We start from the raw sequence: 60,948 nt of genomic DNA on the forward strand, positions 1-60,948 counted from the left end.
GCAGTGGAGGAGAAAAGTTATTGGGATGGGGGTGGGGGAGCAGACCTGTTCAGCAATAGTTCTTTGGGTGGTGAGCTTGATCTTCTTGGGCAGCAGTTCAGTCCCATAGGAAACACCAAATAAGATGTAGCCGCTAGAGACCAGGCCTCTAGGCAGGAGACCTAGGCACAAACCAGCAGCTACAGTCCAGTCCTTTCAGGAAGCAGACACCAAGAAGCTGTAGTTCAATCCTGAAGAAACCACCAGGCTCACCAACTGGCCTCAGGAGCCTTGAGAGCAGTTCTTTGGAGAGTTTCTCTTGATGATGTGTTTTCAAGTTGAGCTCAACAACATGTTCCAAACATTCTTTCACCTGTATCTGCTTCAGGAAAACAGTCTTTCGTGCATTTGCTTCAGCGAGACATCCTTTCACCTGTGTGCCTCAGAAAAACATCATTTACCAAAACTAACTTTCTACTTCACATATATTCTTGGATGTATCACTCTCCACTGGAAAATGGGTCAGCTTACCATGGCTTAGCCTTAGAGTAAGCTGATTTTCCTTATCTCATCAGCTATGAATTGCCAATAGCCCTTCTAGTAGGAGTGAGACTTCATGATCACCTCTCCTTTCCTTGATGGGGGATTTGGTATAGCTTAAGCTTGCATGGGTCTTGTGCATACTACCATAATCACTCAAAGTTCACATTGCAGCTGCCTTACTATGTGCCAAGAGATAATATTTCTGTGTAGTTATTCACTACAACTGACTCTAACATTAATGATTCTTCCACAATGATCCCTGACCCTTGGGAGGAGGGTTGGAGCAATAGATGTCCTGTTTAGGGTTGGGCATTGCACAATCTATTCTTCTCTATACCTTAACCAGTTGTAGGTCTCTGTGTTACTAGAAACTTCTCTCATAAGAGTCAAAGGATGCATTAATCTATAAGTATAATGATAAGTCATTAGTAGTTGGTTTAATACTATGTCCATTTAGCAGAATAACAGTAGTCATTGGTTTAATACTGTGTCCATTTAGCCGAATAACAGTAGTCATTTCTCTCCTAGAGCATAGAGCCTGTATAGCCACAAGTTCTTGGAGCAATAATGGTGCTAATGTATGGGTTTGACCTTGTAGATCAGGGATTAAATACAATCAGAAAGTGGTTGGTTACTTCCATGGTGTTCCTTCTGCTCTTTGGCTAGTGGGAATGTCATGCCATGGCAGTTATTGTGGCTTACAGAGTTCATAGGTGGGTAAAACTAATGATTATTTTTATCTTTCAGTAGCATGAATAGCACCGTCCATCATTATGAAAGCTATCCAGTAGGGGTGAAGCTTCCAGGTGAGTACCACCTTAATTTCTCCATGTTCTGCAACTCAAGTATGTGGTGTCTTCAGCAATATGATCTGACTTACTGTAAGGCTTTGCAGGGTAACTAAATAGCATCGTCAATAATCTGAACTTTGGGGGGTGGGGGCTATGGAACCTTACTAACAATTCCAAAAGAGGTAACCCATTCTTGGCACTGGCAATTTTATTTTTTTTCAGTCTGTAGGGACATCATGATCCATTATAGAGTGACTCCATTTTTAGTGCATTTTTATGTATGTGTATGTGTATATTTTAGGAAGGCTCTACAGTGGTAACTTTCCACATGTCTTTTTTGAAAGGTCTTTGGTATTTATCTCTCCCCATATCACCTTCTCTACCCTGCCCTCCCACCCTCACCCCAACTCAACCCTTCTTGTTCGTTTATTCCCCTTTAACCCTTTATGCCACTGAGTTCTAACTCCTCTCCCTGGAAAGGCCCCCAGCCTCTTCCTAATTTCCTGGTGAAGTTGGGTATTCTATATGGATATTCCAAATGAAACATACATATCTAAAGATTGAAAACGAACATCCGTAAACAATAGAAAACATGTGAAGGTTGTGATTGTTTGCAACTCTAATTGCTTGCAAATTTCATAATTTTGCTTTTTGTGGGGGCTGAACAATCTTTAATTATACAAATGTACCACATTTTCACTATCCATTCATCAGTTGACAGACATCTAGGCTGTTTCTATTTCCTGACTATTACGAAGAGAGGAGCAATATACAGGAATGAGCAAGTGTCTCTAGAGTAAGAAACGAAGTCCTTTGGGTACATAACCAAGAAGGGCAGAGCTGGATCACGTGGTGGATCTAGTTTTAGCTTTGTGAGGAACCTACACATAGTGGCTCCACGGGCAGTGAGTAAGTGTTCCCTCCTTTCCCGTCTACTTCAACATTTATAGTCTTTTTCTTTCCTTTTTGGATCTTAGCCCTTCTGATTGGGATAAGCTGAAATGCCAATGTTGTTTTAATTTGCATTTCCCTGATGCCTAAAGTTATTGGACATTTTTAAGTGTTTCTAAAGGTGCTGACCATTTTGAAAATTTTTCTCAGTCATTTGTACTTCATTTTCTGAGAACTCCATTTAGTTCTGTGCCCCATTCTAAAATTGCATTGCTCTTTGCTGTTATTTTGTTGCTGCTGATATTGTTGTTGTTGTTGTTGTTGTTGTTGTTGTTGTTGTTGTTGTACTAGTTTAAAACTGAGTGAGAAAAATCAGCCCCTAACAACCAAACCTTGGTCTGACAGCTGTTGAAAGCTTTCCTACTGCTTGTAGTAAGGCTGAGTTATTCTCTAGCGGACATAAAGTATCTTCTAAAATGTCAGCACCAGACAAGGTCTTTTTGAAAAAAGAATGTGAGGTCAAGACTACTCTGTAAATTTGTCTAACCACAAGAAAATATAAGGAAAATTTGCAACCTATGAAATATTAAACTTCTTCTCTCAGTTAAAAGATCAATGATTATTGTTTCTTTACTAATTACAACTTCAGCCCTAGACTAGTCAGTTCTCTCTATAAGCTATATTAACATATCTAACCATTCAATTGTCTCTGCTTCTTTATAGCATCTAATCCAGTGTCTTGCTTTTTTTTTTAAATCACCTAGCAAAAGCCTACATCATATTATGATGCCTTTTTTAAAAAACCCTTCTGAATAAACCCCTCCCCCCCATCCCGGAACATTTGACTCCTGGAGCTGGGAGAAAGACTGGTTTCCTAGGCCAATAAGGATACCACAGCGACACATTCTTTCTGGCTTTTGTTTCATGGCACCTGTTAACTGTAGCAGTCCTGTGGAAAAGGCTGAGGCTGAGATCCAATGAAAATGGCTCCTACTAGTTTTGACAAAAACTAAATAAATTGATTTTTTTGTGTTCACATATTTTATGTAATTTCTTCTTAATGCAGATGAATGTTGTGAATGGGGATTACAGAAACAGACTGTTTTGCCAGTACAAAAAAACAAAAAAAAAAACAAAAAAAAAACCAAAAAAACAAAAAAACCCTAACTAACGGAGACCAGAAAAATAATTAGAGACCTCAGGCTAAAAGCCTCTTGAGTTATCACTATCTGGTGTTCTACTTTTCTAACTAAAAATCTTATTCTTTTCACATTCTGTTTGAGTGTTATTTTATAACATTTTCATGTGCACTGGGTAAACAAGAAAAAACCTAGGACCCTGGAGGGGAGGCATGGAGGAGTCTAACTCCAAATTCAGTTTATTAGAGGAAAAGGTCAAAGAAGGAAGTAATTATGCAAACAGCAGCACTACCAAGAGGAAAAATGACCTCCGGATGCAGTGGGACTTGAAAGACTTCGTAGTGACCCAAGCCAGCACATTAATGGCCAACCTTCTCTATCTTCTCATCCAGTATCTCCGGTTTCCAGGAAGAGTTTTCTGCATGAGTAGAGATAAACAGTCTGCATTGTTTGCTTGAACAGTTGTGGAGAAGAGGGCAGGATGGGACTTCTCTCCATCTTGCCACAATTTCTTATGTCTTCCCTAGTCTACTAACAGGAGAAAGGGGGGCCTGAAGATAACACATGGAGTTTTATATGAAGGGCATAGTTTCCGATGAAAACAAAATAGAATACTTGTGGACTTTGATAGCTCACATGCTAAAACTAAATAATACAGAGAAAATTGGCCATGCTCCTATGTAAGTATGATATATGAATTCGAAACGTGTTCTAGTTCACTACTCTGTCATAACAAAATATCACGATGGGTGAGTTAACAACAAAAATTTATCAGCTTTCAGAAGTGGAGGCAGATACTGGGATTTAGGTGTTAGTCACTTTAGTTTTGACTAAGACCTCTCTCCACGTTGGGTTGGGGATTTAGCTCAGTGGTAGAGCGCTTGCCTAGGAAGCGCAAGGCCCTGGGTTCGGTCCCCAGGTCTGGAAAAAAGAAAAAAAAAGACCTCTCTGCACACATGCATATGGCCATGCTCCCACTGCATCACCGCATGGGGTATTCTCTAGGAATACACATATATGTGTCTTAATCTTCTCTTGTAAGGACACAGGTCTTACAGAATTTGGGCAATACACATGAGTCAGTCATATTCTGAGTTGATGGCAGATAGGACTCCAACTTATGAATTTGAGAGGGATAGTCCATCCATAAAAAATTTTGCATATTAAGTGAAATTAAATTCAAACACACACACACCAGCTATTTAAATAACACAGTCGAAAAACAGTAATAAGAGAAGAATAAGTGCATCCAGAGGATATTATAAACACCTTTAATATTATTTAATTTTAACTTAGAGTGATTAGAAAACCAATGAATGATATGGTTTGATATTTTACATTTGGAAAATTTTATACAGGGACTTACATAAAATGTCAGCAATACCTTAATGACATATTGTAATTATCAGAATACAGACTATGTTCTGAGTGTCCACAATTCTCAAGGAGGAAGGAAGCATCACCCTCCTGTGTGATGGTTCATTTTGTCTGTTGGATTGGTAAAGTCCAAGGAGACTGGTAAAGTGCACTTCTGGGTATACCTTCGAGGCTGTTTCCAGGCAGGATTAAGTAAGAGAGGAGGTAGAGGGGGAAAATAATTACAACAGTGAAACTGGGCTTCCTAACCTGAATGTGGGAGGCTGCCTGGGGTCAGGTGGAATAAAAGAAGAAAAAGAGCCCAGGGCACAAAACATTTTCTCTTTCTTTCCTGACTCCCATGATGTCACCCACTCTACCACATCCCCTTCTACAAAAGGGCTGAAAGCATGGGAAGTGGTGAGCCAAGGAGTCAAAGAGATGGCTCAATCAGTGGTTAGGAAAACTTGCTGCTTTTCTGAAGGAGCCAGGTTCAATTCCCAGCATCCACACAGTGGTGCACTACCACCTGAAACCCCCTGTTCTGGCCTCCAGCAGACACACATGAGGGCAAAGCACTCCTACACATAAGATTACATTAAAAACAATAAAACCCGTGAGTCAAAATAAATTCTTTCTTCTTTTAAGTTGCTCTGTGAGGCCCTACATTATGGTAAAAAAACCTCCAACTAACACACTCTGAAAGTAAGGTATGTATCAAATGCACACGTAATGAGACAGCCTAAAAAGGTTTCCCTGCCCAAACCGTTTCTTCATGGTGAGAACCATTCTGCATTTATTCCACGTTTAGAATGGCAATCAGACACTCTTCTCTTTAATTCCACCATTCACTTTGTCACATTTCTTGGAAAAGACACCAGTACAGAAATAACAATCAAACTTATTAGGAGGAGCAAGTCTTGAATCCTTGCAGCTCCAATGCAAAGAGGTCGAATCCCATGGGACTCCCTGACCTTTTCACAGGACCTTCCTTAGGACTATTCCATAAGAGATAGTCCTCAGCTTCTCATTGGTTGGACAGCAGAGCATTAGAGAAGCGATGGGAGAAGTGTGTTAGGTGTTTAGTAGATTCTAGGTGTGACACAGCTGGAAAGTTTGAAAGAACCAAAAATCACAACGTAGAGAAGACTGTGGGAAGCATTAGAGGATTCCTAGATCCCGCTCCATTTCTAAGTACTAAGGATATTTTGAGGACCAACTATTAAGTTCGGATTTTCTTAGTACTTAAAAATGAAGGACAGTAAACAAAAACTCTAGTTAGGATACCCACTGGGAAAGTGATTCTGGTCTTCCTCTGTAGGCGCAGGCGCAGGCGCAAATAGTTAGAACTTTCCCTCTCTAATTTTACAAAGTCTAATTCTAATAATTTCATATGCTGAGAGTCTGGGAGCAGGGATGGGAGGAATTATCCAAGGAAATAACCATGGCATCTCTAGCAATGAACCTGATCCACCTGGTAAGATGGCTACCAGAAGACCTCTTCCTCCATTCCATTCCGAGTTCTGAAAAATTAAACCCCAGATTATGTCTACCCAAGAACAATTCCCAGGGTTAGAAGTCAGGACTGTGGAAATGCATATGCATCGTGACAGTCCTGTGACCGTGGCATGCTGACATTTGCTAAACTTCAGTCTCCTTTTACAGAAGTGACTATTCACAAATTTAAATCTCTGTGTTCTAACATGCAATTCCTAGGAGGTCTTCTAATGGCACTCATCAAAGAAAGCCATGTAAATGGTGCATTAAAGTGCCATATGTGGCTCCGCAGTCTGGTGCTATTTTGAAACCACCTGTAAGTGAAGAGGCCATCTTATGCTCTGGCTGCTGTATTAACTCTTAACATCGTTTCTCTAGCAGTCCATTGGAACCAATTAGATACAGTTGCTAAATAGATTGATACTATCACCATGCTGAAAAACCACTGAAACAGAGACACGAAGAATGGAGTTTGCTTTGCCCAGGACACATTTCCCAGCAAGTAAAACAGCTATTTTCTAAACACATTCATGTAAAACCTTGAGAAATGTAGAAAATCTGATAAGGAATCATAAAGAATAAATTGTACATTACAATATGTTGCCCTCATAAACTTTATTAAACCTATCAAATAAACAGCTGGGGAAATGGCTCATCCAATAAACTGTTTACCATGGAAGCATAAGGACATGAGTTCAGATCCCTGGTGCCCATGTGAAAAGCCTGTTATCTTACTTAGGGTTTCTATTGCTGTGATGAAACACCATGGCCAAAAGCAGCTTGGGGAGGAAAGGGTTGATTTTCCATATCACTGTTTAGCATCAAAAGAAGTAAGTACAGCAACCCAAACAGCAGGAACCCGAAGGCAGGAGCTGATGCAGAGACCACGGAGGGGTGCTGCTTACTGGCTTGCTCCTCATGGCTTGCTCAGCCTGCTTTCTTATAGAACCCAGGGCCACCTCCCCAGAGGTGGCACCATCCAGGATAGGCTGGTCCTTTGCCCACCAATTATTAAGAAAATGTCCTACAGGCTTGCCTACAGCCGGATCTTATGGAGGCATTTTCCCAATGAGGTTCCCTCCTCTCAGATGACTATGGTTTGTGTCAAGTTGACAAAACACTAGCCAGCACACCTGTCATGTCGTTGCTGTGGAAGTGAACACACAGATCCCTTGGCTTGCTGGCCAGCCATTTTTCTGGAAGTGTGGCTGGCCAGCAAACCAAGGGAACTCCAGGTTCAGGGAGTCCTTGTCTTAAAAAAAATAACATGGAGAAAAAATGAGGATGACATCTGACATTAACCTCTGGCTTCCATACATATGCCAGCACACCTGCATGTACAAACACACATGTGAACATATACATACATGTATATACTACACACAGTTTTAAAAACTCTAGAATAAAGTGCAGGGAAGGGGGATTATTACTGCAATACAGTAGTGGCCATTTTTGACCAGGAAATTTGTGTTTAAAAGGTCAGGCAGGAAAACACATTCCAATTCAGTATGTATTTAAGTTTATTAATTTTTTATGTTGTGTTTTTGAAACAGGGTGCACTATGTAACCCTAACTAGCTTAGAACTTAAGTTATGAGGTAGACCAGGATAACCTTGAACTCACAGACACCCCTGCCTCTGTCTCTTCAGTGTTGGGGTTACCCCATGCCCATTACACTTATCTATTAGTTCTTCTTTTACAGGAAAAACTTAACGAAGCTAGAAAGAACTGGGAGTGAGGAAGAGGGACAAAAGAACATGGCAAGTGATTATGAAATGCTTTTCCCCTGGAGGGTAAAGGAGCCACTAAGGAATGACTGCGCTGTTTTACGCTGCTGATGGGTCAAAGTTAAAGAGCCTGGGAAGCAGAGAAAAGCTTATTTTATTTTATCAAGTTAAGGCCCTAGGTACATTGTCCCAATTGGTCAGGGGTCAGGGAATACAAACAATTCAGCTAGTAACATAGAAAGTAATGCATGGCTTTGCTATAGGTAAACATGGCAGTCATACAAGTCACTGGGGGAAGGTTCATTCTTGGGCAGTAAGTCTCCCAGAAAACAAAAACTGTGGAAAGATTTTCATAATGTTTTTGGCTGGTTGGTTGGTTTTTGTTTTTTGCTGTTCTGGGTATTGAACTCAGGATCCTTAACATGCTAGAGAAGGACTTTACTATCTCCAGGACCCGGAAAGGCATTAACTGGCCCTGTCTTCCAGAATCATAAAAGTTCAGGTATAATTCAATATTGTCAGACCTTCCTTTCATTAAAAATGAATGCTATTTGTTGCCAGGCAACTCAAGTGAATGTAAACCTCCTGAACTGTGGCAAAGCAGGTTTCCAAGCATTTCACCAGATGTTCTTAACTGTCCAGGCACGGTCTGTCCAGGTAGTAAGCCAGCCCATGTACTTTCTGCTGCAGCAATGAGCCCTTCTAGGTAAGGTATACAAGTCACCGGTGGGATGATGGGCTGACAGAAGGAGAGAGACTTGATGTAGAGGACTGAGCAAAGATCCTGTTTTAATAATGTGAGTGGAAATGACAATAACGGGTGACATTTACTTAGCACTTACTTTATGCCAGACAGCACCATCAAATACTGTGCCTTTTCCTTCTAATTATCCTTAAAGCATAACTTCTCAGGATGGGGTATTTGTGAGGGAGTGCAAGAGTGGGGGCTGCCAATTAAAGCAGCTGCCTATGCTTCTGCAACTCTGTCCAAGCCCTACGGCCGCTCTGCGCAGCCTGGGGTTATTTTTACTGACAGTTGGTTTCCCGGTGCAGCTGTTTCTCTCACAATTACTTCCCTGTTTAATTTTCTTCTTTACTAGTCCACAGTCCTGTTTAAAATATCTCCTTAGATGTGTTTGCTTAGTGCTCTTTCTTTCGGTTTGGTTTCTACCAGCTTCACTGGGGTTTATCTGCCCCATAATCCTCCTGCAAAAAAAAACTTGATGTTTTAGTGAAGTCATGCTGTAAAAGAAAAGTATATATTTTACTTCCCTACTTCCTTTTGTAATTGTTTTCCACTTCTGTACCATTTTCTCTAGTCTTCCCTTCTCCAACGAATGCACAGGCTTCCTCTTGTTTATTGTTCCACCTCTAGGCAGAAAGCAACATTTACCTTGATTAAAATAATCTTCTCTAAAATATGGGTGAGCACAAGGACTTCTCTCATGTTTGCATTTAGACAGTTCTGTTCACTGGATTTCTTTGTTTCTCCAGCTATGTCTTGGTGTCTCCATCTATAAAGTGTTGGTTATAATAGCCATACTTTAAGGAGTTATTATGAATCTCTTCCTTTTCTCCTCTCCTCTTCTCCCCCCCCCCTCTCCTTTCTTTTTCTGTTTGTCTGTTTGTTTGGACAGAGTTTCTCTGTGTAGTTCTGGCTGTCCTGAAATTCACTCTGTGGACCAGGCTAAGAGATCCAACTGCCCCTGCCTCTCCAGTCAGTGCTGGGATTAAGGGTGTGCACCACCATCTTGTTATGAATCCTAAGTGAGTCAATTTATATAAAGAGATAATTTTAATGTCTGACATAGGGCAAGGATTCAGTGACCATTTGCTGTTGTTTTCACTGCCAGTATTATTAGACTCCCTGATGACTATAGGTGAGGTAATTACCCATCCCCCCATCTCTGCATTAGTGACAAAATTCTGAGTGTAGGGTACCACATATACCCTTAGAAGTTTATCTTTACCTGAAGCATGTTAATAATGGGAAGAGAATTTAAGGTACCAAATTAAAAATCTCTGGTCTTAGTGGAAGGGGAAGCCCTTGGTCCTGCCAAGGCTGGACTCCCAGTGAATGGGATTCTTTGGGGGGAGGGTGGTAATGGGGGAAGGATGGGGAGGGGAACACCCATATAGAAGGGGAGGGGGAGGGGTTAGGGGGATGTTGGCCTGGTCTTGTCAGCAACAGTGGTGAGACACAGCCCAGCAGCCATTAGGAGCCACTGCCCCACGTAGTCCCCGACCCCCCAACCCCTTAGGGGCCTGAAGTTGGGTAAAGCTGGATGTTTGACTACACTACAAAAAATCATTTCAGGAGCATATGTGTGAAGAAAAGTTAGTGAATTCACTGTGCCAAGATAAGGGATAGCACCTACTTCAGATTTAAGCATAGGGTAGAGGCAGGAGAGAATGAGCTAGAGAGGGAATACTGGGGGTTTGGGGTGGCCGTGGTTCACTGACTTTGGAAGAAGACAGTACACACCAAGGTCCAGACACAGGCTTAGGCACAGAGAGAGTTGTGCTTCGGTGTCTTCGTTGATTCTGTTGTTCTCTAAGTTTAATTCCTCAATAGTTTGAGATAAACAAAGTTTAAATTAAGTTATATATATTTTTTTTTCTTAAAGAATGTCCTTTTGTAAATAAAACTGCAAAGTTGATTTATGGAGTGTGTTATTGAGATTCATGGATGAGAGATGAATGCTAACACAATTAAACCATGTTTGTATGTGTGAGTATGTCTCTCTCTCTCTCTCTCTCTCTCTCTCTCTCTCTCTCTCTGTGTGTGTGTGTGTGTGTGTGTGTGTGTGTGTGTGTGTGTGTGTGTGTGTGTGTGAGGGAGAGAGAGAGAGAGAGAGAGAGAGAGAGAGAGAGAGAGAGAGAGCGAGAGCGAGAGCGCTAGCTTCAGACATCTGCCCATCTCCACCTCCTTAGTTTGGGGAATACAAATGAATGCTGCTATACTCGAATTTTTTGCATGAACTTTGGCCAGGAAGACTAACTTACTGAGAGTCAGACAGTGAGAGACCTTGTCTCAGGTGCATGGCTCCTGAAATTGACCCCTGGCTCCACATTATGTGCACACGAAATCAATCAGATAGACTCACGCATAATATAACATACATACCAAAACCTTAACCAGTAATTTTTTGGGTTGTCCAAAAATTATATCTTCTAGTATTTAATAGTACTGATGAGTTATTCTTTAAATCATAAAATAAAACTATGTTTAAAATATATGCCGGAATGGTTAACAGCACAGAAAATATCAGCATACAGGATATAGAGCAAAATTATTTAAAATGTGATCAAGGCAAGTAACTACACAGATGGTGGTAAAAATGAATCTAAACGTTGAAACCATTGTCTCTGGGAGTATAAATGGGAGTATGTAAAATTTCTAAGTTTACTCTAATCTCGACGGTGCATGCATATTATTTTTGTAACGAGAAAAAGTAAAAGCCACAAAATTAAATCCTGGTGTAAATATAGGATAAAGGATATGAAAATCATTCAGAGAAGAAAGAGAACTGCTTTGAGACACAGAAATCGGTTTCTTTCCTGAGTATCAAAGAAATGCAAATGGGGAAAAGTGCTGTGAGGCAAATCTTCGCCCATCACACTGATAAACAATTATGTTAAAGATTACAATCTCTGCAAGGAAGAGTCATAAGCATCTCATACCTACAGTGCATGGAAACATTTTCCTGGAACGAGAGGGAGAGGCCTGCTGCGGTCGATGCCACAGAACACTGCCGCCATCTTCAGGAGGCTAATGTAACAGACAAATATGTAGTAATAATGCGACAGATCCAGGCTCTCTCCTTTCCCTCCTTCCATTTTGTTTCCTTCCTTTTTAACTTCGTTCCTTGTTTCCTTCCTTCCTTTACTTCTTTCTGCCTTTCTTTCTTTTCTTTCCTTTCTTTTTCGGTTGACTTGTCCATAAACACGAAAGCCCCAGGAAGACTTTACACTAAGCGATCTGTACCTCATGCCGTGAATTCTTAGCAACAAGCTTTTACATCAAAGTGATGGGGATAACATTATATGACAGGTGAAGGGGTGTATCAGTTTGTTTATCCCACCCAATCCCTTCACTGGCTAGCCCTGCCATTGGCTCTGCCTTACACTGCATGGACGATAAGGACCTTTTCAATGTTTTCGTATGCTCCACTCCCTCCTCTGCAAATGATGGTGCTTCAAGGAATTTTATCAAAGACCTTCTGCTCCTCTGCCAATCCAAGGATGACAGCAAGACATGACAAATGTAAAGGAGCATGAACCTATAAGGGTTTGGAAGGCAAAGCACTAACGGAACCTAAGCCCTAAATAAAACAAATCTTGATGATCCTCTGGGCTTGGAGTAACAGCAGTGAAGTTTTGGATGAAGTAGCCAGTGGTTCCTAATGCTATGACCCTTTAATACAGTTCCTCATGCTGTTGTGATCCCCAACCATAACATTATTTTTGTTGCTACTTCATAACTGTAATTTTTCTACTGTTATCAGTTGTAATGGAAATACTTGTAGAGATAAAAGTTTGCCAAAGTGGTTTCAACCCACAGATCAGAGAACCACTGATCTAGGCTCTCTTCTTTCTCAGAAAGAAAAACAAGGAAATCAAAGCAAATCAAACGAAACCCAAGCAAAGACTCTTTAGAAGAACACTGGCAATCTGAGAAAGAGCCAAAGATTTGGCATCAACCAAGTGAATAGAAAAAGCATCATCAAAGTGACATGTGGTGGTATTAGGCCCACTCTTGTACCACATCTTTTCTGGAGAACTCTGTGATTGCTTGTTTTGGTCTTGAAGATTCAACTGCAGCACTTAGTTCTCTCCGTTGAACAGTAAGAAGTAGAGCACACTCAATTTTCATGTTACTGTGTACAGCTTTTCTGTCCCGTGTTAAAAAAAATTAAATGGTTGATTCAAGGCATTCATCTTTACTGTACTTGGCATTCATCTTTACTGAATGTGAAACTAAGAGGGGGGCATTCGGTACTGTTCACACAAGCTGCAAGAAAAGTAGAGAGCCACAGTCCCCTGGGACAAGTTGTCATAAGTGGAGGCAAACAACAGGCTCTCGAAAACACAAAGAAGCTGAAGTAAGAATGTCCAGAACATTAGGGTCTGTAACAGCTGTCATATGCATATTGGAAATTATGACAGTTATCGGAATGATAAGGCAACCTGTGTGCTCAGAAAAGGGCCTTGGGAAACGTAATCTTGCCCCCCTGGGCTGGTCTTTCCTTTCAGAAGTTGTTAACTTGTCAAGGGCTGTCCCAACAAAGACCAAATCTGAAAGCCTTGGAAAGCTCATAAACTTGAAAGAAATCCTTTAAAACATTAGCAAAGGACCTGGCATGATTTAGTAGGGAAAGTACTTGTATTGTAAACAGGAGGACCTGAGTTTACAGTAAACTTGAAAGGAAGACAATTGAAATTATTGACTTCAGGCAACAGAAGAACAGTCTAGGAAATCTAGGTTAAAGGCGTATGTCATAAAATTGATGAGACTGGAAACTACAAAATTACCAGGAAAGCCTGGCAAGGTAAAGATAAAACACTGGTTGATGTCATAGTTCAAAAGTCAATTCCCAGTTTAAGTCCAGAGACTAATGAAGGAACCACTCTTGACCAGGGAAGGTCCATCCTTTTGTTTTATTCAGTCTTTCATTGATGGCACCTGGACCAGCATTATGGCGTGCCACCAGCTTCACGGAAAGCCTGCTAGTTTAAGTGTTCACCCCATCCTAGAGCACTTACACAAACATTCAGAATGTTTTACCATGTATCTGATACAACGGCCCAGTCAATTTGACATTGTATGTGTGTTTCAGTACAATTTTTAACGAAGATCGGGAAAGTAACAAGTCCTGATGAGTCTAGCTCCCCAGAAAGTTAAAAATACAATTAGCATATGACCATTCCCGTCCTAAATACATTCTCACAAGCAGTGAAAGCAGGGGTACAGGCAGACAGTTGTACACCAATGTTCACAGAAGCATTATGCGCAATAGCCAAAAGTTGGAAGCAACATAAGTGTCCAACAGATGAATGTACACAAAATGGGATGTCTGTGCTTTTAAAATGAGATAATAGCCTTTAAATAGAAAGAAATTCATGTTCAGACAGCAACTTGAATGAACCTCAAAAATATGCTTGGTGAAATAAACTAGACAAAAGAGACACATTTTCTGTAATTCTACTTAAATGAAACTTATATGACAATTCAGATGCGGAATGTAGATTACAGCTTACCAGCAACTTGGAGAGGATCAAATGAGGATTTAACTGTTTAACATCTGTTAAATGCGTGTTTGGAGTGATTAGACAATTCTGTGAGTGGAGATGGGAATAATTTCATAACAATGAGAACGTGTTTAATTCTACTGAATTATACAGTTTAAATTATTAAAGTGGTAGATTTGGGGACTCAGGAGATGGCTCACTGAGTAAAACACTTGCTAAGCGGGAGCCCCAGTACCCAGGCAAGTGCCGTATAGGCATGGAAGTCTGCCCATATTCCCAGTGCTCCAGCAAGTAGAGACAGGGCATCTCTAGGGCAAGCTGCCTGCCTAGACTACCTGAATTAGTGAGCTCTGGATTCAAGTGAGAGACCCTGCCTCAATACATAAGGTAGAGAGAAATCAAGAAAGACACCCAGTGTCTGCCTTTCACATATATACCTGCATGTGCACCCCCACCACACATGAATGCAGACACATATATACGAATGTACATAACACTCACAAATGAGTAAACTGTTAAACCTTACATTCTACATTTGTCTCTGTGTGGTGCTAGGTGTTTAATTCCATGACTCACGGTAATCAAATCCTCTTATGTTGAGCCATATCTACAGCCAACTATTCTGTACATTTTGCTACTGTTGGAAAAAAAAAAAACAGAAAACAAAGGTATTGGGAACAAAGGGTTCTGTGTTGAAAACAGAGGAGATTTGGGTCAGAAAACAGAGCTTTGGAGTAGAATTTGGGAGGGTTTTACATTAAAAAATGATACAAGATATGACTATAACTGTGGGCTAAAGAGTACTGAGGTCAAGATGACTAAAAACCTACAAGAGGTGATAGATAGGGATAGCCCATAGATGGTGGCTATGGAAATGAACATGATAGACAAAATTAAGTTCGAAAATTCATAATGAGGCTGAGAGATTAGTTGAGTATTTTAGCTCTTGCTTGGTATGCATGAAGCCCTGGGCAAAACCAGAATATCCTGGTATTCTGGCTTATGCAATCTTTCTGCCCTCTTCTCCTGCAATGTTTCCTGATTCGCAGACACAGGCAGTTTGATGTAGCCCCTTGAGCTGGGCTGGAGGGAGAGAAACGAGTGTGAGTGTAGAGTGTAGAGCAGGATCTCAGTCACCATGAGTGAGCAGGCAATGAACACACCGGGAACAACTTTAGAGAACTGTCTATTGGTGCTAAGGAAGTGACCGTTTCTCTTGGGCAAGGTTTGTGTGGCTGTGCACCATCGGCCAAGGCAGGGATGCTGGAAGATGCTTCATCTACATACTCAGGGGCTGTAGGGCTGGCGGTAAAAATCCTTATAAGGTCAAACAATGAATGAAGCCTAATAACTGACGGGGTAAAGAAAATATCTTACTAGGGTTGATGGTGGGGGAGCAGGCTTTATGGCACTAGGTTGGGACAGGACAGTAGCCAACTCCTGCTGTCCTCAGGTTTGAGGTATACGGGGTTAAAGCTCCCTTGACACTTCCTCCATAACCCTGGGCCATTATGGAGGTCCAGTGGTGTTTTTCCATGATGGTCTCCATTTGTTTTAAAAAGAGGCTTCTTTTGTGAAGAGGTAGCTATCTGTGGATTTAAGGATAAGATTAAGACTATAGTAAGCAATTATGATGGTCTAGGAAAGTGGCAGTAATAGATTCTTTTCTGACGCCCATGACTTCAGTAGTCCCAAGAAGCTGGCTAGATTTCCAGTACCAGGCATGATTTCCCTTCTGTTGAATGGGCTTTAAGCCCAATTAGACAGATGTTGATTGCCCTGCTGTGTGAATCCAACTTATTGCACCTTTATGCATATCTTGCCAGTGGTGGTCACATCACTGTTCATAGGTGTTGCAGCTAGGTAGGACTGTTCTATTACTTCACTCCCTTCAACGTTTCCATCATAGTTCCTGGTACCATGGATGTTAGACTTCAGGAAAGTGGCTTTCAGGTCAGATCCCACTTGAATTATCCAGGTCTTGTGCCCTAAAAGTGTGGTATCTTCAGCAACAGGGGCCTGCCTTCAGACCATGAGAGGCCATCAGGGGCTACATCAATAGTCTGCATTGTTTGGGGAGTTATTTAGACTACACTGATCAACCATTTGAAAAAATAAGTTTTCTTATGCCTGGGAGTTTTGCTTGTCCATGGTTCTTGTGGGCAGCAATTGCCAACCAAGTGGTTTACCTTCCTTTAAACAGCGCTCCTGGAAATGGTGGCATAAACAATGCCAGAACAATAATAATCACAATGGACACGTTAACTTGGAAGAGGACATTTTTGCAGGGCCCCACCCTACACAAAGAACTACAGGAAAGTAATAGCTACTAGGAAAAGGAGACTTAGCCTTTCTCAGGGATGAGCCCCCTTATTGGTTATTCAATGCACAGTGGTTATCTCTGAAACCATACAAACACAAACAACAAAAACAGATTCAGCAGATGGTATTTATGTATTTGTGCATATGCATACATATATATGTATATAACAATGATACTATTCTGCTATTAAAAATGAGGACATAGTGAATTTTGCAGGCAAGTGAATGAAACTAGAAAATATCACCCTGTGTGAGGTAACCCAGACTCAAAAGGACATGCACGGTATGTACTCACTCATAAGTGGATATTAGCCATAAAGTACAGATACCCATGATAAAACACACAGACCGTAAGAAGTTTAACAAGAAGGATGGCTCAAGGGAGAATGTTTCAATCCCAATCAGAAGCCGGAACAAAATAATCCTGGGAGGGAGGGACCTGAGTGGGAAAGGGGAGGGGGAAGAAAAAGGGGGACAGGATTGGGTGTAAGGAAAGACAGGAGAGAAGCCCAGAAGGCCAGGAGAATGAATGGAAATCTGTAGCTGCAGGGGGTTGGGGGTGGAGGGAACCTCTAGAAAGTCCCAGATAACTGGGGTGTGAGAAGCTCCCAGGACTCAATGGGGATGATTTTAGGCACAATGCCCAAAAGTGTGGAGATGGACCCTGTGGAGACCACCTCCAGTAGACAGTGGAGGGATGGGGTCACCAACTCACCTTTAAAATTTTTGTTCCAGAATTGTTCCTGACTAAAATAAATATAGGAACAAAAATGGAGTAGAGATTGAAGGAAAGGTCATCCAGCGACTGGCACAACTTGGGATCTATCCCATGGGTGGGCACCAAACCCTGACACTATTACTGATGCCATGTTGTGCTTGCAGACAGGAGCATAGCCTGGCTGACCTCTGAGAGGCTCTACCAGCAGCTGACTGAGACAGATGCAAATACACCCAACCACTGGACTGAGACAGGAACCTCTATGTAAGAGTTACAGGAAGGATTGAAGGAGCTGAAGGGGACGGCAATCCCATAGGAAGACCAACAGGGCAACTAACCTGGACTCCTGGGAGTTCCCAGAGACCAAGCCATCAACCATGGGTTTGTCCATGGCCCCCGGCACATATGTAGCAGAGCACTGCCTAATCTAGCCTCAGAGGGAAAGGATGCGACTAATCCTGTAGAGACTTGATGCCCCAAGGGAAGGGGTATGTGGGCAGTGGGTAATTGAGGTGGGGATGGGTGAGGTTGGTGGAGTGTGGGGAGCACCTTTTCAAAGGCAAAGGGGGGATGATGTGAAGAACTCTTAGAGGGGGCACTGGGAAGGGGGGGCAGCATCTGGAATATAAATAAATAAAACAATAAAAAAGGCTATCAACTTGAGAGTGGGAAGACATAGGAGGGTTGGAAGCAGGGACCCTGAGATGGGCTGGAGGGAGGAAAGGGAGGGAGAAAGTGATATAAATCTATTTCAATTAAAAACATATTTAACAATAAATAGGATAAAAAAATCCACAATGAATCTTGTATGAAGTTCTACAAGATAGAAAAGAGGCAAACAGACCAGCAAATAATAAGAGCTTCAAATGAGGCCTAGGAGTGAGGATGTATATGTTTAGAAATAGCAACGGTCACAGCTTATACCAGAGCTTCTGGGCTAGAGCCATTCATTTGGTAATATGCTGTCCAATGAGGCTGTGAGGGCGACTGTAGGAAAGGATTTCTGCCTTCACCAGCACTGTTTATCCACATTTAAGATTCCATTTGCTGTCTACTGATAATACCTGATATCTGCGATATGGCCTCTTATTATGGCAAAGCATTTAAGTAACCTAGGATACAGTCCCAGGAGCCACAGAGTAAGATCAGGAGAAAGAGCAGGCCAGGAAGATGACAGGAAGCAAGCTCCTCTACTCAGCCATCTTTGGGATTCAATAAAAGGAAGGCTGCAACCTAAATAAAGCGCCCCAAGCCCTCACACTAGCAGGTTTTGTAGTCCGTGTTCTACTGCTAGTGCTTTCAGATCTGCTTGGGCTCCGTAGTTCCTTGTTTGCCTGCTTGCTCTTGTTATGTTGGAAATTAATGTTGGGGATTAGGCCCTGTATTTTCTGTTCTTAGCATTAAGGGTTCAGAAATACAAGCCAGGCACAGTAGCACGTACCTGTAATCACAGCATTAGGAAGGCTGAGGCAAGAGGATCACTATGGATTTGAGGCCAGCCTGAGCTACATAGTAAGACTATGGCTTAAAGAAAACGCAGGGACTAGGAAGACGGCTCAGTTGTTAAAGTGCTTGTGATACAACGATGAGGACCTGAATTCATTCCTCAGCACCCAGGTAGGAAAAGAAGTACAGAGGCATGGGGACTGAAATCCCAGTACTGGAGACGCAGACTGCAGGAGAATCCCTAGGATTTGCTGACCAGATAATCTCACTGTATTGATGAGCTCCAAGTTCAGTGAGAAACTCTCTTTCAAAAAATAAAGTGGATAGCAATTAAGGAATACACCTAACATCATTCTCCAGCCTCCACAGGCTTGAGCACATACCCACGCATGCTCACATGCACACATACACACAGGTACACACACCACACATACCCTCAACTCAAAGACGACAGAAAAGCATAGTGAAATATTTCCTATTTAACACAAAAAAAATCTAGTAATGAAGTCTGGTACTTCATAAACACAAGAAATCCAGACGTTTTGTTTTAAAATGTAATTTTTCATTCCTCTGATGCTTTATAGGACATAACATTTTGACAAAACTTTTGGGAGTCTACAGTCAAAGATCAGCAACATCCAATGGTGGTTCAGCCCCCACTGCATGATTTTACAAAGGATTTGAACAGACAGAACACGCACTTCAAAAATAGGCATTCTTTAAGTGCTCTTAGTACAAAACACCTTTTCATAGATTTCTCTTATATACTAGAATTCTTCTCAGGGTTGCATTTTTTATTATTATTTTAGCTCATTTTTTTATAATAGAGTATATCTGATATTATTAATACCAAACTGAATTTTTAAGTTTTTGGAAAACAGAAAACAAAATTTGAGGCAAAGTCTCACTCTGTAGCCCTAGCCAGCCTGGATTACTCACTCTGTGTATACCAGGCTGGCCTTGAAGTCACAGGCACCTGCCTGTCTCTGCCACTTGAATTCTCGGATTAAAGGAAGGTACCACCACATCCAGCAGAAAAAAATTTGTGTGTGCGCATGTGCGTGTGTGTGTGTGTGTGCGTGTGTGTGTGTGTGTGTGTGTGTGTGCGTGTGTGTGCGTGTGTGTGCCATGGAATATAATATGGAGATCAGAGGAAAACTTTTGGAACTTGGTTTTTCGCCCTCCATCTTTATTTTAAAGACTGCACCAAGGTCCTCAGGCCCGTCCAAGTATTTTTACCCATTAAGCCATCATTTCACTGCTGCTTACATTGGTTTTTATGTAGAATGGAAGATATAGATCTAATTTCATTCTCCTGCAAGAGGGTTTCTTGTTTTCCCAGAATAATTTGTTGAAAAGGTTGGTTTTACTGGGTGGTGTCATGTTTTTTATCATAACTCACTGGAAGAGATCTGTGAGTTCAAGGCCAGCCTGGTTGACACTGAGGTTCAAGATCCACAACCACCTGTCTTCTTCTTACTTTATGCAGAGAAGTTCTTTATAGATTTGTAAGTTGGTGGAGGTCAGCCACATTGCTAACACTCAGCTGCATGGAAAACAGGGAAACTTCAGAAAAAGTGGGGGAGAAAACAGGGATATAGAGAAAAGTACACCAAGACTCTGGTTGGCATCCAAAAGGGGCGGAAGGGAAGTAAAACCTTCTGACTCAGAAAGACAGGCAAAGCCAATAGAACCTCATCATGTGACTCCTAGAGACTGCCGAAACCTGTCTTCCCTACCCCGAACCTTTAACCAAGATGTGGCTTTAACACCTTTCTTAAAACTTGGGTAGGCATAGCTCTGCAGGTTCATTTCCGGTCCCACAGTCTATGTAGTTGATCTATATGTCTATTTTTATGCTAATGTAATAGTCTCTATCACGATGGCTTTGTACTATAATTTGAGATCAGGTAATACAATACCTTTAGGATTATTCTTTCTGCACTATCTTTTGCGCTTCCATATGAGTTATATATAAGACTGTTTAACCTTTTTTTTTAGTTCTGTGAAAAACACTATTAGACTTTTGATTGGGATTGGGTTGAATCAATTCAATAATGCAGCTATTCTAATAATATCAAGTTTTCTTGCACATGAGGATTAAAAAGCTAAACCTTTTTATCCTCTAGCTGAACCTTCAAATTTGTAGTAGAAAACAAAGAGTTAAAAACTTCAAGATACCATCATAGGCAAGAAATGTTAAAAAAAAAGAACTCCAATAGCACAAGTAATGACTCCAAGAAATGACAAATGGATTACATGGAATTAAAAGCTGGGCTGGGGATGTGACTCTGTGTCTGATTAGTTTGCCTGAGGCTCTGCGTTTGGTCCCCAGCACTGCATTAATCAGGCATAGTGGTACACGCATAAGCTTGTGACAGGAGACTCAGGAGGTCAAGGTCTCTTCAGCTAGTGAACTGGCGGCCAGTCTTGGTTACAGGAGATTCTGTCTCAAAACAAAGCAGAAAAGAAAATAAAAACTTCTGCACAAGAGGAACAGTCCCCAGAGTGATGTGATAGTATATAAAATGTGAGAAAAATCTATGTCAAGTATACATCAGACACAGGTCAATCTATAAAACTCAAAAGAACTGTAAAGATTTATCAGTGTAAAAGCAATCTCCCAGCCAATAGATGGCCTAATGAATTGAATAGACAGCTCTCGAAAGAAGGTACACAATTGTCCAATAAATATTTGAAACAGTATTCTACATCCTTAAGCCATCATGAAAACGGACACTAACAAAACCCTGAAATCCCGTCTCACCCCAATTACAATGGCTAACATCACAAAAACCAAATCAACAAATGCTGGTTACAGTATGGGGAAAAGGAACCCTTATACACTGCTGGTGGGAATTAGAACTTGTGCAGCCACTATGGAAACAAATGTGTGAATTTCTCAAACAAAACAATAAAATTGGAACTACCACACGAACCAGTGCTATTACTCCTGAGTTTATATCCAAGATATTCTAAGTTCTACTATAGATAGACTTACATATTCATCTCTATTTTTGCACTAATCCAAAAAGCTAGGAAATGGAACCATCCTAGATGCCCATCAGCAGATGAATGAATTAAGAAAATATAATATATATATGGAACAGAAAGTTTTCAGCTACAAATATTGAAATCATGACACAGGAAAAAAAGATGGAATTAGAAATCATTATGTTAAGTGAAATAAACCAGACTCAGAAAGATAAGTATTGTGTTTTTTCTTTTATGTGTGGGTATGTGTATACGTGAGAATGTAGGGTCATGAATCTAGAAAGAGGACTGTGAGAGAGAGAGAAGGTATCTTAAAGTGGGGGATGGAAAAGGGGATATTAGAATATATGTGACATTAAGGCAGAAGAGGATATTGTGGGGAAAAATGGAGACCAGCAAGAGCTACAGGGGAGGTGGGGAGAGGAGAACAGAGGGAGTACACCAATAAGACCAAGAAATATATGAAAATGCTAGAATAAACCTTCTATCTTGCATGCTAATTTATTTCTTTACTTATTGTTTTAAATATGGAATGCTTGTACATTGGTAATACTAAGCTATCTATCTACTCTGGATTATTCCGACTTCAGTATATGTACTGCCAAAGTGAGCCTATGTGTGCTTATTTAAAAGTTAAATAAATTATAAAAAAAATCCACCTTACAGTAGCCTAAAATGGGCATATCACTGTATGTTGTATCCAGAGTATTCAATATTGCAAGTGTAACCCTCAGTGCTCAATAGGTATTTTATTTAATTCCCATCATACCATACTTCTCTAGACAGATTTTCATAGACCTGTGATCAGAGTATACAATGGTAGTGATTCTTTGTAAATATTTTTCAAAAAGAACTCTGAGGGTTTTTATTTACACAGCAATCAGGAAATCACTGAAAAGTTGACAAGCTAGACTTCTATAACTAACAAGAAAATAACAGCCCTGCAGCACACGATTACTGCGGTGAACTACTTAACTTATTTTTCCTAAATATTATCTATGTATTATATAAAAATACACACATTTAATATAATTAAGACTGTTCTATATGCCTGTCATGACTTGCTTAACAGTAGAAATGTAGTCTCAGAATGTGTTAAATGATTTTTGTGAACACCAGACTTTACTTAAACAAACTTAGATGGTTGCTATGTGCATTCAAGATACTAAACACAAGATGTATTATTCTGCTGCAGGCTGTTTCTTCTTAAAAGTGGATAGAGCATACACTCTAATAACAGAAACTACATAGTAGATTTAGTTTTATTAGCAGTCACAAACATAATAATTGTTATGATGCTGTTGCAATGGCCCAGGCAACACTAGGCAAAATAAGAACTTTTTGGCTACGCTATAATCTTACGGAATTACTGCCAGAGATGCAGTCCATGGTTGACTAAAATGTTGCCATGTGGCAAATGACTATATACAGTTGTATATATACACTTTTAATAACCTCATATACTTCATCCATGTCATTTGAATACTATATTATGTTTCACTATTTCCTTGTTATTAGACTTCAGTTTATTCCATTATACCACTATTATTATTTGACTTATGGTGAATTTAAATACAAAAAAGTACGTCACTAAGCAAAGAATTCCACTTTACAGACAGAGACATAGGGAGCCTTGAGTACTCTTCCTTTCTCAGCAAAACAATTCTAAATGGTGGCAATGGTTTTGACAACTTCCACTTAGAGTATGAAAATTGTACCAAAGACATGCAGAAAATGAAATATCAATTATTTGATAAAACATGCTAAATCTTGGTGAGAGTCTGTGGCACTTTAGCTGCTACTGAGCCACGACCAGCTCCCTCTTTTCTCAGGTTAGTTTGTAAGCAACTCTACTCCAGGTAGGTGTGGATTCCAATATAGCGTCACGGTGGATTACCAAGAGCACCACATTACCAGAACTTCATCTTCCCTAGCTCAGAGTTCTGGTTTGAAAGTGCTGGTCCTCTGTCAAGTCCAGACCCGTTGCCTGGAGGCTCTGCTAGAAGAGACTACATCAAAATTACTGTCTTAGCACCTTCTCCATAGGACAGAGATTAGAAGGAAAAGCCAAGGAAATTAGCATGTTGCACTTTGCACATTCCCCAGGACTCGGAGATTTTCCTACATGGACCAGATGAGTTTTTCTCATCTCCCAAACTAGAGAACTCTGAAGATGTTCACGGTCTTAGCTAGGGTTTCCAATGCTGTGAACACACACCATGACCAAGGCTACTCTTATAAGGACATTTAATTGGGGCTGGCTTAGTCAATCCATTATCATCACACCTACACACACACACATCCATACATACATACATATAAGTTGTTTTTCAAAATCTAAAAGCAAAGCCAGATGTGGTGGAATGTGCTTGTAAACACCAGAACTGTGTTGATGGAGACATTCATTTCCCCAGGGTTTTGAAGAGCTTATGGCAGTAAGAAATTCTATCTAAAAACAAACTGAAAACAAACAAGGTAGACTTTACTTAAAGAGTGACAGCCAAAGTTGTCTTGTTGTCTTCTTGTCTTACCATGTGTGCTGACTAGTTTTATGCCAATTTGACACAGGCTACAGTCATTGGGAGAGGGAACTTCCGTTGATAAATTCTCCCCATTTAAATTGGCTCGTGGACAAGCATGTGCATATTTTTGATTGATGACAGATATAGGGGAGTGCAGCTCAGTGTGGGTGGTGCTACACCTGGGCTGGTGGTCCCAGATGCTACAAGAAGGTTGAGCAAGCCAGGAAGCAACGTTCCTCCATGGTCTCTGCACCAGTTTCTGCCTCCAGGTTCTTGTCCTGAGTTCTTGCCCTGATTTTTCTGGATGAAAGACTATATGTAATACACACACACACACACACACACACACACACACACACACACACACACACAGAGAGAGAGAGAGAGAGAGAGAGAGAGAGACAGAGACAGAGACAGACAGAGACAGACAGAGAGACAGAGAGACAGAGACAGACAGACAGACAATGTGAATGACCTAAATATAATTAGATCAGCCTAAGATCTCTGTGGAGCTTTGTCAAATTAGTGAAATCTCTGTGATGTATCAGTAAAGGCAGAGCATCAGCTTAGTGGGAAGCTCAATGAAGAAGACAGAATAGATAAAACCACTGTCACCTGTGGCTAAGGATTGGCAGTAATAGTTCATACAGCAGGGAGGACAACCGAAATTGTCTAGCCAAAGCACGAAATACATAGGTGAGCAGTGACATAGGCAAGCCCCACACAGGTGGTGATGGGAAATACTATCCAAAATTGTTACAGTATGGTCAGGAAAAAATAGCAAATTGAGACAAAAGTATGGAACGTGAGAAAGAAACAAGATGTGATTCATACACTGTGCAGGGGCGCAGGAAACAAAAGTAATGTGTGAGATGACGCAGATGCTGCACGGGGTAGACAGGCCCTGGGCCCGCCCCCGGGGACGGGGTCCTTATACTGCTACATTGGCTGTGTGTCTACTGTGGGCATGGCTAAGGAAGGAGGAAATCAGGAGTTCATTTCCAAGTGAAAGCCCGTCAGATTCAGCATTGACTTGACCTTACATTCCTCAGACCTGTGGGACTCCACCATCACCCCATACAAATAAAATAGTTCAGGACAGCAACCCTTGAGGAAAGATGAGAGAAAACAGTGTGTTCTTTTTGTAGTGTGGTGAAGTAACTTAAAGTAGAGAATGAAGAAGACGATCAGATCTTTGCAGAATCAGGAGCATCTTCAAAAGCAGAAAATGTTAGAAAGCCAAGGAAGTTTGGAACACATAGACAATGACTCTGAAAAAGATAAATGGGAGAATAAAATGCATGCCAGTCTAAATCACTTGATACTGTGTCATTCAGTGCTCTCCAAAATGATTCTGTGAAGAATACTAAAGTTTAAAGGAAGCAAAAGCAAGACTGGCAAAGCAAGGTCAAGAAGACCTTCTTTGGAAGTTAAAACTGATCAAAATGGGGGCTGGAGAGATGGCTTAGTGGTTAAGAACACTGACTGTTCTTCCAGAGGTCCTGAGTTCAAAAATCCCAACAACCACGTGATGGATCTGGAATGAGATCCCATGCCTTCAGTGCACTATAATAAATAAATAAATAAACAAACAAACAAACAAATAAATAAATCTTTAAAAAAACTAGTCAAAATGTATAGCATAAAGAATACAGTTGTTAATAAGGAAATGGAGAAACTGCAGCCAGCAGCTGCTGAACCCTCAAGTCAGTTACATCTGAGAATAGCACAATGAGAAACTAAGCCTCAGTGAGCTTGACTACTATGGAATGGATAACAAATTGTTATACTATATTAGAAGTGAAGAATTTACAGCTTTCTGTTGTTTCAGTGTGTGTGTGTGTGTGTGTGTGAGATGGGATCCTACCTAGGCCCTCAAATATGCTCATTCCCAGAGTTATATAGCTGACCACTGTACAGACTACCTTGACAATGACAGTGTGTAAAGATAAATGTTTCAAAGGGAGGCCAGATACTCTGATACATAAACGAAATTATAAAATATAAAATGAAGCTTTGTATTTTGGATAAGTTTGCTGTGATAGTTTGAATATGCTTGGCCCTGGGAGTGGCACTATTGGGAGGTGTGGTCATGTTGATGTAAGTGTGTTACTGTGGGTGTTTGCTTTAATACCTTCATCCTGGCTGCCTGGAAGTCAGTCTTCCACTAGCAGCCTTCAGATGAAGATGTAGAACTCTCAGCTCCTCCTGAACCATGCCTGCTTGGATGCTGCCATGTTTCTGCCTTGATGATAATGGACTGAACCACAGAACCTATAAGCCAGCCCCAATCAAATGTTGTCCTTTATAAGACTTGCATTAGTCATGGTGTCTGTTCACAGCAGTAAAACCCTAAGATATTTGCTAAAGAAAATACTTAAGTATAAGAAATTAAAACAAGTTTAAAAGGAAGTTTGGATAATTCTAGAAAGTAGGTTTAAAACATTGATTTTGAGGCAAGAGGTCTAAATATTCTGTGTTAAAAAAGGATGCTATTCCCCCAGGGGGCCTCTGCCCATTGCCACAGAGGGACACACGTGGTGGAAAAATACTGCTCCTGAAAGTTGTCCTTGGAACTCCACATGAACTAGAGTCAATAAAAGGAGGTAAATCAACAACTAACAGATACAAGCTATATTCTTAGATGTAAGAACTAAGTATTTTGTATTTTATCTTATTATTTATTTATTTATTCTTTTTTCTTTAATGTATGAGTGCTCTGTCTGTATGCCCAGAAGAGGGTACCAGATCACTTTATAGATGGTCATGAGCCACCATGTGATTGCTGGGAATTGAACTCAGGACCTCTGGAAGGGTAGCCAGTGCTGTTAACTGCTGACCTATTCACCATCCCTATCTCTTTTCTATTTTGAGATTCTAATTATACCATTTCCCCCTTCCATTTCCTCCCACCAAACCCTCCCATACACTTTACTCCTCCTCACTCTCTTTTAAATTCATAGGCTTGTTTTTCATCAATTATTGTTCCATGCATGCCAAACTAATTATTTTACGTAACTTCTTCACAAATAAGTATAGCAATTTCAATGATCACAGCTTGCATAAAACTTTATTATTTATGATTTTAAAGTGTGTATGTACATATACATATATGCATGCAGAGGCCAGAGACCAACGTCAAGTATCTTCCTCTACCACTCTTCCCTTTCTTTTTCAGGGAGTACCTCACATTTAAAATTTTTTGACTTAAAGGATATATAGAAAAAGTCTAGTAAGACAGGGTCACTATCAGTTTTATCTAAAAATCAGAAAGTAAACTGGACAAAATAAATAATTTAAGCTCATGATATCCCACTGACACATTAACAATATAGGAATGAGTAAAATGTATTAAAATTAATAATGGTACTATGTATGTTTTATTTTTATTTTTAGAGTTATTCTTGTATTTTTAATTTTCCATAATGAGATGTATTACTTTAATAACAATAAGAAAAAGCCAAGGTTTCCTCTTAACCTTGAACAGGAAAATGAACAATAGAAACAAAAAGATAAATTAAAGGGGAAAAATAGTCAATAAAAACATGCAAATGTAAACTTGGCCTACTATCGGTAAATGGCACTTACAAATAATAAATCTTTTTTGTGTCCCAAATTGGCAAATGTATTTAAAAAGGAGTATTTTTCAAGGGAGTATACCTGCTTTTCAGGGCAACAGAAAACACCCATTTCTGATTCTTCAAAAGGATGGCCAGGGCACAGTGACACATGCCTTTAATCCCAGCACTTGAGAGGCAGAGGTTTGTGGATCTCTGTGAGTTTGGAGGCCAGCCTGTTCTGAGCAAGTCCAGGTCAGTCAGGGCCACACAAAGAAACCCTATCTCAAAAACCAAAAATAGAATAAACAAGCAAACACACACACACACACACACACACACACACACACACACAGAGGGAGAGAGAGAGAGAGAGAGAGAGAGAGAGAGAGAGAGAGAGAGAGAAACCCCAAACCGAAACAAAGGATGAAAGAAAAGGAGTTGTTTTTTGTGTTGCTTTGCCACCACCTACAGGCAATTGTATAAATTACAGCTAAGACATTACTCGTTCTGAAATTCACATTAGCAGTGTTCAACAGGCATCCCTGCCCAACACATAAGCCAAGCAGAAGAAATTTAAGGAACTTACCATTTCTTTAGAACTCTAACGGTAGCTACAGAAGTCAAATGGAAACAATGAATGTGGAAATTCTTGTACAAATGGTTACTTCTCAAATGCAGAGAATTCAGATGGGTAGAAACACATGTGTCAAAGTGCAGGAGCCTAGATTGCTTCTTGGATCATAAAAAAATTCTATCAGTTATAAAGCAACGAAAATCATATGGAATATATTATCTTACCATAATGGAGTTGATCAACAAAAAATTAGAAAAAGAGATTCCCAGTCTCATTCTCTACACCATAGTCAGTTGTGGGTCTGTGTTACTTACAAACTACTAAAAAGAGAATGGAATGATTGTAACATGAGCAACCAAAAGCAAAGTGGGCTGGGTTTAGGCCAGAGGGATGATTTTGGGCAGCTGTGGGGTGTTGGACCAGAGGTGGTAATGTAACATTTTTGATAATACAAAATTCTAGCAATGTATGGGAGACATATGTTCTTTAAGTGTTAGGGATAGGCCTGGCGTGTAAGGGGGTAGAGGTAGCATGGTAATAAAAGGGTAACATTTAAGGAATCTTTGTGGTGTTAAATACCCTGTATCCCAAATATGACAGTCATAGATTCATAAACCTACATGTGATAAAATTACATAGAATTAAACTCATACACATACATAAATGAGTGTACCTATAAGTAGGAAAGAAACATCAATCAGATTAGTAGATTATATTAATGAATGTCGATTTTCTACTTATTTTTTTTTTGTAAGATGTCATCAGGGAAAAAGTTAAAGGAAAGGATACATGTATTCACATAACTACATATAAATCCACAACTGTTTCTGTTAGCATCCTATCTAAGCTCAACCCCCACAGTTACCTGGCAACAGTCAGGTATGCTCCACCCTCACAGTTACCTGGCAACAGTCAGGTATGCTCCACCCTCACAGTTACCTGGCAACAGTCAGGTATGCTCCACCCTCACAGTTACCTGGCAACAGTCAGGTATGCTCCACCCTCACAGTTACCTGGCAACAGTCAGGTATGCTCCACCCTCACAGTTACCTGGCAACAGTCAGGTATGCTCCACCCTCACAGTTACCTGGCAACAGTCAGGTATGCTCCACCCTCACAGTTACCTGGCAACCGTCAGGTATGCTCCACCCTCACAGTTACCTGGCAACAGTCAGGTATGCTCCACCCTCACAGTTACCTGGCAACAGTCAGGTATGCTCCACCCTCACAGTTACCTGGCAACAGTCAGGTATGCTCCACCCTCACAGTTACCTGGCAACAGTCAGGTATGCTTCACCCTCACAGTTACCTGGCTGCTTGCCCCTTTCTCACTCTCTTGCTCTTCCCCTCCCCCCTTCCCTCCATGTGCTCATGGCCAGCCTCTCCTCCTCTCTTTTACTTTTCTATTTCTCTCTCTCTCTCTCTCTGCCCTACTACCCTCTTAACTCCCCTCCCCATACCCTGAATAAACTCTACTCTATGCTATATTGTTGTTGTGTGGTCGGCCCTCAGGGGGAAGGGATGTCTCAGTATGGGCCTGCTGAGGCACCCCTTTCCCCCAGACCTCCATAGAACATAATCCCCCTCTCTTATCTTTTATAAACACAACAGTTTTAAAGTTAAACTTTTTTATTAAAGCAATTTTGAAAACTACAGGAAATTATATATAACATAAAGGTTCAAGAGTCTTACATTGAGATAAAAAAATTCCTTAGGAAAAAAAATCATATTCAACTACATAAAATAATTAAAGTGGGAAAAATTATCATAAACATCTAAATGAAATGGAGGTTTCCTTTGCCATACCACTGAGTGTTTTGTGGCTATTTAAGAGTGAGCATGGACTAAGGAGACAGTGCAGTAGTAGTGTGCTGCTGGCAGCTGTGAGCTTCTGAGCTTGATCCTGAACTCTGGAAGAAAGAAAGCAGAATTGAGCACTGGGAGCAATTCCTAAGAAAGCAAATCAAACTGCAAATACAATCCAAGTTGCAGGGTCTCTTGAAATTTTCTCAAGTTAGGAACAACAGGAGCAAACCATCTGTAAAGTTATCATTTGATACACAAACCAGACGAAAGTTTCAACGGAGTTCTCTCTGGCTTCCACTGGTTTATCAGTCGCACATGCTCATAACCCCATGTTCCCAGGAAATGAACCTCCAGTAACAAGAAAACCTAAGAGCATATTCAACCAGTGCTGAATCCCTGTTAGCTCTGGCGTTTTCCTCAGCTGTAACAGTAACAAAATACCTCCGTCAACTTAAGAGGAAGGCTTTATTCTCCTTCAGTTTCATTCTATGGTTACATGGTCCCACTGCTTTGTGTTTATGGTGACATATATATCATAGCAGGAATATGTGGCAGAGGAGGATTAACTACTCCAAGCAGTTGGGAAAGTGGGGAGGGGGGGAATAGCCTGTAATCTCAATGTGCCTTCACATAGCATTCCCCTACTGCTCTAACTTCCTTCCAGTAAGTTCCATTCCTGAAAATTCTGCTGTCTTTCAACACTCCTAGAGGCTGCACACCAAGTCTTTAATATGCGGGGTCTGCATGGAGGCTTTTTGATCCAAACAGCACCTAGGGAAATCTACCAAGCAGATGTGTGACCTCTGATTCAGGATTAGATCTTCCCTTAGGTATAAGGTGGTGTAATAGCAGTACCTATTTAAAAGGAGTGTTAAGAATGAAATATATGTCATTAGAATTGTACCTGGCTCAAAGTGGTGATAGAAGGCTGGCTCCTGTTGTCACTGTTTCCACTCAGATTAGTACGTTTTGTAAGGTTTACTTTGTCTGTGTGTGCATTTGAATATGTCGTATATCATATGTGTGCATATGCCTGTGGAATCCAGAAGAGGGCACTGGGTTACCTGGTTGTTCTGAGTATCCTAACACGGGGGTTTGGGACTGAACTCAAGTCCTCTGCAGAGCAGCAGGCACTGTTAACCTTATCTCCAGCCCCCAGAAGAATTTAAAAAACATCAATATCTTAAATGAACTCACTTGTCCTTCCCCTGAAAGGGTCTCCATTTTGAGGACCAAGCCTGATTTGAAAAAAGGCCATAAGGCACCAACTTTAGGAATAGACCATAAGTCCCAGACAGTAAGCCATAAGACACCACCTCAAGAACAGATCATAAAATTCAAAACAAGATCATAAAACCCTCTCCTGAAGAACAACCTGGGGATAACCACAAAATGGGGAAATACCTTATTTCAGAATGGGCCATCTGTGCTGGGTAGCCCTATCTCACCACATGGTTGAACGTTCGTGACATAGGAATGCAGACTACTGACTACCTGTGAGCCTCCCCCAACCCCCATCAATGAAATTTTAAATTACCTATCCTTCTAGAGAGTTCCTCCAGTTCCCTATGAGAAGGCCTCCATGCCTTTGTCTGGGGTCGCCATTTCAAAGAATGGCTGACTTCCCCATGCTGGTTACTGCTACAGAATAAACACTTTGTCTTTGCATAGTATCTGAGTCTGAGTTCTTCCTTCAGCAATTTTCAAAACCTTACGTCCCTAGTCCACTGTCATGCCTGGTAGGGCCTGTACAAACAAAGAACAATGGCTATAAACTATAGATAGCCTGAATCCCTAGGCTGATGCCCTGTGTGCTTACTTTTGTTTTGGTTGCCCTTTCTTTTCAGTCTCCTACTTTGAGAATCGTTTTGTGGTGTTTATAATGAGTATGATATAATAGGAAAGAAATGTCTCCAAGGGGGTATTATTCCTAATTCAATGTGTGTGTGTGTGTGTGTGTGTGTGTGTGTGTGTGTGTGTGTGTACTGGCTGGAGAGAAAACATTAGTTCCTGGATGAACATGGTGGTGCACACCTGTGATCCTAGCACATGGGTGACAGAGGCAGGAGGATCTGCAAGTTCTACACCAGTCTTTACTACATAGTAACTTTCAGGCTAGCCTGGACTACAGAGGAAGAGCTTGTATCGAAAGAAATCAAACAAATGAAACAAATGATGTAACAAACAAACAAGTGATAAACTCCTGAAACACAATAGGAATTGGTGGTTGAGGTGAGCCCAGCATACATTAAGCCTATGACTTTAAAAAATGTCCCTCTATTCCCAATTCTTCAGCAACAATAACTGTCACCCTATGGGAGGTAGTATGAGATGAGCAATGTGCTTTCAAGGATGTCACAGGGCAAAGGTCCTGTATTGCATGTCTCACTCTCCGTCTCCCCAATTCACCTTGGCTTTACCTTTACCCAATGTCTTAAAGATGGAAGGACACACAATATTACAGACAAGGAACTACTTTCCTAGCCTTTCCAAAAGAAAAACTGAATATTGGCGCACTGTTGTAATCTCAGCACTTGGGAAGCTGAAGCAGAATGATCAGTGGGAGTTCAAGTCCAGCCTGGACTTCAAAGAAAAAACTACTTCAAATCCTCTCCCAACTCAGGATTTATTTGCTACAAATGGCTGAAGCGCTCTAAAAGAAAAGGGTCCTCTCTTCATACTGGCCACTGCTGATTGGTGTTAAAAATTTTTTACAACTTGGGCCACTGAGAAAGCCCAGTGAGTAAAGGTATGTGATGCCAAGCACGATGAGTTCAGTCCTTGAGACCCTCACGGTAGAGAAGGCGAAAACCAACTCTAGCAAGTTGTCCTCTGACATCCATATGCATGCTGTAGTGCACACACAGACACAGACACACACACACTAAATCAAAGTAAACACATTCTTAAAAACACACTTTGATATAATAAAGTACACAATCCTATTACTTTCTGGTTTTTAAAAATTCACATTTATTTGCTGTGCGTGCGTGCGTGTCAGACAGTGGATAGCTTTCAGGAGTCAGTTCTCTCCTCCCACCTGAGGTTCTGGAGACTGAGCTCAGACCATCAGATTGGCGACAGGCACCTTTACTGTGCCACCTCATTAGCCCTGTATTTGTCTTTTGAAAAAATTTTAATACAAACATTTTTCCCACTGTTTACTACTTGCCTTTTTCACAGTAATATTTGTATATGCTTTTTAACTGTGACTTTATGCTCTAAATAAGCTTATATTACCCTCTCATCATTGAACTAGTATATCAATCATTGTTAAAATTCTGAAAAATTCACAAGTATCTAAGCTAAGGAAAGGGGTAACTCAGAATTACCCATCACCATTCTGAAGGATTGATACATTTTCTCTACAGATTCTTCAGGTAACTATACATACATGAACCCATACATATAATGAAATAGAGATTATATTTTATAGATTGTTATAAAATATTTTGAGTTGTTGAGTATTATTTTCATAGAACTAAAAATTCTTCCAGAATGGTATTTTATTTAGATAGAGATACTGTATTTATATTTTAGCTTAAAGTTTAAAATCATTTGAGAATTTCCTATGTGAGTATGGCATTAGATAACTTCGATCCTTCCCTTTCTACCTGCACATCCTCCCACTGGAACATTGAGACAGTGGAGAGACAGTGTCTTCCCCGCTCCTTCTCAAATTCATGACCTCTTATTCTTTAATTAGTGTTGGTGTGTGTGTGTAAACACGACCTACTGCATCCATTTAGTATTACTGTTGATATGTATCTGTGTTTAGGGCTAAACACTAAAGCTTGGATATCTACAAAGGCTAGGTAAAGGACTAGGACGGAAAAAAAGGATCTAAGAAAGAAGAAATAGAATATAGTATGATAGAGAGATACAGGAGAAACTAGAATAAGAGGACTAAATGGGGGAAAAGAGGGAAGAAAATAAAACAAGGATTAAGGGTAGAGATAATACTAAAGCCTTCTGAAAAACCATATAGAAACCTACTATTGTAGAAGCTTCCTAAAATATACACATAAGAAAGGAATTCAGGGACAGGACCCTTCCAGTCTCCACCTGTACCAGAGCTAAGGCTGTCCCACAGCTGTCTAGACTCAAAACCTATCTGGAGAGAGCTGGTCTCCCAGGAGTGCTTTCACTCCTAAGATCACAGGCTCAAAGGCCCACAGGAAGGACAAGCTCCAGTCCGAGACAGCAAGACCAACTGGCATCAAAGATAACCAGATGGTAAGAGGCAGGCACGAGAACCTAAGCAACAGAAACTAAGGCTACTTGGCATCATCAGAACACAGTTCTCCCAAGAAAGCAAGTACTGGAAACTCAAAATGCCAGAAAAGCAAGATTCTGACTTAAAATCACATCTCATGATGGTGACAGAGGACTTTTAAAAGGACATGAGTAACTCCCTTAAAGAAATACAGGACAACGAAGGTAAACAAAGCCCTTAAAGAGGAAACACAGAAATACTTAAAGAACTATATAGGAAAACACAACCAAAGAGGTGAAGGAATTGAACAAAACCATCCAGGACCTAAAAATGGAAGTAGAAACAATAAAGAAATCAAAAAGAGAAAAAACCTTGGAGATAGAACAATGAGGAAAAAGATCAGGAGTCATAGATGCAAGCATCACCAACAGAACACGAGAGGTAGAAGAGAGAATCTCAGGGGCAGAAGATGCCATAGAAAACATCGACACAACTGTCAAAGGTAATGTAAAACACAAAAAGCTCCTAACCCAAAACATACAGGAAATGCAGGACACAATGAGAAGCTCAAACCTAAGGATAATAGGTATAGAAGAGAGTGAAGACTCCCAGCACAAAGGACCAGTAAATATATTCAACAAAATCATAGAAGAAAACTTCCCTAACATAAAGAAAGAAATGCCCATAAACATACAAGAAGCCTACAGAACTCCAAATAGATTGGACCAGAAAAAAAATTCCTCCTGTCATATAATAGTCAAAATACCAAAAGCACAAAACAAAGAAAGAATATTAAAAGCAGTAAGGGGAAAAGGTCAAGTAACATATAAAGGTAGACCTATCAGAATTACACCAGACTTCTCACCAGAGACTATGAAAGCCAGAAGATCCTGGACAGATGTCATACAGACCCTAAGAGAACACAAATGCTAGCCCAGGTTACTTGTATCCAGCAAAACTCTCAATTAACATAGATGGAGAAACCAAAATATTCCATGACAAAACCAAATTTACACAATACCTTTATACAAATCCAGCCCTACAAAGGATAATAAGTGGTAAAACCCAACATAAGGAAGCAAGCTACACCCTAGAAAAAGCAAGAAACTAATCGTCTTGGCAACAAAAAAAAGAGAAGAAAAGCACACAAACATAATTTCGCATCCAAATACAAATATAACAGGAAGCAACAATCACTATTCCTTAATATCTCTCAACATCAATCGACCCAACTCCCCAATTAAAAGACAAAGACTGACAGACTGGATATGTAAAGAGGACCCAGCGTTTTGCTACACACAGGAAACACACCTCATTGACACAGACAGACACTATCTCAGAGTGAAAGGCTGGAAAACAACTTTCCAAGCAAATGGTCAGAAGAAGCAAGCTGGAGTAGCCATTCTAATATCAAATAAAATCAATTTCCAACTAAAAGTCATCAAAAAAGATAAGGAAGGACACTTCATATTCATCAAAGGAAAAATCCACCAAGATGAACTCTCAATCCTAAATATCTATGCCCCAAATACAAGGGCACCTACATACGTAAAAGAAACCTTACTAAAGCTCAAGGCATACATTGCACCTCACACAATAATAGTGGGAGACGTCAACACCCCACTCTCATCAATGGCCAGATCATGGAAACAGAAAATAAACAGAGACATAGTGAAACTAACAGAAGTTATGAACCAAATGGGTTTAACAAATGTTTATAGAACATTCCATCCAATAACAAAAGAATATACCTTCTTCTCAGCACCTCATGGTACCTTCTCTAAAACTGACCATATAATCTGTCCCAAAACAGGCCTCAACAGATACAAGAAGACTGAATTCCTATCGGATCACCACGGACTAAGGCTGGTCTTCAAAAACAACAAAAACAACAGAAAGTCCACATACACATGGAAGCTGAACAATGCTCTACTCAATGGTAACCTGGTCAAGGAAGAAATAAAGAAGGAAATTAAAGACTTCTTAGAATTTAATGAAAATGAAGGCACAGCATACCCAAACTTATAGACACAATGAAAGCTGTGCTAAGAGGAAAACTCATAGCTCTGAGTGCCTTGAAAAAGAAACAGGAGAAAGCATACACTAGCAGCTTGACAGCACACCTAAAAGCTCTAGAACAAAAAGAAGCAAATACACCCGGGGGAGTAGAAGGCAGGAAATAATCAAACCCAGGGCTGAAATCAACCAAGTAGAAACGAAAAGGACTATACAAAGAATCAACAAAACCAGGAGCTGGTTCTTTGAGAAAATCAACAAGATAGATAAACCCTTAGCCAGACTTATCAGAGGCACAGACAAGGTATCCAAATTAACAAAATCAGAAATAAAAATGGAGAGACCTAACAACAGAATCTAAGGAAATCCAAAAAGTTATCAAATCGTAACACAAGCCTATACTGAACAAAACTGGAAAATCTAGAGGAAATGGACAATTTCCTAGACAAATACCAGGTACCAAAGTTATATCAGGAATAGATAAGCCATCTAAACAGTTCCATAACCCTTAAAGAAATAGGAGTTATTAAAAGTCTCATAAACAAAAAAGAGTCCAGGACCAGAGGAGTTTAGTGCAGAATTCTATCAGACCTGTGTAGAAGACCTAATACCAACTCTGTCCAAACCATTCCACAAAATAGAAACAGAAGGAACCCAATTCCTTCTATGAAGCTACAATTACATTTATACTTAAACCACACAAAGACTCAACTAAGAGAACTTCAGACCAATTTCCCTTATGAATATCGATGCGAAAATACGCAATAAAATTCTCAGAAACTGAATCCAGGAGAGCATCAAAACAATCATCCATCAGGATCAAATAGGTTTCATCCTAGGGATGCAGGGATTCGATATATGGAAATCCATCAACGTAATCCACTATATAAACAAACTCAAAGAAAAAAAAAACACATGATTATCTCATTAGATGCTGAGAAAGCATTTGACAAAATGCAACACTCCCTCATAAAAATCTTAAAGATCAGGAATTCAAGGCCCATACTTAAACATAGTAAAAGTAATATAATATCAAACTAAATGGAGAGAAACTTGAAGCAATGCTACTAAAATCAGGGACTAGACAAGGCTGCCCACTCTCTCCCTACTTATTCAATATAGTACTCAAAGTCCTAGCTAGGGAAATTAGACAAAAAAAGAGATCAAAGTGATACAAATTGGAAAAGAAGTCAAAATATCGCTATTTACAGATCATATTATAGTATACTTATGTGACCCCTAAAATTCCACCAGAGAACTAAGCAAAGTGGCTGGATATAAAATCAGCTCAAACAAATCAATAGCCTTCTTCTACTAAAAGGCGAAATGGGCTGAGAAAGAAATTAGAAAAAGGACACTCTTCACAACAGTGATAAATAATATAAAACACGTTAGTGTGACTCTAGCTAAGCAAGTGAAAGTTCTGTGTGACAAGAACTTTAAATCTCCGAAGAAAGAAATCAAAGATCTGAGAAGACGGAAAGATCTCTCATGCTCACGGATTGGCAGGATCAATATAGTAATAATGGCCACCTTGCCAAAAGCAATCTACAGATTCAATGAAATCCCTATCAACATTCCAACTAAATTCTTCATAGAGTTAAAAAGAGCAATTTGGAAATTCATGTGGAAAAGCAAAAATCCCAGGATATCAAAAACTATTCTCAGCAATAAAAGAACTTCTAAGGGAATCACCATCCCTGACCTTTAGCTGTATTACAGAGCAATCATGTTAAAAACGGCATGGTATTGGCACAGAAACAGTCAGATAGATCAATGGAATAGAATTGAAGACACAAAAATGAACCCATAAACCTATGGTCACTTGATCTTTGACAAAGGAGCCAAAACCATACAATGGAAAAAAGATAGCATTTTCAGCAAATGGTGCTGGTTCAACTGGAGGTCAACATGTAGAAGAATGCAGATCGATCCATGCTTATCACCCTGTACAGAGCTTACGTCCAAGTGGATCAAGGACCTCCACATCAAACCAGATCCACTCAAACTAATAGAAGAAAAAGTTGGGAAGCATCTCGAACACATGGGCACTGGAGAAAATTTCCTGAACAAAACACCAATGGCTTATGCTGTAAGAACAAGAATCGACAAATGGGATCTCATAAAACTGCAAAGCTTCTGTAGGGCAAAGGACACTGTCAATAAGACAAAATGGCAACCAAACAGACTGGGAAAAGATCTTTACCAATCCTACAACTGATACAGGGTTTATATCCAAAATATACAAAGAACTCACGAAGTTAGACTGTAGGGAGACAAATAACCCTATTAAAAAATGGGGTTCAGAGCTAAACAAAGAATTCACAGCTGAGGAATGCCAAATGGCTGAGAAACACCTAAAGAAATGTTCAACATCTTTAGTCATAAGGGAAATGCAAATCAAAACAACCCTGAGATTCCACCTCACACCATCAGAATGGCTAAGATCAAAAAGTCCCGCAACAGCAGATGCTGGTGAGGATGTAGAGAAAGAGGAACACTACACCACTCTTGGTGGGATTGCAAGCTGGTACAACCATTCTGGAAATCAGTCTGGAGGTTCCTCAGAAAATTGGACATTGCACTACCTGAGGATCCAGCTATACCACTCCTGGGCATATACCCAAAGATGCTCCAACATTCAACAAAGACACATGTTCCACCATGTTCATAGCAGCCTTATTTATAATAGTCAAAAGCAGGAAAGAACCCACATGTCCTTCAACAGAGGAATGGATACAGAAAATGTGGTACATTTGCACAGCTATTAAAAACAATGACTGCATTCTTAGGCAAATGGATGGAATTAGAAAATATCCTGAATGAAATAACCCAGTCACAAAAGAACACAGGTGGTATGTACTCAGTGATAAGTGGAAATTAGTCCAAAAGCTTGGAATACCCAAGAAACAATTCACAGACCATATGAAGCTCAAGAAGAAGGAAGACCAAAGTGTGGACATTTCAGTCCTTCTTAGATGGGGGGAACAAAATATTCACAGGAGGAAATATAGGGACAAAGAGTGCCCCACCCGAGGATCCATCCCATATGCAACCACCAGACCCAGTCACTATTGCTGATTCCAAGAAGTGCTTGCTGACAGGGGCCTGATATGGGTGTCTCCCAAGAAGCTCTACTGAAGAGCCCTATTGATACAGATGAGGATGCTTGCAGCTAACCATTGGACTGAACAAGGGGACACCAATGGAGGAGTTAGAGAAAGGACTGAAGGAGCTGAAGGGGTTTGCAACCCCGTAGGAAGAACAACAATATCACCAACCAGACACCCCAGAGCTCCCAGGGACTAAACCACCAACCAAAGAGTACAGATGGAGGGACCTGTGGCTCCAGCTGCATATGTAGCAGAGGATGGCACTGTCTGGCATCAATAGGAGGATGGTCCTGTGAAGGTTCTTTTCCCCAGTGTAGGGGAATGCCAGGATGTTGAGGCGGGAGTGGGTGGGAGTGGGACCATCTTCATAGAAGCAGGGGGTGAGATAGAAGAAAGTGGAACAGGCATAAAATTTGAAATGTAAATACATAAAATATGCAATAAAAAAAGAAAAAGAAAAAGAAAGGAATTCACACAGAGTCACTGTATAGTGGAGGAGACAATGTCTAAACTGGATACTTTATGCCACTAATTAAAAAGTTCAGTGTGGAATTCAAATGGATCACATTGTGAGTCACTGAACAAAGGAGTTCTGTGGTCCTTCCCCAAATATTATAGACTACTGCCAAAACTCTTTGTTGATCCCAATGAGCTGATGGTAGGTTTGATTGCTGAAAACAGTACTTACTTATGTCCTCAAGCATGAAGAGGTTGAGCTCTTGCCTAATTAGAAGTTCAGCATTGCTCACTGATTAGTGTTTATGGTGCTAGAAGGTACTCTGCACAGTCCTGGAGGAGAAACACAGGCATCAATCTGTTGCGTGTAATTTTAAAAAACACACTTGTTCTTTCTCAAGAGCTCCGCTGTGGTCTTGGCTGGGCTCTGTGATCTGCAGCCTTCCGTCCCACTGAGGTCTGCCAACTATTAGCTCTGACACTTTTCCCATGAATGCTGGGAGCTATGATAGCTCTCCAGTGGCCACTATCCCAAAGCTAGCTGTGCCAAATCGCCAATAACTACCCCGCTGTGCCCTTTCTCTGCTCACCTTTGTTCTGTGAATAGAAAATACCAGACAGTTCTAACATTTTAAAACCAGCCAGATAACATAATTGCTGGGCACAGAATCTATTGTCCTAAACTCATCAGCTACCTTCTACCAGGATTCAGCTGGTTCTAGTTACCCCCAGGCCTTACAGGACATCTGTGCTCCTCTCCCCAAAGCCTGCTGACCCCTCTCTATCTCGTCCTCTCCTTTTCCTCCAGGGACCCGGAAATCCCACCATTTTTCTCAGTCCAGCAATTGGCTCCCGCTGTCTTTATTGACATAATCAAGACCCAATTAGGGAAACAATACCTCCACCTACAATAATATCTAACTCAGCTACCCAACCTAAAACAACTGGCCTATAAGACAAGCTGGTCCAACAGTGGCACAAATGTTTAGAAGTAACTAACCACTTTCTGATTGGATTTAAGGCCCTCTACATGAGACAGAACCTATACCAGACACAGCTAAAGGGGCCTAGAATCTAGGACTAGATAGGTCATCAGCTTAGGGAAAAACCCAACACTATTACTCTGTTTAAGGGACAATAAAATGACTTCTAAAGACATACCACTATAGCTATAGTTCACAGCATCATTCTACCCTCATCAGGGAAGCTTCTTTTGCAATAGATGAAAATTAACAGAGACCCACAACTGGATACTATGCAAAAGTGAAGACACTTTGAAGTATTCAGTCCTATATAAGACATCTTCATCAACCTCTCCTCTGAAGGGAAACTGCTACAACATGTACAGGGCCTGTACAGGTCAAGCCAGATGGGGTACCAGTGCTAAGAAAAAGGTGGCCATGGAGTCCTACCGGTAACCAAGCAGTTATTTGCAATTGATACGTACTGGCAAAGGGAAAATCAGCTTTCTCCAATGGAATGTCACTGGATATCAACCACAGTCCAGGCCAGGCCCTATGCCTAGTAGTACCTGGCCAATACAGAACAAATTCCACAGGATATTTTTGTGTGTGTTGGCGGGTGTGTGTGTGTGGTGTTGTGTGTGTGTGTGTGTGTGTGTGTGTGTGTGTGTGTGTGTTGTTTTGGCATTTTTGTTTTACTGGTCCTTTGATTATTTCTGTTTTCATTTCATTTCTTTTATTTTGAGGGGATGGAATAAACATGAAGGTGGGTGAGTAGGGGCAGAATCTGGGAAGTTGGGAAAAGGTCAAAAAATGATCAAACTATATTGGATGAAAATTTTTAAAAGAGAAAAAAAAATCTAGGAATGTAGCTCATAGCTCAGGAACGTTCCTACCATGTGCAAGGCCTGCATTCCAGCTCTAGTACCAGAAAATGTTTTAATTAAAAACTGGGAATAAGGGATACAATGAAAAGTATTTCTTGAGACATAATCTTCTATTTCCTTTGTTCTTACTTAGCTACTTATTAAAAGTAAACAATGTCACTCATTTCTTTGGTAAATTTCAAGTACATGTGCTTGTGCTCGAGTAAAGATATAGCCCTCCCAATATGATATGCAATATTCAATACACATTTTAACAAACACTTCCTGTTCACTTAACAGTATACCTTGGTCTTTACACAGCAGTATATAAACATTTCCTCATTTATAGACTCATTGTACAGATTCACGAGGATTTATTTATTTAATGGGTGCTATTTAGACATTTGAGTTTTGTTATTATAAACAATGCTTTAGTGAGTGACTTGGTATACATGTTTTTCAAACATATAAACACTAGCATATCCATGAAATATGTTTTCAGAAGTGAAGCTGCTGGGGTTACATACAGTCTATATGTACTCATAATCTGACAGTGCTAACACTACCTTCAATAAACATACCAAATTATGCTGTTACCAACAATATCCAGAGCCCTGGTAATATATGCTGACGTATTTTGTCATTAAAATTGGGAAAACAATAATGCATTTCTTTTCAACTTTTATTTTTGGGTTTCCAGTTTATAATAATTCTCTTCCCTGCCATAGTTTCAGATCTAAATACAGTCTGAAAGAAATCCAATCTAGTCTGAAATGAAGAAAACTCCAAGATGACTCTACTTTAATGACTTTTTTTTATGCTCCTTTGGGCTTCTGTCATCTGTTAGTTTGAGAGTTGGGGAAAGCCATCCATGACTGCCAGAGTCTATGTAAAGGAAGTGAGTAAGTGGGTAAATGGTAAACCAGAAGCTGCCTTCATATAAACCTACAAAGGACAGAATCAGAGTAAGAGAACCCAGACACTAGCCCAAAGAGAGGAATCGCTTTGGAGATCCACAAAGGAAGAGGAAACCGGAGATGTGCAAAGACAGGCAACAAATTGGAAGGAACTAAGCTGAACATGGCTCACTAGTGGAAGGAGGTGAGACAAGCCACTTCCTACAGAATTTTCTTCTTTTCTCTGTAGGAGTGGGGACTGAAAAGGCTGCTCAACAAGAGTCCCAAATTTTACCAAGATTTACCAAAAAGTGTTAATCGCAACACAGAAACAAGTAACACAAAGCAAGGCCACAAGACTCCCACAGAAAGACCCTAATTCCTCAACTACAGAGCTCAAAAGATACTAACAGGTAAAATGCTGGACAAAAATCCCAAAAGTTCACTGACAAGAATGACTAATGACCTGAAAGAGGATACAAACAAGCAGATGAATTTAATGTAGGATGTGAAAAATAAAGATTCAAGGAAACACTGAGGAAAAGGTCAGCAAAATTGATGACAATATCAGCAACATGGGCAAAAGAATGGGAATATACAAGGGAGAATTAGCAGGAAAACTTGAATCTCCACGCCATATATGTGCAGGTATGTGCGTGCATGTGTACACACACACACACACACACACACACACACACACACACACACATACACACACACACACAGAGGCTGGAGAGCCTTCAGGACTATGACAAAGATGATGAGAGAACTGTGACTTATGACACACAAGGAAGAGCAGAAGAGATCAGTGATAAGCCAGAGGCTCTTCTGAAGGTCTCGGCCCTGTTCACAGGCCCTGTCTCAAGGAGTCTCACAGGAGAGGAGTGATTTCCAACCTGAATCAACAGATATCACAGAGTAGGCAGATTGATGCTGGAGGCAGATAAGTAAAATGTTTCGACAATTTTCAAAATGAAATCTGTCTTACGTAGAATAAACTGAACTATAAACCAGAGGATAAGAACTTGTACTCCAGTTGGAGAAAGCTCTGTCCAAGGGCATGGTTCTTATTCTGCGTGACCTCCAGGGGACAATACAACTGAAATTCTGGTGGGGTATGTCAGGTGACACTCACAGTGCTCCAACAGTGAGACACTCAAATGTGTATGGGAATTTCTCTGAGCACATCAATAAATACTCCTGGGACTTCAGGAGGATAAAGCCAAAAGTCCCAAGATAATGTAAAAAGGTAAATTAAGAGAGATATCTTATTTTCATAGATCCTTCCAAAATTTCAATGATAGAAAGTTCTATGGCTACTAAGTAACGTGCTCTCCAAATCACACTAAAGAGAAAATCCCAACTAACAGTGTCTCCATGATGTTCAGCATCAGAATGAAATATAATAACCCATTAGGTCACTTGTAATCCTTTAATAAAAAACGTGTCCCACGGTTGTACTTGTATATCTTAGTATAACTAGTCTTTGATTCTGTTGTCAACATGTAAAACCTATGTGTTGTCTTCCTACTTTAGTAGTAGCCTGCCAGACTGCAGAGCGGGGAGGCCCCGAGCTGTTGATTAGGCTGGACTGAGTTTTGCCCAAGGTTGCCTCAGTTTAGGAAGAGACAGGACAGAGATTTCTACAGAGAAGATCCTGAGGAATCTTTATTTGCTAGGTCCTGGGATGCAGGATGTTGAGACAGCCCTTTCCTTAAGATGGTTAACATGGGAAAAGGCAAACTTGACTGGCTGAGAAAGTGTTTGGTGTTACTTCATCTTGTAACTATTGGAACTGTGTTAGGCCACTGTGCCCAAACTTACTATGACTGAATACAGGCTTATGCTAATTTTGACTGCTATTATGAGATATTATACACTAGATGACATGTAAATAATAAAAGTACCATTTCAGTACAAAGTCAAAGTTATGAATCAAGAAACAAGCAGCTATGTCTCCCAATGACTTCATAAATGGGAGTCAGATAAGCTGTTCACTGTCTACCACTGGCTACTAATCAGGCTTAATCTCAGAGCAAAATTCACAGATACAATGCAGGAAGTAAATATCTGTCACAGTGTTGGGGGCTGGAAGTCTGAGATCACAGTGGCAGCACAGCTGGGATCTGATGAGTATTTTCTTCTAGGCTGCAAACTGCCAATATCTTGTATATACAAGGAGCTAGCTCTCTGGCCTCTTGATATAAGGGAGATAATCCAATTTTCAAGGGCGACACATTTATGACTTAATTACTTCCTTGATATCCATAAGTAACACATTCATGACTTAGTTATTTTCTCAGTTATTTTCTCACAACTAAGTGCCATCACATTACAGATTAGCTTTCAATGGAAGGATATGGATAGTTAGTCTATAAGGCCACTCTGAGATATTGTCTCTGATTAAAAACTTGTGGACAATGGGGTGCTTGTTTGGAATTCTGCACAGAGTTGTATATTAGCTCACACTTGGAGCTATGGCCTAAGAAAGATCACTCAAGTAAAAGCAGAATTTAGGATGGCTAAAAACTACAAGTTCATGAGCTGCACATTTTAGAATACAAAAAGCACTGCATAGAGACTGGGCTGCTGGATCAGTAGGTAGAGAGTTTGCTATACACATGTGAGGGCCTGAGTCCGAGTCCCTGGAGCTCACATAAAGCCTAGTGCAGTAGCACTCTCTAATCCCAGTGCTCCTAGAGCAAAATGGAAAGAAGAAAAACTAGAAACTCACAAGCCAGCTGACTTGGTGTACATAGCAGCAAAAATATAAGACTCTGTATGAAGTTGGGAAGAACTGATACCTGAGGATCTGCCCACACCACACCACACTGTCATACAAATGTGCAATACGCACACACACAAAAAAAGAAATAAATAATAAATGAGGTGGGGATAGAGGGAAATATAATTTTGACCACTGGCACATATGGGTTCATATATCTATGCAAACATGTGTACATACAGAGAAACACTGCCAAAGATGAGAGTCATCCCAACATTAAGTCAAGAGTCAAGCAGCTGCAGCTCGCTGGCCATGGTAGTGCACACCGTTAATCCCAGCACTCAGGAGGCAGAGGCAGGTGGATATCTGAGTTTGAGGCCACCCTGGTTTGATAGTGGCTTCAAAACAGTAGGCAGAACTCCATAGTGAGACCCAGTCTTAAAATAATAAAAAATACAAAAGGATCAAGCATTTATGTCTCACTTCATTAATGGTGGGGAGAGGGATTGCTTTATAAACCAGTCTTGCCCTCACAGCAAAGCTCAAGGACACAATGTAGGAAGTAAAGAGATTAGTATGCAGTGTTGTATAAAACTATCTATGCCCATGTTCTATTACAGTTCGTCAGGAACATTTCCTGGGCAGGTAGGGGAAAGCTGGAGAAGGGACAAGAAGGAATTTATAGGAAAAAAATGACTTCATTGCTCCTATTATGGTAGTTCTGGGATAGCTTCTGGAATTTTCCTGTTGCCACCTCCCAGATCACCATAGGAGCACTGGTATTAGAGACACAGACTACCATGCCAGGTTTTAGATGGGTTCTGAAGATTTGAACCCAGTTCTTCATACTTGCATGAAAAGTACTTGGCCCACTGAGCCATCTCCTGAGCCTGTATTTTCACACACACACACACACACACACACACACACACACACACACACACACACACACAGAGTAAAATGCTTTTATTAAAATAATGAATACATACATCACCAAAAATACTTATTTGATTAGTAAGAACAGAAAAATGGCTTAACAAACCTAAAATACACAATATTCATCACCCTTAAACTGCCTGTACACAGTGTACACGTATTCATGGGTGTCGATGTGTTTTAGTTATTTATTGCTTACTTTCCTACCACCTCCCCATCTCCTTCCCTTCCTTCACAGGGTCTCTAGCCCAGGCTGGACTGGAACTCCCTATTTAGACAAGCATGACTTTGAACTTCTAATCTCCCTGCCTCCGCCTCTAGAATGCTGGGAATAAAAGTATGTGCCACCCTACCGGGGTTGCGTGGGCCCAAGCCTCATGAATTCTAGTAGTCTACCAATTGAGTATTATGCATTCCAGCCCTTTTTAAAACTTTGTTTTTCTTTTTGAGACAGGATCTCTTCATGTAGCCAAGGCTGGCTTTGAACTCTGAGTGATCCTCCTGCCTCAAACTCAACCCCGAGTGCTTCAGCTATAGGGACCCACCACCATACCTAGCTTGTGTTTCTTTCTTAGGGTTATTTACTGTTTGCTTATGGTATACACTAAAAATATCATTCCTTTTTTTAAAAATTTTGTCCATGATGGTACAACTAAAAGGAAAAATTAAGAAAAAGATAACGTTATGGGGCACTTTATCTCATACTCATTGTTTACTGGATCTAAAAATAGCCATAAGAACACAATATTTATATATTTATTCATTCAATAGTCATGAATAGAGCTGTACAGCCTATTCATCCACAACGAAAAATTAGTCAGCAACCACACACAAAGATAATGACAAAAGCCAGCCTAGTACAACTGACCTTCTAGTGAGCAGAGACAAGCAAAAATCATAGTAAAGAAATAAGTATGCAAGAAGAACAAAATGCAATTTTTAAAAAGAATCCTACAAAGCAGGATAACAGGGAACTGTATGTTTGGATGTGGATTCCCATTTGAAGTAACATGCTAAGAGATAGGCCACACTGTAAAATGTCATTTAATCAAAGACTTGAGAGATCCGGAAAATAGGCATGTGATATAACACTGGAAAGAACGCCCCCAAGGGAAAAAGAGCAGAGTGCATGAAAGCTTCTACTTTAGGAGTGGTAAGATGGTCATCACAGACAGGAAGAGGAGAAGGAAAGGGAGCACTAAGAGAGAGCATCAAAGAAAAGAAACTGGTACCCAAATCACAGACAGTCTTACAGACAAGTGTAACCGGCCCTAATTACCACATTGTTTTTCAGTTGAGGCATTCGTTAGCATTGACTCTATGTTTCTTTTTCTCCAAGTTCTAGGGATTGAACCCAGACACCTATGCATGCTGGCCGCATTGTACCTGAGCTGTATCCACAGCCCCTGCCTACATGTTTAATAGAAGTACTATGTACTCCAACTTCTGAGACATCAGTGCAGACAAGAGAAGGATAGAGCAGGGAAAAGAATTAGGAAACAATTCTCATAACCCATATACCGATGGTGGCTTGGCCGTGCAGTCGCTCATTTAACACAACTACTTTGACAGAACTCACAAGATTTCTTTACAGGTGAAAAATGAGGGGTAAAGAATAAAGCCCGGTCATCCTCAGTCCGTGACATGAATGATCAGGAGAACAGTAGCTGCTATTACCTGCCATGGGGAATAGTGAATATGAAGCTTTACATGAAAGTTGTACTAGTTCAATTAGAAGCCTGGGTGGAGTCTTGTGCAATTTTATCAATGAATCAGTGAAAAGCACGGAGAGGTTCATTAGTCAGCTTTCTGGGAAAAATACCTAAGATAAACAACTGCAAAGGAGGAAGAGTTTATTCTGGGCCAGTTTCAGAGGTTTCAACAGGCACTGGCCCTGTTGTTTTGGGTTTATGGTGACATTCTACATCACAGCAGAGTCCATAGGCAGGCCTGTTTCACTCATGGTAGTCAAGAAGCAGGAGGCCACTATCACTTTCAAAGGCATGTCTAACATGGCTTAAGTTCCTTCCTCTCAGCCTAACCCTCCTAACAGTTCCACCCTTACAGCCTCCCAATAGTGCCAGAGCAGGCCACCAAGCATTCAACACATCTTCAGAAGCAACTCAAGATCCAAATTATGACCAGGATGAACGGAATGTAAGACATTTGAAGAAAGGACATAATTTGTGATGTAGTAATGTGGGTAGGAACAGAAGCATGAAAGAGAGTGCGTACCTTGAGGATATGGATGAAAACCTAGGAAGATGTTCTCAGGCAATGTTCATTCTTTGTGACTCATGGAAAGAGTGTGGTTTTGTGGTCTTTCTACCCACTGCCTACAGGTTAGATTTTGCTGAAGAAAGTGGCATGTATCAATCTGCATGAAGCAGTAAGTCACCCTTTATGCCTTCCCCTTTGGTCATGCTGAAGAGGCACAGATAGGCGCACCACGACTTGGGGCTTATAAAAGTGAGAAAACATCCGGAAATGTCACTCAGAGCAAGACAAGTGAAGCCAGTATGACTCACTACCATTTGTAACCTTCAAGTAGGGACTGGCTAACTGTCAAGATTCCAGAGTTCCATTGGCCCACTTACTCTAAACTGCCATATGGATACCTCCGGTCCTATGAAATGCTTCATTCTTCATGCTGATGCCACTATTAGGAACTGAAAGCCATGCTTCTTCTAGAAAAGGGAAGAAATCTCTATTGCCAGCTCAAGTAAACCTAGTACTTGGAGTTTACATGCTTAAAGCAAAATGTCTTCTAAAATGTATTAAGAAAGAAAGAATATCTGCAGTGCACACATCTACGTACCCATATACACATAAGTATGTATATGTACTGATTCTTCCAGATGAAGGCTCACCCTGAAATACTTTTCTTGTAAGTTTCATGACAGTAAAAAACTTCCTGTCCCCAAACTCCTTACACAGAGTATCAAACAAATGAAAACTTCAGGAGGGAGATAGGACCATGTGATTCACTGTCTATTTAAGGTTCTAGGGAATTCAAACTTGTGGCTACACAAAGACTGTAATAATGCCTCCTCCACTACCATACGCACAAGCCAGGCGGCTTGCTATATGGAAGGGTAGCTTTCTCCAGCACTATTTTGGGTCACACTGATTCTACTCTTTGCCTCTACGCTGAGCTCTAGGTATTATCTTCTTTCATTCTATCACTGGGCAGATATGCTCGACTTCTCTTTTACCAGTTCATTTGGGAGCATTCTACAACAATTCTGGGCCCTCCCTTGACAGTTCCTGACATCTGAGGGAGGACATATACATGGTTCTGTCCACACTGATGTAAACTAAAGCAGACTGCTGCCCGAGTGTTAAAGTAACTTTTATTCGCCGGATGGAATTGCTGTCTTGGAGACTTACTGCTGAATAAGCTCACTCTAGCTCTTTCTGAACTCCGGCTGGCTGGTTCAACTCAGGTATTCTGGCTGAAACTCCTTTCCAAGCTGAATGATTAAATTTGGCTTCTCACACCTTCTTCTCACTAAATTGCTCTGCTTGGCCTTATACTACCTCTGACAATTTGTTGTAATTTTCTGGCTCCTTCTTATTCTCTGGCTTGAATTGCTTCTGCACAAACTCAACTGAACTGCACTAAACTAACTGAACTGAACTCAACTGACTGCACTGTCCTCTAATTAGATGTCACTTTCAAATATTAACGCTTCCTACTATAAACTAACTTGACTTTCATTGTTTGGGACTAAAGGTATGTACTAAGGGTATGTCTGGATTCCAGCCAGATGAATTAAATGTGTATAGTCCCTTGCCAGAGCAACCATGTTGCTGGATTAAAATTCCTCTACATATGGTCCTTCTCTATTGACCTCTACTGTCCTGCTTCTTAGTGACCATTCCTATCAGTATGTCACAAAGCAAGAGATCCATGTAGTCATTAGATCTCAATAAGGACAATTATGACACCTGACAGTTGGTAGGCTATAGCATGTTGGTAGCTGCAAGAACTGTATTTTCGGACACTAGTTGTTCCTCGAGCTCTACAGAAGCCTTCAGCACCAGGATCTAAGAAGTGATTCATAGAAGCACTTTGGCCCAGAGAGCTGAGGCTTTAAGGAGCAGCTTATGCTGCTATACTGCCTAGCCCACAACAAGGATGGGTCACCTACCTCCTCCAGGTCATATGTAACTCGTCACCATCTTGATGATAGCTGGACCATCAGTGGGGGCACTGGGATGCCTGGGCATTGTTTCCACTTAATCTAGTAGTCCTCTGTGTTCCAGTCTGCCACAAATCAAGCACAATCTGTTTAGCCTCATCCTTATTTATTATATATATGAAAAATACACACCAAGTCACTTACTAGAAAACAGGGAAGTGTACCCTTTAAGGTTAGTTCTCTTTAGCAACCGAGAACAGCATTCAAACCAGAAACTACTTGGATACCACCCCTATACACACAGTGGGAGACGCATACCAGCCTTATTAATCACCAGTTTTGTAATAAGATCTTCATTCACAGCATGATAATCTCAACATTTCCAAAAACCTTATTTTATTTGTGGTGACAGCTGGCTGATAAGCACATGTCATCTCATTCAGGAGCAAACTCTCAGACTGCTCATTGCCTCTTTTTCCATCAGGGCCCAGCATTTCCTGAATGAAACTTAGCAACGATTTCTACCCAGTAGCCCAAATTAGAATCCTTCTAGTTATTCCCAGCTTCACTCATGTTTGATGGTTCCTTGTTTCCTCCTCCTGCATCCCAGATTTCTCTATATATTATGTAATTCATGTGACACACACACATACAGAGTGTGGGTAACTAAGAATCCCATAGCCTATCTGCTTTTAGAAGTCAGGACTTTAGAGGCTAATCCTTCCCATCATCAATAACCAGACTCACCTAAGAAAGCCACGGTATAATACAGCACAAGGTCTACAGTATGGACAAGCCTATGACTCAGAACTCTGAATGTGATATATAAGTGCATCAAAGCCTCTGGAAAGTTCAGATTTACTGGTTAGTGAAGACCTGGGGTACTGGTTAGTGGTTCACAAATTTAATTATATATCAGAACCACCTAGAAAGGGCATAAAACACGGTGGCTGGGCCAGAAACCCAGTTTTGGAGTAATGACTGTAGGCTTTGGATTTGTAACAAGTTCACTTGTGATTATGGTGGTGTTGGTCTGGGGAAGGCTGCTTGTGGAAACACTTGGTTAGAGATGAAGCTGGACTGAGGCCATGGCTCTATTTCTTTGTGGTTAAACTGCTGCTACCAACTCAGCATTAGTTTCTTCTATTTAAGGAGTTCAGCTATCAATCTGTCCAGGCCATTGAATGACAGAGTACGGAGGAAGCCCTTGGCATGGCTTAGTGTTTGCTAAATCACAAATGGATGGAAGCAGTCAGTAATGATTATGGTTTAAAACACACCATCGCATATCTTCCTCTAAGTGGTTTTTCCCTAACTACAAGAAATGTCTGTCCTCAAAATGTGCCTACATTATATACAAAATGTAGCCTATATCCTAAATCTTAGTATTTAGAACAAAGAAGACAAAGTACTTTATAGTCTGTATCTGGAAAGGAGAAAGGTGCTGACTGCAGAAAGAACTGTATCCTAGTCAACTACAACCAACCAATAGAATGGGACAAAAAAATTTCCATTGTCTGGGACCCAAACACTAGGTGGGGTGCCCTTAATATTCCAACTGAAGTCAAGTAGTGAGGTATCTTTATGCAGGAAATGCAGAAAATTTCCCACTCTGTCCCTTACATTTCAGCAATGTGCCCACCCATTTGCCTTTCTCAACCCTCCCCTGCAGCCCCAGCTCATACCTCCCTACCTAACTAGGCCACTTACCCTGCCTGACTCTAGTTACACTTCTTTTGCCAGGAATCGAATTTTCTCAGATCATTTGGTCAAATGTCCATAGATATTAACTTGGACTGTGAAACCTTGAAGCTTACCATAGCTTCTTTCTGGAGATGTTTATGTTTTTGTGTCTCATCATTGTGCATTCCAAACCTAGAGAGGGAAACGAGCCAAAGGTGATGCTAGCATATACCTATAATCTCAGCAAACAGGAGAAGGATGGAAAATTCAAGGTTGAAGTCAGCCTAAACTACAGGAAACACTTTAAAAGGGAAGGAGAGAGGGGGCAGAGGGAGGGGGAACTGAGACTGGGAGGAGAGAGGTAGAGAGGAGAAAAAGGAAGGGGGACACAGAACAGGAAGGAACCAAGAAGCATGAATCATACTTGGGAAGGATTCTAATTTTGCCCACCAACAATATGCCTGAGTTTATTTTACTCAATTTATCATGCTGTTTTCACAATTTCACTATGCTGAATCTTAAGATTCTTTAAAACACCTTCACAGTTACACTGCAGCAAGGCCCCATTGCAAACTCTTAACCAGAATTAAAACTCCACTAGTATTCCACTGATAGCACTGGAGGTCTGTCGGCACCACACTCTCTCCTCACATCAAAGTGAAGTCCACAGATGTCCAATCTGAAAGGACAAGATCCCAGGACCCATAGAGGACGAAGACAAGATGGGAAAGCAGAACAGGAAAAGGAAGGGAATCAGGCTCCCCCACCCTCAGGACTCTTAAAGCCCTAACACTCATGCATTGTGATCCAAGCTCTAGGGCTGGCACTTCTGCATCCCTTGAACCTCACTAGTACAACTTTCTATTCTAATGCTAGTTTTCAAAGTCTAGAAGTAACTACCAGGAATGATGCTGTAAGCATCTATACTTGAAGTCTATTCAAAGTCAGTAATGTCACATCACAACATTCCTAATGTCCTCAATCATCATTTCTAGAGGAAGTAGGATCTGACCACTTAGTTCAAATAAAGGTACTTCCACCGGATTTCTTAGGCTGTTTTATTTTCTATCACTCATGTTTATCTGAAATTAAGTCAAGCATTTATTTATAGTCTGGCTCCAGATACTAGAATGAATGGTACCTGAGAAGTTGATGTGTCTCAGGTATCCAGGATCTAGCACCTCACGGGGTCAGATGTTTTCCTGTATGAAAGGATAGACGCTCTTATTCTCTTATCCTCTTACTCTCTTGCTCTTTCTGCCTCTCTGTATTTTCTCTCTCCCTTTCCCCCTACCCCCTCTTTCTCCATATGTTCCTGGCCGGCCTCTCCCCTTCCTCTCCCCTCTCTCTACCTCTCCCCATATCCCCCCCACTCTCTCCTTTCTTCTTCTCCCCTCTCTCCCTTTCCCCCTCTCCCATTTTCGCCTCTCTCCCCTCTCCCCTCTCTCCATGTCCTTCTCTGGTCTACTTCATTTCCAACTCCCCTTTCCATTTCCCTAAATAAACTATTCTATACTATACTGGTACCTCGGTAAAGGGATCCTCAGCATGGGCTCCCGAGGCATTCTTCCCCTTCACCATACTGCTTCTATCAAGCATATTCTGGCTTCCTTTTATAAAACACAAAAGTTATGGTTTTACATTAAGTTTTCTAACTTAAAAAAAAAAAAAAGGATAGACGGATGTCTAGACAGGTGTGTGGATTTATGCCCTTAGAATCCCAGTGCTAGCTCCCCCCAAGTCCCCGCACCCCCCATGCCTAGTCAACCCCACCCCTGACTAGACAAACTTCCCGCCAAACATCTGCATGGTCCAGAATACACAGCGGACTGAGTAGTTCAGTACAGCCCAATGCATATGTGCAAAGGTCTGAAGAGTAAGGTCTCCCCCGCTCCACCCCGCCCCCGCGCCCCAAGCCGGGGCTTTCATTTCCACCAGAAAAGGCAGCCACTTCGCATCCGTGCTGGAACAAAATGCTCTGGCTTACCGAACGGTGGGTGGCGTTCCGTACAAACCGATAAACAAGCTCAAGTTTCCCATCATCCTTGGCATTTTGAACACCGGAACCGCAACTTTAAAACAGCCGGAACTTCCTGCTGCTGCCATGGTTTCCAGGCTCTGATTTGAAGGAACCACGTGTCAATCAATTGCGAATTCACTTCCGGGGCACCCTCCGGTGCTAGGCGGTGGGGCATTCTGGTCAGTTGGCTTTAGCCTTCCTTTTTCAGTCTCTCTCTCTCTCTTTGTATCTTCACTGGTCCCAGAACAAACAGCCAAAGTCGGGTATAAAGAAAACACACTCCCGGCCTTTGTTTTTTACCTTATGAAAAATAGCCTCTTGGTGGCAGTATGATTTCACAAATGCATTCGGACTCGCTCTTACCCCGCCCTTTGTGGTTAGAAAAAACACTATCTTAGGCAAAAAAAAAAAAAAAAAAAAAAAAAAAAAAAACCAAAAAACTTCCTTATAGAAACTTGGACCTTTTCTGGCATTTTTAAAGCCCCAGGCTTTCCTGATTCTAAGCCAATCTAGTGATTGGAAAAAATATTTTTAATGTGTTTCTTTGATTACTATGATTTCCTTAATTTGATACTGGCTTACTATATACTTTCCCGAATATGCATTTTTTTTTCTTTATACAGAGGCTTATAATAGTAAATAAAAGCATAGAAGTTTAGTTTGTGCTGCTTTTAAAACTATGAGACTGGGTACTTTATGACCATTAGAAATTAGCTTTTCACATTTTAGAGGTTGGGAAGAAAAAGGAACGAAATGGTTATGACCTCTCACTGCGTTTAAAATTGAGTCTTGTTGCTTGCTACCCCAGAGGAACTTTTTTTAAATCACAAGATGGAAGAGATGTCAAGGAATTCACTCCCCATGCCATGCCTTTTTATAAAAATCGCCTTATCTTTTTTTTACAAGGGTTTTCCATCAAAACTTCTAAAACCCATGCCTCCAAGCCTTACTGATTAAGTTCTGTGACCAAAATATTAATACTGTTGTACCTAACTGCTGTAAATTGAGCAGGCCTCCTATGTTAGCTGCTGCTCCACACTGCAGTGTAGAATAATTAAAAGTGTATAGTTTTGTTTTCATTTTACAAGTATGTGTATATGTATATATAGTTATATATATATATGATATATAATTGTATATGTACAAGACTGTTTTAAAATAGCATAATTAGGAATCAACTTAATTTATCACTTGTATTTGATGTTTTCTAGTTTTTCCTTCCTGAAAAGCAAACCTGTTCACTGGGTACAAAACAACAGTAGCTGGAGCTCTTGGCTGGCCTCTTGGAATTAATTTTCTTACTTTATGGTAGATTATTAAAAGGCATCTGGAGACAGAATGTGGAAAGAATGAGAGCTCTGATCTGACCTTAGGCACAACAATGTTTATTCACAGCATTTTGTCACCCACAAGAACAATGGTCAAAATGCCTACAGGGGAAAGTAGGACTATGGGCCCCTAATAGGGGCAGGAATGTCCACACAGGAAGCTCAGAAGAAACTATCACTTTCACACACTGAGAAAACTGAAGCAGCACTTGATGGCCATGAGGCAGGATGGAAGTGGGATTCTGGACTAAGACACAAAGTTTAGAGACAACACATCAAACAGCTAGTGTCTTGGTTAGTTTTATGTAAATCTGACAAATCAACAATCATCTGGGAACAAGAACTCTCAACTGAGAATTTGCCCTTATCAATTTGGCCTAGAGGCAAGTCTGTAGGGCATTTTCTTTGATTGGTTGATTGATAGCTCACCACTGAAGGTAGGACCACCCCTGGGCATGTGGTCCTGGGTGACATAAGAAAGCTGACTGAGCAAGCCTAGGGAAGCCAGCCAATGAGCAAGACTTGCTTTGACTTCAGTTCCCACCTCTAGGTTCTTGCCTTGAATTCCTGCCCTAACTTTCTTCAGTAAGGGACTGTGATGTGGAAATAAATATGAAAGGAATGAGCCCTTTCCTTTCTGAGTTGCTTTGGTCATGGAGTTTTACCATGTCAATAGAAGCCCTTAGACAGTCAATAAACAAAAGTTCAGAAAATTTGAGAATCAGAATGAACAAACTTAACTGAGTTCCTATAAACTGAACTCTGAAAGCAACAATCATAAAACTCATCATTGTCCACCATGGAACATGTTTGGTAATTACATTATAGTGCATGGTACTCATATCAAAAGGTGGGACTAGAGACATGGCTCAGTGCTTAAGAGTGACTTGGGGTTTCCAGCACCCACACCTGGCTATAACTATAGATTTTCTATGCCTACCCCAGATCTGAATAAAGACACAGGAGACTTACATTTATTATAAGCTTTGACACTATAGCTGGGCAGATTCTCAGCTATTCTACCTCAACAATACTGGCCTGGCCTACAGCTCCTTAGGTACTTCCCCTTCAGTCCCAGCCTCCTTCTTCCTGCTCCACTGGCTGGCAACTCTCCTGTATTGCTATTGGCCATTCAGCCTTTATTGACAGGCGAATGCTTTAACACAGTACACAAGAGAGTATCCCTATATCTGGCAACTGATGACTGCCTATAACTTCAGCTCCAGAGTATCTAATGTCTTCTTCTGGCTTCTGTGGACAAATACATGTACATGAAAACACATATACATACATACACATTAATAAAAATTCTTATAAGTTTTCAAAAAGTAATGGGAAATTCAGTTTATACAAAAAGGTTTGAAACCACACCCAGTATAAATTAGGAAATGAAATAAGGTCGGTGGCTCTTCAGCATGGACCAAGCGGCACACCTGCCATGTAGACTTTCTTATAGCGTTCTTGGCTATTTAACTACGGAAAAAGACTAACCTTAAAACTTGTTCCCACAACCAGGGAGAAGAAACAAACAAAGCTGTGGTTAGAAAAGGCATGATGACAGAGCATTCCACTATGGCATCAATGCCTTGAGAAAATACAATGGTGATATTTGTTTCCTATTTACCAGGCTTCAAATTTTCACATGGTGCCATGTTTTGATCTCTAGCTAAATACCTGTCACATCTCTTCCCTAGAACACTCAGGCTGTCAGAGACCTGCTTCACCAACTACTTCCTGCGTCCGTCTGTGAGAAAGACCTCACGGTATCTCCTGTAGGTGGGATGCTGAGACTCTTTCTACACTGAGTTTCCTGTTGTTTGAGGAAACACCTTAAGAGATTTCTACCCCCAGACATAAGGAATCATAGGAGGCATGATGATATACAAAAAAGCAAAGGACTTTGGGCGTCTGAAAATAATGGCAAAATATCAGAGGTCCTCTTGCAAAAACAAAGACTATTAAACATAATTTAAGTGCCAATCTCTTTGGCTTCAACCCTTATCCCACTAGGAAATAATAATGTTTCCATAGGAAAACATTTTCTTTTTCATTTTTCACTGGTTGTACAGTCAAAACACCTCTGGAATGAAGAACAGAGACAAAAAATGAAAACACCAGTAGTTAACATTAGATTTTAACAACTGTTTGCTATTATGGGGGCATCATAATGTCTTCCTTAAAGTCCACTGACTCTTGTGAACTGCCATTTACTTCTACACCTTTCTTCTCTCCAGTGTTCGAATAGCTAACCAATAGGCAGGAGTAATAATAATTATTATAATAAATCTACCTGGTCTAATTTCCAGACCTATTAGTGAGGAAAACAAAACAAAAAGAAGCAAACCCAATTCTATGTGATAGCTTTATTTCTTGCAGTTTTAGGTTAGAAGATAGGCTTATCCAACACTTAGGATCTAATTACTGGTCAACACAAATATCTATCTGTAAATAGTTAAACAGCAAACAGTTTCTTTATTTTAAAATATTAAAAATAACTATAATATGCTATTCACATTATATATTTTAATTCAAATATTTAAAGCAACATATCTTCCTAAAGCATTAAACAAAGCAAATTACCTTGGTTGCTTCCTGAAATAAAAGGCTAGATGTGTCTCTTGAGTTTACTGTTTACTTGTAATGTAGCGATTTGGTGATGAGCTTCAGTCTGCCTCTCTATGTTATTCTGTGTACTGAGCATTTGATAACATTCAACATCCACATGGACAATCCACCCTATATTCTGATCACTGGGTAGCACATAGACGGAATCATGTTCTCTTGTGTTAGCTGTTCCTTGCAAACCTTCCATCTGCTTCTTAAATTGGTTCTTTCTTTCTTGTAAATGGCTGCTCCACAGTCATAAAGCAGTTTTCTTAAGGCCAGACTTCAGTACATCTCTTTCTCTTAGCTGTCCCCTGGTATTTTGTACAAGAGGACAAGTAGCACCTGGAGGCAACACCTCAATTTCCTACTTCTGCTGCCTATTTCTGTGTAGGTTCGCCTAGTTCCCCCTCCCCACCAAAAGCCTTCTGCATAAGGCTAAGTTCTAAGAATAGAAGTCTTTCCAAACCTCAAATAATAACTTTAAAAATACAAGAGGCTCTGCAAAAAACAAAAACCTTAAAAAAAAAAGATTCATTAACTACATGATCAAAGATACTATCCAGAACTGTAAGTGAAGGCAGAATTTGAAAGTGTTATTTACATATTCACAGCGGCATTATTCACAATTTGTCAACAGTTAAAAGCAATCCAAGTGCTTCTCCCTGGACAAATAAGACATTCTATCTACATACCATAGAGTATCATTCAGCTTAAAGTAGAAAGAAATCCTATAAATCAGGAGGTCAAGCAAAAACAGCTGGTTACAAAGCAGAATAACTGCATGAGCCCACCTATATGCAGTATCTAACACAGCCAAACTCAAAAACGGAATAGTGACTTCAGCACCTTGGCAGAAAGGGAAATGGGGATTCGTTGTTTAGTAAACATGGAGTTTTTAGTTTTGCAACACAAAAAGTTGCTAGAGACCTGCCATAGAAAAGCATGAATATATGTAACACTGTTGAATTGTTTATTTATAAATGGATAAACAATACAATTTTAAGGTTTTTGTCCTTTACCACAATCCAGAGTTCCTAGACCTGATAGTTCCTCCTATATGCAACTTCTCAGAACTTCCTATAGATAGTGCCATCGCCGTCCCCTACACCCTCTTTTCCCCACACCCTCTGATTTCAATTACCTCTCAGCATTACTGCCTTTGGTATATTCAGGGCATTAGCCTTTGTTCATCACTTATTTCTAAAACTTTTCTGATCCTTTGGCTTTTGTGAGACTCTGCCTTATATTTTGTTGATGTCTCAGTGACAACTCTTTTCATATTTAGTCTTTGTTTTCCTGCCTATTCATAGTTGATTATATCCTTGCCTTGTCTCATTTTGAGCCTTTACAGTCTTAATATTTTCCTCATGAACAGCACAATTAAATAGTGCCTGCTATCAAATTTCTATCTCTGCTCAGGTCTCTGTCTGCCTTATCGATTCTATAAGTCCAGTAAGGTTTTCCAACTCAGCTTCTCAAATGACACTCATCTTTCCTCCTGTGTCTTCTAACTCGGTAACAGCACCCTCCTCCACGTTTTGTTCGAAAGCCTGTGGTTCATACTAGGATTCCAATTCTCCTTTATACTCCATATCAAATTGTTCTAGAGGGCATTATTCACTCCTCACCTGTCAGTGTTATCTTTTTTTATCATCTACCACCTTCAAGCTGGTCTGCTTCTAATTTTGACTTTAAGTTCTAACCTTCCACATCTTTTTATTGTTGGGGGGGGGGGGTCTCTTGAACTCCTCTGAGCAACAACTTGAAGGGAAGTGTCCCATACCCGACACCAATGATTTTTGTTAAGTAGTCTGAATTGGAGAGAGCATTGTCACTACACATGCTGTACTTCATTACATTTTCATTTACATAGACTTAATTATATTACATATGTAGTTTAAGGAAACACAAAATAATGCTTATGTAATGGCTGTGGCTTTTCAATCCTGTTTAGTGTTCTTTATCCCGTTCCCTCCCTTTTCCTCTGGATTGCCGTGCCTCCTGCCACATAAAGCCCCCTCGGTTTTCTAAATGCCCAATTCATTCTACTCTCCTGCTTTATAGCTCATCTTACCCCTTCCCACTCTCTCCTTTAACGTTCATGGTTTCTGTGTTAATTTCAGGTTATACACTCACCTCTCAAGATTCAAATCTAGCATCCACAAATCAGAGCGAGAAAGCAGCGTTTGTCTTTATGGGTCTGGACTACCTTACTAAGTATACTATTTTCTAGTTTCATATATCTGCAACTTTCATGATTCCATTTTGTTCTCACCTGATATAGAATTCCATTGTGTGTAGGCACCACATTTTCACTATCCTTTCATCAGCTGAAGACCATTTAGGTTGTTTCCATTTTCCAGCTACTATGAACAGAGCAATGATGAACGTGGTTGAGCAAATATCTGTAAAACAGGGCATCTAGTTCTTTGAACGTATGTGAAGGAATAGTGTAGTTATATAATTTGGTAAAATTCAGCACTATAATAATAATAATAATGATAATCACCATCATCATCATCTTCTTCTTCATCATCACAGTAATGGCACAAAAACAGACTAGTAAATCAACAGAACAAAATAGAAATCCAAACATGAATGCATGTAGTTTTACAGCAGTCTGATATTTGATGAAGATGCCAAAATACACTCTGGAGAAGAGACAACATCGTCAGTAATTGGTGCTTTGAAAACTGAATGGCCACATGTAGAAGACTGAAATTAGGCCCATAGGTATTACCCTGAACTAGAATCATCCTCAAATGGATCAAATAGATCAATGCGAAACTTGTAATGCTGGAAGTGCTATAAGAATACATGGGTGATACCCTACAACATATAGGTATAGCAAGAGACTTTCTG

The 60,948-nt window shown here is 40.5% G+C and overlaps 1 long non-coding RNA gene and 1 pseudogene across 7 annotated transcripts; one reads left to right on the forward strand and one right to left on the reverse strand.

Moving 5' to 3' along the window:
• The first annotated feature begins 25,144 nt into the window (after positions 1-25,144).
• Positions 25,145-25,646, forward strand: Sfr1-ps2 (SWI5-dependent homologous recombination repair protein 1, pseudogene 2; annotated as a pseudogene).
• Positions 25,647-29,922: 4,276 nt separating this feature from the next.
• On the reverse strand, positions 29,923-60,737 carry LOC100912991 (uncharacterized). 7 transcript variants are annotated; one of them, XR_015647019.1, is made up of 9 exons: positions 60,596-60,737; positions 60,362-60,491; positions 54,119-54,249; positions 53,659-53,741; positions 53,273-53,333; positions 52,266-52,323; positions 50,458-50,573; positions 40,151-40,251; positions 29,923-30,221 (listed from the first exon to the last, which is right to left on the reverse strand). It is a non-coding gene; the product is annotated as an uncharacterized LOC100912991 (long non-coding RNA). The 7 variants fall into 7 exon arrangements; XR_015647022.1 differs by lacking the exon at positions 60,596-60,737 and having other exon boundaries at positions 52,159-52,323; positions 60,362-60,452; XR_015647020.1 differs by lacking the exons at positions 60,362-60,491; positions 60,596-60,737 and having other exon boundaries at positions 54,067-54,178.
• Positions 60,738-60,948: the final 211 nt, after the last annotated feature.

This window comes from Rattus norvegicus, chromosome X, assembly GCF_021556685.1.
Source record: "Rattus norvegicus strain SHRSP/BbbUtx chromosome X, alternate assembly SHRSP_T2T, whole genome shotgun sequence".
NCBI classification, from domain to species: domain Eukaryota; kingdom Metazoa; phylum Chordata; class Mammalia; order Rodentia; family Muridae; genus Rattus; species Rattus norvegicus.